The 52046-nt window shown below is 43.3% G+C and overlaps 3 protein-coding genes across 3 annotated transcripts; 1 reads left to right on the forward strand and 2 right to left on the reverse strand.

Annotated features, from left to right (window-relative positions):
• Positions 1–928: 928 nt before the first annotated feature.
• On the reverse strand, positions 929–10562 carry TRIM15 (tripartite motif containing 15). Its single transcript, XM_004619643.3, has 7 exons — positions 10185–10562; positions 7870–7965; positions 6055–6285; positions 5304–5326; positions 3015–3130; positions 2510–2542; positions 929–1459 (listed from the first exon to the last, which is right to left on the reverse strand). The coding sequence occupies exons 1-7, from the start codon at positions 10560–10562 to the stop codon at positions 942–944; spliced, it is 1395 nt and encodes a 464-aa protein (XP_004619700.3). The 3' UTR covers positions 929–941.
• A 2517-nt stretch (positions 10563–13079) lies between these two features.
• Positions 13080–21636, forward strand: TRIM10 (tripartite motif containing 10). The gene is made up of 7 exons (XM_004619644.3): positions 13080–13508; positions 15040–15135; positions 15711–15941; positions 16959–16981; positions 17441–17556; positions 19228–19260; positions 21119–21636. The coding sequence occupies exons 1-7, from the start codon at positions 13080–13082 to the stop codon at positions 21634–21636; spliced, it is 1446 nt and encodes a 481-aa protein (XP_004619701.3).
• Positions 21637–27111: 5475 nt separating this feature from the next.
• On the reverse strand, positions 27112–38815 carry TRIM40 (tripartite motif containing 40). The gene is made up of 4 exons (XM_055124369.1): positions 38363–38815; positions 28422–28520; positions 27519–27698; positions 27112–27204 (listed from the first exon to the last, which is right to left on the reverse strand). Exons 1-4 carry the CDS (start codon positions 38813–38815, stop codon positions 27112–27114), a joined length of 825 nt encoding a protein of 274 aa, XP_054980344.1.
• Between the last annotated feature and the right edge of the window lie 13231 nt (positions 38816–52046).

Below are 52046 nucleotides of genomic sequence, written 5' to 3' on the forward strand. Positions count from 1 at the left end.
TTTTTTGGCTTTCTCTGCAAGAGTGAGAACACAAGAGTGTCCGAAAGGAAGGAGAACTGAGGGCACCCCGAGCCGAGGGAAGAGTCCCCTGGAAAGGTGGAAGTGTTTTCATGAGTGGGATGAAATAAAAAGTCAACTGTGTTAAACAGTAAAAGCCAAAGAAATCCTTTTTTTTTTCCAGATATTGTTTTTTCAGGTGATTATTTTACAGCTTTAATTTTTTGTTGTTGTTGTTTTTGGACTGCAGTGATAGCGCAGCAGGTAGGGCGTTTGCCTTGCACCGGGCTGACCCGGGTTTGATTCCTCCGGTCCTCTTAGAGAGCCCGGCAAGCTACCTAGAGTATCCCGCCCACATGGCAGAGCCTGGCAAGCTCCCCGAGGTGGTGCATTCGATATGCCAAAAACACTAACAACAAGGCTCACAATGGAGACGTTACTGGTGCCCGCTCGAGCAAATCAATGAACAACGGGATGACAGTGCTACCGTTGCTGTTTTAGATTTTCCCCAGTTTTGTGGTGGCGCAGGCGAGCCAGCCACCTGACTCTGCTGTCCATGAGAAGGTGCAGATAATCAGAGCGTCAAAGTCAGGACTAGGACATCAAGGAGGACATGAGAAAAATAAAGTGGAGGGGCTGCAGTGATAGCACAGCGGGTAGGGCGTTTGCCTTGCATGCGGCCGACCCGGTTCGATTCCCAGCATCTCATATGGTCCCCTGAGCACCGCCAGGAGTGATCCCTGTGCATCGCCGGGTGTGACCCAAAACGAAAAAAAAAAAAAAGGAAAGAAAGAAAAAAAAAGAAAAATAAAGTGGAAACAATAGCAAAACTGGGCACACGGGGAGACCCAGTGTAATCCAGATGCCCGAGTCACCCACGCTGGCTGGGGGCGGAGACGGGTTTTAGGGCGCACTTTGTTCAATACCTTTTCCGGCAATTCAGCTCAGTCTTTCAAAGTGAGGCGGGTCCCCTTTCTCCAGGCCGCGAAGAAAGGAAAGATTTTGCCAGAGAAGGAGGTGTGGAAGGTGAAGAGGAGCTCCTCGGTCTCAGCGTCCAGCAGGTCCACGACACCCGCCTCGTAATCCAGGACAATGCCCACCAGGCTTGGGATCTCGCTCAGCAGCAGTTGGGTGTCCGGGGACGTGCTGGCCCAGCACTGCTGGTGTGTGAGGATCAGCGCACAAAGTCCGTCGCTGGCATCCAGGCCCTCGGTCCCCTTCCTCCTCACCTCTTCCGCGACTACCCCCACCGTGCACCCACCGGTGGGTCCCAGCAGCACCTCCACCTGCCAGCGATGACGGCCAGAGGAGAAGCCGCGGCAGCCCAGCACGGCCGGGAGACCCTCGAAGCGCAGGGGACTGTCGGGCAGTTGCCGCTTCTGCCGGGTGTACCGCACAGACTTCCTGTCCTCGGAGAGAAGCAGGCTCGGGCTGGCTGTCTCAGGGTCCAAGGTGATGGTCTCTGGGGGAGGAGAGCAGGTGTGGCAACAATACTAGTGACAGCCCCAAGTGGACCTCAAGCACATGTGTCAAGTGGGAGGCAGAAAAAGCACAGGCCTTGTGCGGCTTGCCTTTGGCCTGGCAGTTCCGGACTTCAGCTTCCCCTGCTGTTCTTTTTCTTTTCTTTTTTCCTTTTTTGCTTCACACCCGGCAATGCACAGGGGTTACTTCTGGCTCTGCACTAAGGAATTACTCCTGGCAGTGCTCAGGGGACCATATGGGATGCTGGGAATCGAACCTGGGTCAGCCGCGTGTAAGGCAAACGCCCTCCCTGCTGTGCTATCGCTCCAACCCCTCCCCTGCTGTCCTATAGGGACTAAGGGTGACGGTTCTCCCTGAAGGGCTGTGATGCCAAACTCTAAGATTTTGCTTCTCAAAGCGTGGGCCGGTGGCATCTGCTTCTCTTGTGAGCTTTTTGGAAATACAGAATCTAGGGCCCCACCATAGGCCTACTGAATCAGAATCTGCATTTAGCAAGATCCTAGGTGATTTTTCCACACATGAAGTTTGAAAAGAGAGTGAGATAATACTCGGGAAAATAATTTCTAAATTAAGCACCAATTTAGAAGTAAGTATCGTGTTTTTTTTTTGTTGTTGTTTGTTTGTTTCTAAAACTACACAATGCCAATAAAGATTAGAGCATTAATGCCAGGCAAATCAAGAGATTGAGAAATATTTTAAATAAATAATATCTATGCATATGACACTAATTGAGTACTTATGTGCAAGGTACTATTCTAAGCTTTTTGCAAGTCTTGAGTCACTGATCTGGGAGTTACTTCTGGGTGAGGTACTACTACATTTTCTATTTTATAGATGAATAAACTGTGATATGAAGAGGATTAATAACATTCTCAGTGTCTTGTTATTAGCAACTGCTAGAACAGAGAACCTAAACAATTAGGCTCCAGAATTCACATATTTAATTGCTCTATATTCGGCCTTGGATGAAATGGATTAATTCATTAATTCCTTCATGAATGAATGGTTTCCCAGTTCCCCAGCTGATTACCTGAATCTGTTTCCAGATGAAGCATCAACTTTTCTGAGAAAGCAAAAATTAAAGAGATAAAGGACTGGTTATTTCTTACAGATTCCTCCAAGGGACATTGTGTACTAAAAGAGCGTGGAATTAAGAGCCAGAGAAAACCCAGACCCTGCTCTGAGAGAGATGCCATCCTCTTCTTCCTGGACTTGCAGTCCAGCGCTTGTTTTTGGGAAGAAGAGGAGTGGCTCTCAGGAAGGGTCCCCTGGGAAGAGTGGGGTAATTAAGGGAAGGCAGGAGGATGAGGATGAATGGCCTTACTGCCTTTTCTTTTTTTTTTGCTCTTTTGGGTCACACCTGGCGATGCACAGGGGTTACTCTGGGTCGTGTTCTCAGGAATTACTCCTGACTGTGCTTGGGGAACCATATGGGATGCTGGGAATTGAACTCAGGTCAGCCTCGTGCAGGGTAAAAGCCCTACCCACTGTGCTATCACTCCAGCCCCAAGGTACTGCCTTTTCTTCCCCCTTACCTGAAAACGTCCTCATTATCTCAGGAAGGGTGAGTATTTTCCTGTGGAGATCACGGATCTTCTTGATAAGGTCAGAAGAAATGGCCTCTGGACTCACAAAAGTTCTAATGTCACTCCTGCATACATGTCAGTAACCAGTTAGATTCTAATTTTAAAAATAATGTTTGGGTCAGAGTGAGTGAGGCTAAAATAGAATCTTGGTAATACTTTGATGGATAAATGAGTATCATCTGTTTGTAGTTGCTAAATTGTACAGCTACTAGAGCAAGCACTGTTTAAGTTAGCTCCAATAGGGACTAACTAGTAGTAATCATGCCTCAAAAATTGGAGATATTTTTAGAGAAGATCTGTGGAAGCTGGAAGGGGCAGAAGTCATTGCTTCTATTACCCTCTAGGGGACAGTAGAGTACCATTTGGAACAGCTTTAACCAATTATGTTCTAATAAAAAGAGAAAACAGATGAAAAAATATATGGCAGTATAAAAGGCTTCTGTTTTGAGTTTTCCTCTTCCTTGTTGTATTCTTACTGTGTGATCTTGAACAAACACTTTCCCCTTTAGTTCTTTTTTTTTTTTTGCTTTTTGGGTCACACCCGGCCATGCACTTAGGGGTTACTCCTGGCTCATGCACTCAGGAATTACTCCTGGCGGTGCTCGGGCGACCCTATAGGATGCTGGGACCTGAGCCCAGGTCGCCCATGTGCAAGGCAAACGCCCTACCCGCTGTGCTATCACTCCAGCCCCTTTCCTTCAGTTCTTAACCTCTTCATCAGACTAGGGAGTCTTCAAGGTCCTTCTGGATATAAATCCCTATTATTCTTTGAAAAGTATGTTTAGCGATCCTTTCTGATGCATGGACACGGTGTGTTCAGCCCACAAGCACACACATATGCGTGGGCATACAGCATCCCACAATTGTTTCTTAGTAGCATGCCTCTGTTCACCCCAGATTGCTAATACCAGAGGGAAAAGAAAAGGAGAGGAAAGGAGCATTCATTTATGTCCCCCAGTTCTTGCTGGTTGTCCTTTTAAAGACTATTTGAGGGAATATATCCCAGAGAGGCAAAAAAGTACAATCGAAACAACATCTGCACATGTATGTTCATCGCAGCACTGTTTACAATAGCCAGAATCTGGAAAAAACCCGAATGCCCCAGAACGGATGACTGGTTGAGGAAACTTTGGTACATCTATACAATGGAATACTATGCAGCTGTTAGAAAAAAGGAGGTCAAGAATTTTGTAGTTAAGTGGATGGGCATGAAAAGTTTCATGCTGAGTGAAATGAGTCAGAAAGAGAGAGACAGACATAGAAAGATTGCACTCATCTATGGTATATAGAATAACAGAGTGGGAGACTAACACCCAAGAACTGTAGAAATAAGTACCAGGAGGTTGACTCCATGGCTTCGAGGCTGGCCTCACGTTCCGGGGAAAGGTCAACTCAGAGAAGCGATCACCAACTACATTGTAGTCGAAGGCCATGTGGGGGAAGGGAGTTGCGGGCTGAATAAGGGCTAGAGACTGAGCACAGCGGCCACTCAACACCTTTATTGCAAACCACAACAGCTAATTAGAGAGAGAAAACAGAAGGGAATGCCTTGCCACAGTGGCAGGGTGGGATGGGGGGGAGATGGGATTGGGGAGGGTGGGAGGGACACTGGGTTTACGGGTGGTGGAGAATGGGCACTGGTGAAGGGATGGGTTCCCAAACTTTGTATGAGGGAAGTATAAGCACAAAAGTGTATAAATCTGTAACTGTACCCTCATGGTGATTCTCTAATTAAAAATAAATAAATTAAAAAAAAAATAAAGACTATTTGACATTCTGAAGGAAAATAGAGAAATTGTGTTGGAAAATGAACAGGAAAAACTAAACTGGGTTTTCCATTTTCTGTGTTATAATATTCTATAGAAAATATTTCTCCTTACGAGTATATTTTAAATAATGTTAGATGTTGACTTAAGTACTAAATAATTTCAAATGTTTAAAAGGATGTTTCTGGACCAGCCTAGATCTTTTAATTCACTTTGGCGAGGGGCAATGGGTTTCCTACACCAATCTGTTTAAAGATGAAATGTTAGAACACAAACCTTTAGAAAGTTTGGGCTGTTTCTGAGTTTATGAATGGGTAGAGTGCTTTTGCTTTCCTGTGGAGCCATCTATATGGAGAGAGCAGTCAATGAGAGTACCCTATCCTGTCTCCACGTCCCATTTAGAGGAGATAAGAATTATAAAGCAACATGAAGTATAAACTCAAAATATAAAGGACCGAGAAGTGGGTCCTACCTGCTCTGGTTGACTCTGACATCCTACAAAAGAAAAAAAAAATTAGTTTCCGTATATCCTTCCCACCAGAGTTCTCTATGTTTTTTCCTCTTTAACATCAGCCTAAAACTCTGCTCCTTCATGGAAATATATTTGTTTTGTTTCCTGCTCAACATACTATTCTTTACTCATGCTTTCTTACTAATATGAGTCTGTGTAGTCAGTTCATTTGGGCTTGTGTTTTGGTCTCTGCCTTATGGAGGAGGCAGGAAGTTCTCCTTCCTATAATAAAGGATGATAATAAATAAATAAATAATAAATAAAGAGCAGAGAATGCATCAGACCTGCTGATAAGCAGGATACTAGAATGACCATCATACCAAGAACCACTTATTGAGTTCTTTCTCTGAGTTAGGAACTGTGATGGGCATTTTTGCATGTATTATGTATTAATTTTTAAAAAAATATTCCTGCGAGGAAAGTGCTATGCCCATATTTAGAGGCTAAGAGAAATTCGTCAAGGTTATGCTCCATGCACAGGCAGGACTCAAGCCCAAGGCCATCTGATTCCACCTCTTCTAGATGTTGTGTGAAATGGATGCTTCATTCTGCTTCTCTGGGTCTGCATATTCATAAACTCTTTGAGCCAAAAGAAATCAATATTCTTCATGTCCCCTTCCCGACTCTCTCTAGCATCTTCCACTCCCTCCCCTGCTCCTCCCTTTACATGGGGTCCCTCTCTTAATCCATGAGCTGGTGGGTTGTCTCTCACATGTAGAAGGTCAGTTGCTGGCCGCTGACACTTCTCCTCCAGCTCCTTGACCTGAAGTCCCAGCCTCGTAACCTCCTCGGAAACCTTTGAGATGTACTCATCCCTCTCCTTCCAGATCTGCTGCTCCACTTCTTTTAACCTGGACAACAGGTGACATTGCTGCTCCCCAAGCTCTTTCTGCATCTTCTCAAAAGTCTCTTCCACATGCTTCCTCTTGCTTTCAATCTGACTCTGTGAGGGATAAAAAGACACGGTTTGAGGGATGCTCACAGAGCCAAGTTCCAGGAAGATCATCTACGTACTATTGAGTAAGGGAGAAATGCAGAGACTCGTTCTAAGACTTATCCTCCCAAATCTCTCTCAGGCTGCAATGACCAGTTATGAGGGTTATACTTTTCTTTTAATATTTAAAATTTCATAATTATATCATCACCTTAATGCTTTCAGAGATATATTAAACTTTCAAAAATAATTTTGCCTCTACAAGCCATCTTGATCCTACCATTCCTTCTCCGGGGTCATTTCTTATCAAGGGAAGTTGCAATTAGTCACTACAGCCTACTGGAAGAAGGTATGGCACTGTTTTTTTTTTTTTTTTTTGCTTTTTGGGTCACACCCGGCGATGCACAGGGGTTACTCTTGGTTCTACACTCAGGAATTACTCCTGGCGGTGCTCAGGGGACCATATGGGATGCTGGGATTCGAACCCGGGTCGGCCACGTGCAAGGCAAATGCCCTACCCACTGTGCTATCGCTCCAGCCGGTATGGCACTGGTTTTACCCACTTAAGTGTCCATCTACAGGACACACTTTCATGGAACTTGAAGGACACTGAAGATTTCTTCCTGTCTCCAATCCATGTCTGCTTAGTAAAAATATCAGAAATTCAGATACTGAATATTTCCTACTGGATAACTTTGTAGTATGAAGAAAAAGGCAGGAGGGAGCCCACAGATAACCACACTATTATCTGAACTATCCACACCAGCATGATGGTCAAGACTAGAATGCAGGTACTTATATATGCTTTCAACCCCAAGCCGAAGGAAATGCTCTAGACTGGGTTAGGAAGAGCAAGGGACTAATGATGATGCTTTAAATGATCTGATCTTTTTTTTGCTTTTTGGGTCACACCCAGAAATGCATAGGAGTTACTTCTGGCTCTGCACTCAGGAATTACTCCTGGCAGTGCTCAGCGGACCATATGGGATGCTGGGATTTGAACCTGGGTTGGCCGTGCGCAAGGCAAACGCCCTACCCGCTGTGCTATCGCTCCAGCCCCTGATCTTTTCATTGTTAACCTAGGCTTTGTCCTATGTCCTTGGACAAACCATTTCTCTGGACTTCATTTTCTGCTCTTCAAAAAAATATATAAATAAATAAAATAAGAAGATGCCAGAACCACCTCCAGTTCTGATGTCCTAAGATCCTATGCCAAAATATTCTTGTACAGAAACACAGAGGTGATGAGAACACTTTGCTAGTTCTTTCTAGTCAGGCAGCAGATATAGGCCAACATGCTTTTCTTTTTTCTTTTCGGGTCACACCTGGCGATGCACAGGGGTTACTCCTGGCTCTGCACTCAGGAATCACCCCGGCGGTGCTCAGGGGACCATATGGGATGCTGGGAATCGAACCCGTGTTGGCTGCGTGCAAGGCAAACACCCTACCTGTTGTGCTATCGCTCTAGCCCATGCCAACATGCTTTTTGAGGTTCTGTTAAGAAATCTAATCAAGAACAGTTTTGTAATTGTCTTACAGTGATTCAATTTAAAAAATTCCCTAAGAAGAAGGTGGCAGGTGATGTGGATTTACCAAAAGTGCTTGGAGCTTCTGGTCTTCCCGACACCTTGTGTCTTCAATCTCATCTCTCTCTGTACTCAGTGCTTCTAGCCGACTCCTGAGACGATCCTGCATGGGGGGGGGGTGGGGGGAGAGGATGGGCAAGAAAGAGTTATCTTCATTCATAACTCACCAATACCATCTATCATGCTCCTTTGATGCCACTGAGGAAGTCTAAGGTGGAAAAGGCATAGTCCTTGTTCCTAAAGAGCTCACCCTATGGAGAAGGAGTCAGTCATAGTATTTAAAATACAGATAGGCAAAGCTACCACCAGGGTGTGCACAGAGTAATAGGGGAACACCAAAGAATAGTGAGGAAAAGTCTCAGAAAAACCACTTATGGTCAACCATGAAAGATAAGTTTACAGATAGGGATAAAGCTTGCTTAATTCACTTAAACATCGTTAAATTGGGGGCAGCAGAAATAGTATGAGGGTTTGGGTACTTGCCTTGTATATGGCTGACCCTGGTTCAATCCCAGCTACCGTATATGGTCTCCCATGCATAACCAGGAGGGATCCTTCAGCACAGAGCTAGAAGTAAGCCCTAAACACTTGTGATGTGGCCCAACCTGTGCCTTGTCTGCCCACACAAATGTTCAAATAGGATAAGGAGGGCTACAGCAAAAGTACAGTGGTAGGGTGTTTGCCCTGCATGCAGCTGACCTAGGTTTGATCTCTGACACCATATAGGATCCCCCAGGCCCTCTAGGAGTGATCCCTGAGCACAGAGCCAGGAGTAATTCCTTAGCACCTCCAGATGTGGTCCAAAACAAGAAAATAAAAAAACAGTAGGAGATAACTTAAAGGAATGGAGTGCTTGCCTTACATTCAGTAGGCCCCAAATTAAATCCTCAGCATCACATGACCCATCCCTACCCCCAGCACTGGTAGATATAGCACTGATAGTATGAGGCTGCGGTGGTGCAATATTTTAAGCAACATCAGATTGCTAGATAAGATCATCAGGAGTGGCCCCAATGCCCTTGATTGTCACTGGGGGGTGCCCCCTAAGATAATTGTCTAACTGCTGTTGATAAGTGTTTAATTGCTATTTAAAAATATTATGGCAGGGGCTGGAATGATAGTACAATGGGTAGGGCATTTGCCTTGCACATGGCTGACCCAGGTTGGATTCCCAGCATCCCATATGGCCCCCTGAGCACCGCCAGGAATGATTCCTGAGTGCAGAGCCAGGAGTCAGCCCTGAGCATCGCCGGGTGTGACCCAAAAAGGCAATAAAAAAATTATGAGAAAGGAGTGCATTCTAGCAAGAAGGAGCTTTACGTAAAAAGTATTAGAAACAGGAAAGAGTCCAACAGGCCAGAAAACAGCAGGCTTGGCATCTGATGTGGCCGGGCACTTGGTGCTTCGGCGAGACTGGCTATTAGACAGAAGAGGAAGGCAGGATGACTACGAAAGGTTTTGAATGTCTTCCTGAAGACTTTCTCTAGGCACTAGAAACTCTTGGAAGGACCAAAAAACCCAAGGGACAGGGAAGGGAGAGCTCAGTGGTAGAGCATCTGCCATGAATTTAATTCACTATACACGGGCATCCAGTGATCACAGCTCTGCCATTTGGAATCGCTGGTGTCAAAACAAAGTGGGGAGGGGACAGAGAAGATAGCTCAGTGGTCAAGGGTGCATTCTTGTGTTGGGAGCCAAGTTCAAATTCCAGCTCCCTCTGACTCCCTCCTGACTACCACTGAGTGTGGCCCAGAGACCCTAAGCTCCCCTGGGGGGGGCGCTCTAGTGCTCCCCAGCACCTTAGGGCAGAGATGCACCCGTTTCAGGTGGAGTTGCAGAGTATTACCACGAATGACCTCAGGCCTCTTGAACACTGCTTGGGAGGCCTCCGATAAAGAAACAGACAAAATAAAATAAGGAAGGAAGGGGGAATAAAAAAAATTTAATAAAAAATAAAAAAAGAGCTGTTTCTATAGACTTCCCTTGCCATTTCCCTCTTTTCCCTCTGAGCCCCAGGGGTCAAGTTCTTGGTGAACCCTGTGTCCAGTGTGGATGTCAGAGACCCAGTTCCCCTCCCCATGCGGGGGATCCTACTCTGCATTCCTTTCACTGAAGCTGTGGCTCCATTATCTGAAACTCAGTCCCAGAGGGGCCTGCTAAGAACCGAATCTCATATCCCCCCAAAGACCACGCACATTCAAGCAGGTCTCCCGCGCTTTTGGGTCCCTTGATCTAGAACTCGTTTATCTCCCAATCCCTAGCCCTTCCACCGATGAGGACATTGTCCCAGCCAAACGCTTGAACTAAAGCTGTGCTTCTTACCCGGTAGGGCTTAATGGCCTCGTCCAGAAAGCACACGGTGTGGGACTGGTGGGAGGGACCTTCCCGGCAGAACACACAGAGGAATTCGGCATCATTCTCACAGAAGAAGTAAATCTTCTCTCCATGCTCTTCGCAGTACGTCTCTCCCAGAGGGCCCAGGGGCACCGGAACCAGGAGGGCCTCCTTCTGCTCCTTCTCTTCACACATGGGACAGAGCAGCACCCTGCTGGAGGGTTGGGCGCCCATCTGAGAAAGTGAGGCCAGGCACGGCCGGCAGAAGGTGTGTCCACAGGTGACGGTCACTGCATTCACTGCATCTTCGAGGAGCCTCTTACAGACAGGACAGAAGGGCCCCCCACGGGAGGGGGTTGAGGACATCACGATTCCTTCTCCAGTCTGTAGACTCAGGCTTCCGCTTCAGGCCACGCTGCTTCCTTTTCCCTGAAATCAAGTCACTTTTCCGTGATCCACAGAACAAAAGGAAAAGGAGACCAAGAAACAGGAGGGCAAAGAAGTCAACTGACCCCACCTTCTCTGCTTCCTGGGTGTCCTGGCCGCCACCCATCAGCTCGAGCAGGTCCAAACTCCAGGGCATCTTAAATTGCCTGGATTCCCCAGAAGTTCCTAGCCTCCACTCTCTCTGGCTCCTCCGGCTCCTGGGGTGGGAATAGAACATGCCATGAGGTCACAGGAAATAACGAGTTTTCTGGAATGCCTCCCTTGCTCATCAGAGGTGGGAAAACCTGGGTCGGAGAAATTGTTTCCTGTCGAGATGAGCGGGTGGGAGCCATAAACAAGGCGTGCCTAGAGCCAAAGTCCAGCTGGAGCGGGAGGAGAGTGATTTCTTGCAGCTTCCAGGGACTCTGCGCAGATGTTTCTGGCCTCTGAGGTCTCCTCCTCCTTATTCCTTTCCTATCCTTTCCTCATCTGCCCGGCTTGGTTTCTCCTAAACTCTGAACTCCCACTCTCATCCCTGGCCCAGTGCACCTAACAGAGTCAGCGTAATTATTTTGCCTTCGTTCAATTTTTTGACTGCAGGTAGGAGAGGGCAAGCAAGAGTAATAGAAATGACTCATTTCGCTAAACAAAAAAATTGAAAACACAATGAGTCAAAAAGATAAACTGATTAAACCACGCTGATGTAAGTTTAGTACATCCAACCTGATAACAGCCTTTTGGGTAGATAGAATGACCTGCGTTTCCCGAAAAAAGAAATGTAAACTGAAAGGTAGTCGAGTTCCAGTAAGTGGTAGAGCCAGAAGGCGGCAAGTCCACCAGATGCCAGCCCTGTGCTTTTCCTGAACTCTGAGCCTAGATAATAATCCAACAGTCAGATTTTCATCCACTCACCTGCGTCTGTGGGTTAGGGCAAACTCCTGTCAGCCTCTCACTGAATGAGCAACCCTCTACGGTTTACTTCCCCTTTCACTTCAATTATTTTGTACATTCTCTTCCTTTCTGCGGTCCCTCCCCTACCTGAACGCACCCTATGTAACTATACAACACGTGACCATTAGTCACATGTGGGGGCAGAGCATAGAGAAGTGGCCTGTCCCAATTGTCTGTAAAATAATTCTAGTATAGATTTCAAAGACTTAGTACCAAGGGAAAAGAATGTAAAATATCCCGCTGCTGTTTATTACATGAGTTCCATTTAGAAAATGTAATATTTGAGATAAAATAAAATATTTAAATTAAGATTTTTTTTGTTTTTTTGCTTTTTGGGTCACACCCGGCGATGCACAGGAGTTACTCCTGGCTCTGCACTCAGGAATTACCCCTGGCGGTGCTCAGGGGACCATATGGGATGCTGGGAATCGAACCCCGGTTGACGGTGTACAAGGCAAATGCCCTACCCGCTGTGCTATCACTCCAGCCCCATAAAATATTTAAATTAATTTTTAGAAATATGGTCACTAGGAAATTTTAAGCAGCATACATGGCTCACATATTTCCTATTTGTACAGTATGGCTTTGAGACTCACATCTAAGAGAAAATCATGGTCACCTACCTTCCTAAATGTGTGTTTTGGGCCAGCTAAATATACTGGCTCATCCCAGCTAATATGCTGATATTATAGAGCAGATAGGAATTTTTTTTAAATAAAAAAGCCCATACATTTAAATTACTTAATCCATGTGAGGTATATCATAGTCATCAACAATAAATGATCCTCACTGTTTTTTTCTTTCTTCTCATAGGGTACAGAACCTATGGGAAGCCAGCTGGGCATCACCCCTAGAGTTGCCTACACCGTGTTAGCCCATGGCAGACCAACCTTATCTGAACCCCCACACACTCCTCTGCGCTGGCTGATACCTACAATCTTCCTGAAGACAGCTGGTGATGTTGCAGGGAGGCTGGGTAGCATTACTGCTCTATAACAGTCTCCCGCTGGTCCCCTCAAAGGAAGGTTCTCTTTAAACTGTGGGTGGTGATCTCCGCTTTCCTCCTCTTACAAATGTTCCTTAAAGGACAAGAGGGAACGGTGAATCCATCTAGGCACTTGTTCACAGAGCATCACTGAAGTCATGTCTGGAAAGTTCTAACATCATATTCCTGCCTCTCTGCCATTTCTCCACCTTTGTTATTGGAGGATATGCGCCTGTTCCTTTGGGAGGAGGATTGCAGGACCTTGGCCGCCAGAGATACAAGTGGGTACTGTGCACTTGCTCTCTCTCTTTCCTCTCTCTTTCTCTTTCTTTGTGTGTGAGTGAGAGAGAGTGTGCGAGAGAGAGACTATGAGGGTGTCGCCTATTTAATATGGCTGAGTGCAGGTGTGTGTTTTCACACTAACGTGAGCGTGAGCTGTCTGTCCTTACTTCTCTTTCAACCTTTCTGCCTCAGACCAGGAAAGAAGGTGGCCTTGAGGAGGCTGCAGGCAGAGCAGCACCATGGCCTCAGCCGCTTCCCTGACCAGCTTGGCAGACGAGGTCAATTGCCCCATCTGCCAAGGCATCTTGAGGGAACCTGTTACCATCGACTGTGGTCACAACTTCTGCCGAGGCTGCCTCACCCGATTCCTGGAGATCTCAGGCTCGGACCCTGAGGAGAACCCCACCTGCCCTCTCTGCAAGGAGCCTTTCCGCCCAGGGAACTTCCGACCCAACTGGCAGCTGGCCAGTGTGGTGGAGAACATCGAACGCCTCCGGCTGGTGCCCACATCAGACTCAGAGGAGAGGGACGTTTGCAGAGAGCACAGGGAGAAGGTCTACTTCTTCTGCGAGGATGATGAGATGCAACTGTGCGTGGTATGCCGGGAAGCTTGGGAGCACCGGTCCCACACCGTGCGTTTCCTGGAGGATGCAGCAGGGCCTTATAGGGTAGGAAAAAGGAATCCGGGACATTCCAGTGTGGGCTGGGATTGCACAGGATTATGAGAATCAGAGCCAACTTGTATATTATTTGGGTGCTCAAAAGTCAAATTATACCACCTACTTCTATCATCAGCTAGTCAATACACCCAGGCATTGTGTTTGTGTTTTAAGCATATTCTATGTAGCTTAGTTATGGCCAGTATATAATAAAAGTGAAATAAACACTTGAATGAATGAATGACCAAATTAAGGGTGTTTACCTGTGTCATGGATCAGTCAGGTATTTCTGGGGATGTCTAATTTGCACTTGAAGTAATGATTATATGAACACAGAAATAGTATATGTGTATATAGTTTTTATATACTTATTTTACATGTTTACCAGTGTGCATGTATTTGGGGGAATTCTGACTATTTGAGTACATTAATATAACTGAGCATTCATATCTATGAAAAGATAGTTGTTTACATATATTCAGGTTGGACACATGTATGTGGTATGCATTTTTGTGTCATTTTTATGAAATGATTTTGGGTTAGCTTTTGTTGTTTGTGTACTATGTCTTAGTACAAGTGGTTTTATGTATATCAATTTATTAATTAGCATCTGATGGTGAAAATTTTATATTTATTTCAAAATGAACTATGTGAACATTTCTAAGTGTTTACCTATTCCTTACTATTCTAGACTATGCCATTTTAAAAATAGTTCACTGGTTATTTTGGCATCATCAAGTTTCTTCTTTCTACTAAGAATTATATACTGAAAATGACTTTTTTTTTTAGCTTTTTGGGTCACACCTGGCTATGCACAGGGGTTATTCCTGGTTCTGCACTCAGGAATTACTCCTGGTGGTGCTCAGGGGACCATACTGGATGCTGGGAATCGAACCCGGATTGGCCGCATGCAAGGCAAACGCTCTAGCCGCTGTGCTATTGCTCCAGCCCTGAAAATGACTTATTTATTTATTTTGCTTTTTGGGTCACACCTGGCGATGCACAGGGTTACTCCTGACTCTGCACTCAGAAATTACTCCTGGCGGTGCTCAGGGAACCATATGGGATGCTGGGAATCGAACCTGGGTCGGCCGTGTGCAAGGCAAACGCCCTACCCTCTGTGCTATCGCTCCAGCCCCTGAAAATGACTTCTACACACAAGAAAAGATTGTTCTCTTAAGGGCATTATAAAAGTCAAATGATTTTAAATAATTTGTTTCAAGGATTGTACAGATATTTGGTATTACTTTCCAAAATCAAGAGAAGTTAGGGTGTTTAACAATAAAGAAAAAAGAAAGGAAAGCTCAGATGGGAAGACTGAATCACAGTCTGCAATTGCATTGAATAGGAGGGAGATTTAATCAAAATTCTTAGAGAATAAGAAAGAGGATCAAGACCCAAAGACTGTCAAGGATGACTATATCTGGTAATTTTCTCTTAGCTCACCCCATTCCTGAAGGCAGCTGAGATGACAGGTCGGATGAGATGATTCCCCTTAACAAATCATTTACATCTTAAATATTTTAGCTCTTTCTCTCAGGAACAAATTCAGAAGTGTCTTGAGAGTCTAAGAAAAGAGAGAGAAGAGATACAAGGAATCCAGTCAAGAGAAAATCAGAGGATACAAGTCCTCCTGGTAAGTCATCACCCTGAAATGGAGATACCATTACATATGGGGCTCTGCAATTATTCTGAGTTTGAAGCACAACCCTGACACCAACTTCTGATAACTCCATGATCTCTGTCAATTCTCTGTCCTTAGTTTACTCATCTCTGTAGATGAGATTAAAAATCTTCACTCTCTCATAGAAATATTGTTAGGATTAAATGAGGTTTTATCTAGAATGAGGCTCAGTGTATGCTTCATAAAAGGCAGGAAGTACCATGTTCCTACCCATCTATCTCCCTTATATCTCCTCTAGTCCTACCCTTACAGAACACACAGAAAGGATACCAAAGCTATATGGACCGTCCAACTCCTAGAAATGGTGTGGGAAGTGGAAAGGAAATTAGACAACAACTCCCAGTGTGTCTGGGAAACAGAGTGGCAGAGTGGATAGCAGGACACTCTAATTTTATCACTAACCCTTGGTGGATGTGGTTCTGGGGCAGAATAGAGATGTAGTGATGAAAGGAAGAAAAAGGTAGTGGTGAAACTGAGACAGACGAGACGGAGAAATAATTCCACCTGCCTTCTTCTGAACCCCTCAGACTCAGGTGGCGACCAAGAGACAAAAAGTGATTTCTGAGTTTGCACATCTGAGCCAGTTCCTGGAGGAACAGCAGGGCATCCTCTTAGCTCAACTGGAGAGACTAGATGGGGACATCTTGAAGCAACGGGATGAGTTTGATGCCCTGGTCACTGGGGAGATCTGCCGGTTTAGTGCTCTGATTACAGAACTGGAGGAGAAGAGCGAGAGGTCAGCAAGGGAGCTCCTGATGGTAAGACCTGATACCTTCTGCCACACTCACCTGTGCTCGAACCTGACTTACTGCAGCCTCACTTTGCCTGAGCCATATCTCCTTCTGTCACATTCCTGCCTTCCCAGTGGAAGATGAGTCACGGTACCAGAAGATCTAGATTTTAGTTCCTGCTTCTCCAGGAGTTTCTGTTCTCTTTACTTTCTGGTTTCTGCAACTAGTCCCATAAAATAAGAAGAAACTTTTCTTGTCTATCCCATGGGGATTTTGTGAGGATCCAAAGGTAAAATTCAAGTGAAAGTACTTTTAAAAAGCATCATATACAAACAAATGTCAGGTGTATTTTCAAGACTAACTTCTCTGTGCTGAAATCTACTAATAGGAAACTGAAAAACTGAGGCCTTGATTAGGGCTTGTTTTTGTCAACTTTACCATGTGTGTCTCAAGGCTTTGAGCCTCATGATCTCAGAAGCCTGGCGAATCTTTTTTTTTTTTTTTAATTTTTTTTTTTTTTTGCTTTTTGGGTCACACCCGGTGATGCACAGGGGTTACTCCTGGCTCTGCACTCAGGAATTACTCCTGGCGGTGCTCAGGGGACCATATGGGACTCTGGGAATCGAACCCGGGTTGGCCGCATGCAAGGCAAATGCCCTACCCGCTGTGCTATTGCTCCAACCCCAGCCTGGCGAATCTTAAGACACCTGCATTCCTATGAATCTGGTGTTCTTTTTTTAAAAAATAATTTTATTTAATTTTTGCTTTTTGGGTCACATCCTGCGATGCTCAGGGGTTACTCCTGGCTCTGCACTCAGGAATTCCTCCTGGCGGTGCTTGGGGGACCATATGGGATGCTGGGAATCGAGCCCGAGTCGGCCGCGTACAAGGCAAACGCCCTACCCGCTGTGCTATCACTCCAGCCCCTGGTGTTCTTCTTCTATCCAGAGTGAGAGGTGTGGTACTTGGGGATTTTTTAGTTATAAGAAAAGTGGGAGGGGAAATTGGAAACTGAATCCCTTCTCTCTTTTTCTCTTTTCTCAGGATATCCGAAGTACTCTTATAAGGTAATAGTTTTTCTCTTCTTTTATCTATAATTGTGCAAATACATAAACCACATGCCTAGTTACTACCATACATACAACATTCTTTTGGGAGGGTGTTTGGCCACATACGGCAGTGCTCAGGGGTTACTCCTGGCTGTGCACTCATAGTGGGCTCAGGGGACCATATGGTATGCCAGAAATCAAACCCGTGTGGTCTGCATGTGAAGCGAGCGCCTTACCCACAGTCCTGTCTCTTTGGCCCTCATTTTGGATAAAAATTCCCAAGTAAAGATTCATCTATGCAAATGTCTAGCCATAGATAACACATTCTTGGACCACATAGTGTTGTCCAAGAAGATCTGTCGGGTCTACCCTACATGCTGGATATCTGTTGAAACTACCACCTCCAGTACCAATTCAGGAAGGCTGCCACAAACATCTGGAGACATAGCTAAGGAGGATACTTTCCTGTGTCCCTAGATGTGAAACCAGAAAGTGTCGGAAACCAGAAGCTGTGTCCCCTGAGCTGGGCCAGAGGATTCGGGACTTCCCCCATCAGGCTCTCCCGCTGCAGAGAGAGATGAAGATGTTTTTGGGTAAGAATACCTGAGGCCTCTTCAGCAGAGGTGGCCTTGAAGCCTGAGTGTAGAAATGGCCGAAATGTTCCACTTTGTGGCAGAGTGTCATCCTTTCTGAGCTCGATTTCCTTATTTGCATATTTTTTATGAGTCTGATGATCAGGATGATAGACAATGAAGAGAGATAATTAAGGTGACGATTTCAGGAAAAAAATTAACTGATATGAAAAGTAATTAAATCAATTGGCACTAAAGATAGTAAAGTCTGTCATACTTAATTAAGTCTTTCTACAGAGGCATTTGTAACACATTATGTATTTGATGATAAACATTGTTTATCAAGGACCAGTGATTGTATTTTCCTTTGCCTAATGGTAGCTGATTTCTTTCTCTTCTTTTTTCTTCATTTTCTCCTTGTTTGTATACTGATCAGAGTTGGACTGCCACTGTTGGGACGATACACCCTTTTCCTAGAACAAGTAGTGGTGGTAACAGAGAGTGTGGAGGTTTGAAATGAGAACAGGAATGTGGTTCTCTGCCAATACCTCCCTTCCCTCTCATGACATCCTGAGTGATGACCCATATTTCTAAATGACAAATGCACAAAAAATGTCATCCACTATATGTACTCCCAGTTTCTAGGAAGTCAAAGAATTTTACTCTAGGGGCTGGAGAGATAGCACAGCGAATAGGGCGTTGCCTATTCGACTCAGGTTCAATTCCCAGCATCCCATATGGTCACCCAAGCGCCGCCAGGAGTAATTCCTGAGTGCATGAGCCAGGAATAACCCCTGTGCATTGCTGGGTGTGACCAAAAAAAAAAAAAAGAAAAAAAGAATTTTACTCTAATATTAATCTGACCTTTGATTATCCCCCAAATTATTCCCAAGTAAAATAAAAAAAATATCAAGCTACTTATCCATTCACCAAGTGGATGTCTCTAGAGCATTTATTATGTGTTAGGCTCTGAGAGCACAAAGATAAAGAGACAGACCAACATGGCCCCTGCCTGCTCAAAAGCTGTATATATGTCCCTAGCTGGACCTCAGCTAGATCTCAAAATGAGGCTCATAATAAATAGCATCAACCCTGTGGACTCATAGAAATGAGGGGTTTTTTTTTTTTTTGCTTTTTGGGTCACACCCAGCGATGCCCAGGGGTTATTCCTGGCTCTGCACTCAGGAATTACCCCTGGCGGTGCTCAGGGGACCATATGGGGTGCTGGGAATCGAACTCGGGTCGGCTGCATGCAAGGCAAACACCCTACGTGCTGTGCTATCGCTCCAGCCCCAGAAATGAGATTTTTCAGCCCCACTCCAGTCCACCTGAAATCAGAAACTTGTGTGTTTTAGTATTTTCTCTAGGACATACTGACACAACCCTAAATTCATAACCTCCATTCTAGAACGTTTCAATTTCCACTCTTTGGGTCTAGGCTTCCTCATTCTTAAAGTGTTCTGTGATTTTGTGATACTAATAAAGTCTGTTTGTTTTTTTTGGGGGTGTATCAGGCTATGCTCAGGGCTTTCTCCTGACTCTGTGCTCAGGGATCACTCCTGGTACAATTTGGGGGACCATATGTGGTGAAGGGATGTAATTAACATCAAGCACATGAAAGCAAACACTCTATACTCTCTCTCTGGACCCGAGGCTAATGAAATTGCTATCTCTTTTATTTTCTCTTTACAGAAAAACTCAGCTTTGAATTGGATTATGAACCAGGTAAATAGCCTATGTCAGGATGGGAGAGAATGAGAAATTTTTTATATATTTTAATTTTTTTGGAGCACCATGATTTGCACACAGTGTTTCAAGATCACACTTTCCACCAAATGTTGTCTTCCCTCCATCATAGTTTCGGGGTACCCAGACTCCACCCTTTTTCAGATCAGTTCTGTAGACCAGTTCTATTGTCTTTGACAACTTGTTAATCCCCTACTATGCTTCTTTATATCCTACAAGAAGACAGGTAATTCTGTATCTATTCCTCTTCTAACATACTTCACTCATAGCGGCAAATTGAGTGGTTTTGGTTTTTCCTTATAGTTATAGTTGAGTACTATTCCATTGTGTATATATGCCGTAATGCCTTTATTGATGCATTTGTTCTTCAGCACTTGGGTTGTTTCCCAATCTTGGCTATTGTGAGTCATACTGCATGAACATAGAAACACAAATCTTTTTTTTTTTAAATAGTGCTTTGGGGCTCTTGGGGTAGATGTCAAGAGGTGGAATTGCTAGGTCATATGAAAATTCAATCTTTAGCTTTTCTAGGGTGTTTATATTGTTTTCCAGAAAGTTTGAATGAGTAAACAGGGAATTAGAAAATTTTTAAAAGGCACCATGCAGAACCATGAAGATAGGATAATTCCACATCTGCCACACATCCACATAAAGATCATGTTTTTAAGGGCGTGTGATAAGAGGATATAAAGATTAGATCAGAGTGGTCATTGTATACCAAAAAATATTTCCAGGGTGAGGCTAATTTTGATCTGGATTTAGAATTCCATTTTTGGAGCTGTTGGGAATCTTACTCCTTTTCAGATCATGTCCTAAATAAAAGTTAGAAGCAGGGCAGAATGAAAAGAATTTACTTCACTAAAGGTCACTGTTCCCAACCTGTCAGCCAAAGATCTGAGAATTTATTGAGTTTTTCCAAAACTCATGGACATTCTGAATTTATGAATTTGTCTCAGTATATGGATATAAAAGTAACAATATATAAGACCTGAAGAAATTTTTATGTTAAAAAAATGGTCCTCGCTTACTAAGGTGGGGGACAGAGGTCAGGAGGTTGATGGGAGCACACTGAGACAATGGTGGAGAGAAACAGGACACTATGGTGTAGGGTACTGGGTGTCATGTCAGAGCATTGTATTCATAAAACCCTATTGTTAATAGTATTGTAAATAATGCTGCCTGAATTTTTAAAAGTGGTTCTCTAACACTGACAGTTTTAGCATTACCAAGGCAGTATGAACACCTATAGGTAATTCAGGGAATCTTCTGGAAGCAAAGACTATAAATGAGTCATAGATGCCTACAGAGAAGTTATGATGCTTGTACTGAAGGAAGAATGTCTCCATCCTCTGATAAAAGATACAGGAGTGGGAAGTTATGATGATTTGTGGCAGGAGAAGACCAGAGCAGACACGCACACTGGAGGCAACTGGCTTTCAGGGAGCAAAATTGGGTTTCACAAGACCGCACAGACCAAACAATGCATGAATATCTCAGCTAACATGGCCTCTAAAGCCAGTTTGAATTACTAGGACCATTGAATTACTAGGACCGCAGTGCTCAGAGTACCATGCTGTGTCAGAAATCAAACTTGGGAACCTTATATGGGAGGTGCTCTTCAAGTCATCTCCTCAGTTCATTACCTGCGAGATGTCTCAGGTGGGGTGAAGTCTGAAAGTCCATGTTTCTAGTAAATTCCCAGGCTAGTAGGTCTGTATGTACCCTATACCTGTCAGTAATAAAAGAACTAAGAGATTCATGCCAAGGAGACTTCTTAGGTCTTCCTTGAAAGTAATAACATGCCTTCTGACATCAGCATCCTTTTGTTTCCCCACAGCTCACATCTCTCTGGACCCTCAGACATCCCACCCTAAGCTTCTGCTGTCTGAGGATAACCAGCAGGCTAAGTTCTCCTACAAATGGCAAAATTCTCCAGACAACTTTCGTCGTTTTGACCGGGCCACCTGTGTCCTTGCCCAGGGTGGCTTCACTGAGGGGAGGCATACCTGGGTCGTGAGTGTGGACCTGGCCCACGGGGGCAGCTGCACCATCGGTGTGGTGAATGAGGACGTGCAGAGGAAGGGGGAGCTGAGACTGCGGCCGGAAGAGGGCGTGTGGGCAGTGAGGCTGGCCTGGGGTTTTGTTTCTGCTCTGGGCTCCTTCCCCACAAGACTGACCCTGGAGGAGCAGCCCCGGCAGGTTAGGGTGTCTCTTGACTATGAGGTGGGCTGGGTGACCTTTGTCAATGCTGTCACCCAAGAGCCCATCTACACCTTCACTGTCTCCTTTACCCAGAAGGTCTTCCCATTTTTTGGGCTTTGGGGTCGAGGGTCTAGTTTATCTCTGAACAACTGAGAGGGCACAGTTAACTTTTGCAGTATTCTAAGAGAGGATTATATGAAATTAACTCTTGGCAGAGTCACCTAGAAGATTTGGAATAGAAATGACTGCATAGAGGATATGATAGTCAGACTTTGGCAGGGGACAAAGTTGTGTGGCTTGAATTTGCTGACCAAGTCCTTTCCTCAACACCCAGTGGATAGTAATGGTATCCAAGGATTTGGATACCCTCTTCACTACAATCCCCATAAGACACATAAGTAGCCATGTAAAGAATATCCTTCTTGTTTCCAGAAGACCCAGGTTCAGGAGATAGCTTGTGATGAACCAATTTTGTGGTCTCTTAAGTACACCTATCTTCATTCTGATATTCTCTCAAAACTTGAGCTTTCTTTGTTAATATCTTCAATGTGTATTGTATGTTAACTATGAACCAATAAGCATGGTAACTACTGGTGAAATAAAAGGAAAATTAATAATAGGTCCCATATCTGAAGAAGTTTATGGAAAGAGACAGACAAAAGTAGGAAATTACGTCACAATAATAGGATGACTCCGGGATAAGGGTTTCTAAGAAAAGGATTATGATCCTTACTCAGCTTGGGTAAATTGGTGATTGTTTTCTGGAATAAGAACACTAAAAGATGGGCCTTGTGAATGATAAAAGGAATAAGCATATTAGTTAGAAGGAATGGCAGAGAACTGACTGGTCGGTCTGTGACCAATGGGACACTGAGTCATGTCCAATATTCATGAGTAGTTGTGCTATCATCTCAATACCACTCATTACTCATTATTCCTTCTGGTGGTATCATTTCTGACTCAGATGAAGATGTCAGACTCTCATGGAAGGGTCTATGGTGGCCTGGTCATAAACTATAACCCAAGTACCACAGTCAACCCTTAAAATATCTTTCTCATCTGTTGAAAATAGAGATGGTGGAAAGAAATAATTCGGAATATGTATACTTTGAGGACACAAACCTGCCATCTTTTTTTTTTTTTTTTTGCTTTTTGGGCCACACCTGGCAATGCACAGGGGTTGCTCCTGGCTCATGCACTCAGGAATCACTCCTGGCGGTGCTCAGGGGACCATATGGGATGCTGGGAATCGAACCCGGGTCGACCACATGCAAGGAAATCGCCTTACCCGCTGTGCTATCACTCCAGCCCTAAACCTGCCATCTTATAACATGCTGGTTTATTGTCAGTAATGCTCTTTCTCAATAATTAATGTAAAAAAAGGAAATAACTGAGCTGTTGAAGCAATAATAGCACCATCTGTACTCTTGTACTGGATAAAGCATTCTAGGAGGAGGCAGGGGTTGAACTGGATTATCTGTGGCCCAAAGAATCGAGACTACTCTCGAGTTGGACAAGAAGGCTGAAAATATGAGGGAGTAGGTGGAAGAATGGAGAGAATTAGAAATTTGAAAAAGATGCGTGGATTTGGTATGGAGAGATCTGGAAGCTAAGTGGTGCTATGGAAAAAAGATATAGATCTAGATGACCAGAGATCCCCTTTTCTGAAACTGGAACTCAGATCTCTTGGCTTATAAGGAAGGAGTATTGGCTTCAGGACGTCCCCTCCTGACTCCATATCAAAATCTCAAGATGCCTAAGTTTTTTATTTTTTCTATCAGGAGGTGTTATATTGATATTTAATGTAAGCACATCCTCCCACATGCTTTAAATCATCCATAGATGATTTCTAGTATCTAAAACAATGTAATGATACTTAAATAAATGTAACACTATACATGAAAAAAGACAAGAATAAAGTCTGTACTTGATCAATACAAACGTAACCTTTGTAGACTTATCTATGTAGCATGCGTTTCCATCTGCAGCTGGTTAAATCCATGGGTAAAGAGAGCCTTCTTTATTGTCATGACACATTCCGTTTCCTTGTTCTTGTTGGTGTTATCTTTTAATTATGTTTAAGCATGTCCTGTGACAATCTCACTAATATTATTCTATTAAAATATAAATCTATAATGAAATTATTGCATCTATTTATTCTGTTCAGCACAAACCGAAATTTTTATTGTTTCCTATTTTATTGGAAAATAGGGGGAAGTACAGGGAGGACAGAAAAATGTACATTTGACAAAAGAGACAGAAACAACTCCTTACATGACCAAACATATCAAAAGCTCTCAAGCCTAGGATTTCACAAAATAAGTAGAGCACATTTCTGTTTATTTTTAACTTTATTTAAAAAAATATATTGTCATTTAGGTGATATGGTTGCAGTATTGTTTATATATTGATGTACGAAATTACTTCACACCATCACTACCAAGGCACCCAGGATCCTCTACCCTGTCCTTATGTCACCTCTGGTCCAATCTTCCTCGCTCCCTCCCTGCCCTATCCCCACTGTTTGCTGATTATCAATTATGGTTTTGATGCATGCTGTTTCCTCACCTTACCATCACAAGGTTCCTTAAACCCTCTACCTATGCATCCTATGCTACCTATGCATGCTTGTCCGGTCCACCTCACTGTTCCCCTGCTCCCACTTGCAACCTAGTACTCTTAGGTCTGTAATCGAGAGCCTAGTGTTTATTATAAATTGATATTTCTCTATCCTTGATTTGTTTCTCTATATAGCACAAATAAGTGACATCATCTGGTATTTGTCCTTCTACTTTAGACTTATTTTGTTTAACCTGTAACAACCCTCCAGTTGCATCCACATTGCAATAAATTATACAATTTTCTCCCAGCTGCACATTGTTTCACTGTGTTTGTGTGCCAAAAATTCCCTAATGATTCACTTATGATTGGACTTTGGGATTGTCTCCATATCCTGGCTAGAAACCTAAGTGTGAATATACCTTTTATGAATTACTATTTTTATGTCTGGGGGGTAGATGTCCAGAAGTGGATGCCCAGCCAGGATCTCCATTCTTAACTATTTTTTTTTCTTCTGGGGTTGGCAACACCAGCTATACTCAGGCCTTTCTCCTGACTGTGCTTAGGGATCACTCCTGACAGTGCTCAGAGGACTGAGCTGGGAATTGAACCTGGGTCAGCTGCATGCAAGGCAAGTGTCTTAACCCCTGTACTTTCTCTCCTGTCCTAATTTGCATATACTGAACCAACAGTACCTTAAAATCAAAAGAAAATGGAAATGTTGCTCAAAAACAAAAAAAACAGAAACTACAACTCAATATCCCTAGTGAACACTATGCAAAAATCCTCAACAAAATCTTAGCAACCCAAATATAACAGCATATCAAAAGGATCATACAATAATCTAAAACCATACAAGAAAAATACTAAATATTCTGTCACTGTCATCCCGTTGCTCATCGATTTGTTTGAGCGGGCACCAGTAATGTCTCTCTTTGAGAGACTTATTGTTACCGTTTTTGGCATATCCAAAAATAAGAAAAACACTAAAATCATACAAGAAGTATTTTAGTTATTTATTTTAGCTGGGTGTTTTCAAATAACTGTTAGCTTCTACAGCAAGTGTGTATGGAGATCCTGGTCACCTGGAGGTCATTTAGCACTTAAAATTTGTAACTCCATAAAATAGCTCTCTCTGATTCTCTCTGTCTTTCTGTCTCTGTCTCTCTCTCTCTCTCTTCCCCACCCCCCCAAGTATTGTAGCAACATTCAGTGGTGCTCAGGCTTACTCCTGGCTCTGTGTTCAGGGATCACTCCTGGCAGTGCTCAGGGGATCAAACCCAGGTCAGTTAGATGCAAGGTAAGTGCTCTACCCATTGTACTATAGCTCTGACCTTGATATAAAGCTTATTATTGCCCCCATTTTAAAGTGCAGAAAGCTGAGGCTTAGTGAGGTTTGATCTGTGCTTAAACAAGATTATGCAACCAAGACTTTAATCAGGGGCTGGAGAGATAGCACAGCGGGTAGGGCGTTTGCCTTGCACGCGGCCGACCCGGGATCAAATCCCAGCATCCCATATGGTCCCCTGAGCACGGCCAGGGGTAATTCCTGAGTGCAGAGCCAGGAGTGACCCCTGTGCATCGCCGGATGTGACCCCAAAAAAAGCAAAAAAAAAAAAGACTTTAATCAATGTCTTTCTCAGAACTCTTTTTCTTTTTTTCTTTTTGGGTGACACCCGGCGATGCACAAGGATTACTCCTGGCTCATGCACTCAGGAATTACTCCTAGCGGTGCTCGGAGGACCATATAGGATGCTGGGAATTGAACCCGGGTTGGCCGAGTGCAAGGCAAACGCCGTACCTGCTGTGCTATTGTTCCAGCCCCTCTCTCAGAACTCTTAGCCACAGTACAACACTGCCTTGTTCAGTGACCCAGCTGGTCTGGCGAATAATTTTAACTGACAGACAATTCCCCAGCTTTGTTTTCAAAAGAAAATTTCTATTTCAGGGCCAGAAAGATAGCACAGTGGGTAAGATACATGCAATACATGTGGCTAACCAGGATTTGATCCACAGCACCCCACATGGTCCCCTGTGTAACAACAGGAGTTATTGACTGCAGAGCCAAACTAAGCCCTGAGCAGTGCTGTGTGTGGCCCCCAAACAAAAAAATCAAAAGAAAATTTATTTTTCTTATAATGAGCCACAAAAGTGTTAGTGAGTAAAAATTCTCATATTTACTTTACTTGCACCTGTTCCTCTCACTTAAAGTTTACTGATTGAGAGTTTGTTGTTGGTAAAAGAGGAAGTGCATAGATCTTAAAACAAAGTGCCTTCAAAATATAGCAACTCAATAAATCTCCAGGCTCTGCTTGACATAGAACCTGGACTTAGGTTCTTGGTCGCAGGACATGAGGTATTCATCTTTTTTTTTTCTTTGGTTTTTGGGTCACACCTGGCGATGCACAGGGGTCACTCCTGGCTCTGCACTCAGGAATTACTCCTGGCGGTGCTCAGGGGACAATATGGGATGCTGGGATTCGAACCCGGGTCGGCCGCGTGCAAGGCAAATGCCCTACCCGCTGTGCTATTGCTCCAGCCCCATGAGGTATTCATCTTGTCTCTAATATTACTATGAGACTGTGAGAGATAGGATCATCATCAGTTCATTGGGACCATGGAGAACCTGACCTACAAACTGTGGGAGCCACAAACATTGCCTAGTTTAGGTAGGAATTTTAGTTAATTGTCCAAGTTTCAGAAGGTCATACACCAGAATTGTTTGTGAGAATGATGAGAGAGGGTTTGTTCAGGAGATGGTATCCATGAAAGTACACCGGATAGACCTAATGATAGACTGTATTTGTTGAAAAAAGAACTTTAGAAAGTTGAGGTGAATATAAGATGTGGCATGGAGATGAAACAGTCAGAGCCGCGGAGGATGGATGAAGATGTCATTCACTTGCTCTTTCAACTTGAGATAAATTGAATTACTCCTAGAAAAAAAGAAATCGTTCAATATATTCTTTTGAATATTGCTTGGGTCATGTAACATGAAGACACACAAATTAGAGCAGTAGTTTACTTATTAACACAAAAGTTAAGCTCTTTGACTTTAACAAAGCCCACCTACATATCTGTGTTTTTGTGGGTCTTCAGGTATGTATATATGTGGGAAGAAAAGGGAAATGGTTCATACCTATTCAATAATTCCTTCACATCCTAGAAGAGAGAGAAAAAGAGTGAGGATCAAATTAGTTCTGAAGCTTCTGTCACCTTCAAATTCCCTTCCCTCTCCTCGATGGGATGCTACCCTGGTGTACCCCCTTGAGAAGAGAAGAGGAGGAAATGCTATCTCTTTTGTACCTGCAGCAGTTTGTGACCTTGTACAAGCAAGCCACAACTGCAAGTCTCAGAGAAGCATATTAGTCTTTTACTTCCCCAAAGTACGTACTATCCCATAAAGATGATAATTAGAAAGCCATGTACTATTACGGAAGAAGTGTTGCCTTTGGGAGGTGTCTCCCGGTATGCACCTTTAGCTTGCTGGCGTCCAGTTCCTTTACCATCTTCTCCAAATCAGTAATAACGATTTTGGCTCTGTCAAGGATGTCCTCCATCTGATCCTGCTGCTGCTGAAGATGGTCATCAAGCTGTCTCCCGGTTTGGTTCTGGCTCTCCAGTTCAGTCTCTAATCTATGAGAGCTACTATGTACCTACAAGCACAGAAGAACACCCTAATATTTATGGTCAGATGACCCCCTACTGGCTCTTATGTCTGATATTCAGAGGGAGAATGCTATTCTTTAGTTCCCTTCCATGTGTGGTATTGCTGCTGGCATGGCATGTCACAGGTATGTATCCTCATGGGTGCAGGGACACCTCACTTCCCCAACTCTACCATCTATTAACAAACAACCATAGGTTCCATGTCTCTGTGTGTATCTCTTCTCTATGATTTTCTCTCTCTCTCTCTCTCTCTCTCTCTCTCTCTCACACACACACACACACACATACACACACACACACACACCACTCAACTATTCTTCCTCCACTTTAACTCTCTCAGGATAAGAGACCCCACACCAAAGTGAGAAAAATACACAGAAATTTGCACCTTCAACCATGGAAGTGGAAAGTGGAGACCTATATGTTGTATATTAACATCCATCTGATTAACTATTGGTCTCTTGATCCTCACTGGGAACAGGTAGAAGTGATTTTCACTGGACTTATAAACCACATAAAGACCAGAGAACTTGGCTTTCTTCTGGTCACTCAGCCAGAAAAACCCAAGACTGAATCGAGAACTTGGGTTTTCAGCCTCTAGGACCCTGATCCTGACCCCAACAGACAGCTTCTGGGACACAGATGACCCGAAGAGGGCATGAGAGCTCTGAGGATATCAGAAGCAGTTCTTCCCAGTCCTTATATCCAACCTGCAGGGCCTGAAACTTCTCATTCTTTTCTTCCAGAGTACTGTCTTCAGATTTTCTGATGACCTTTTTAAACTTCTTGATCATGCCTTTGAGCCGTCTCTAGAAAAAAGGGACATAACTGCATTCAGTATGGGAGTGGATGTAAAAACCACCAGAGGAGCTCAAGGAGACACAGTTAGGGCTCTGACCCCAGGAGGAGACTAAAATAAAATTCTGCCTCAAATTGGGCAGATTTGATATGTCATTTAGTAACATGAGAATGTATTTTTGGATAATGTCTTGGATAATGGTGCGCCCAGGAAAAGTGGAACCCAGGTAACTTTTAAAAATCTTAGTGTTGAAGCACTGTAGCACTGTCATCCCATTGTTCATCGATTTGCTCGAGTGGGCACCAGTAACGTCTCCATTGTGAGACATGTTGTTACTGTTTTTGGCATATTAAACACGCCATGGGTAGCTTGCCAGGGTCTGTTGTGCGGGTCGGATACTCTCAGTAGCTTGCCGGGCTCTCTGAGAGGGGCAGAGAAATCAAACCTGGGTTGGCCATGTGCAAGGCAACGCCCTATCTTCTGTGCTATCGCTCCAGTTGGTGAACTTATTTTAAAAATCTTAACAACAAAAATGACATAATTTTTATATTCAATTTTAGGGTATTTTTCTCTTAGTATCTTCAAGTTTTATGCTGACACTTGGAAATTCCTATTGCTTCACATTAATAGTTAATCTAGTGGAGAGAAGATATATGATATAAATCAACTCCCTGTCGTGACTGTGATGGACATTGACCCCATATTAGAGGCAAACTGACAGCCTGCATAGGCATATGGCCTCTCTAAATATTAAATCTGTGTGTTCACAGAGTCCCTTAAAAAAGTCACTGTCACTGTCATCCCATTGCTCCTCAATTTGTTCGAGCAGGCACCAGTAACGTTTCTCATTGTGACTTATTTGTTACTGTTTATGGCATATCCAATATGCCACGGGTAGCTTGCCAGGCTCTGCTGAGGGGGTGTGATACTCTCGGTAGTTTGCCGGGCTCTCCGAGAGGGACAGAGGAATCCAACATGGGTCGGCTACCCTTAAAAAAGTACTTATATCAACATAGACTTTCAATGAAACAGTGAAAGAAAGGTGGAAGGTTTCCAACAAAAGGCTCTGAAAACATTTTTCTTGCATGTTGTGGTTGTGGGTTTTGTGGTTAGTTGTGGGCACACATCCAGTGATGCTAGTGGTGGGTGGAGGGAAGGTGGTGGTGGCGCATGGGCGGGAGGTAGTGAAGGAGCGGCCAGAATCCAACCCAAGACCTCCCACACTACCCTCAGTCATGTAGTATTTTGTTAAATTAGTTATAAAATATATTTGCCCTATCAGATAAAAGATCTTAGAAAGCACATCAATATATTTCTGGTATAGGAATAAACAAAAAATAAGAGAAAAAAGTCTCTCAGGGACAAACCCATGTTTACAAAACACTTTATTTAGATCAATAAGAGGGTCAGACTCTGGAGAAGATGGTTCTGAAATTGTAATAATAGAAAAGATGAAGGCTAGATTTTTTTTTTTTTTTGCTGTTTGGGTCACACCTAGCAGTGCACAGGGGTTACTCCTGGCGGTGCTTGGGGGACCATGCGGGATGTTGGGAATCGAACCCGGGCTGGCCGCGTACAAGGTAAACACCCTACCCGCTGTGCTATCACTCCAGCTCTAGATTATCATTAAAATCACTGTAGAGGTAGATAGACTCTAGATGAATTAAGAATAAAGTATAAATGTAACACTATAAATCAATAGAAGATAATATTAGACTAGAGGGCATGGTGTTAAGTGAAATCAGGGGAGAAGAACAAATATAGAATGGTTTCTCTCATATGTGGAATATAAAAATTATAATATAATTTAAAATGGCCAGTGATAATAGACTACACAACTGAGATTGCCAAGAAGAGAGTGGGGTGGAGTGGTGGGAGGGGACGTTAGGACCTTAGTGGGGGGATACTCTGGTGGTCAGTGTGCTGTTGGAACATTATATGCCTGCGACTCTATTATTAAGAGAATTGTAATTCATAGTTTATAAATTAAATTGTTTAGAGAAAAATAAAACTGCATAATATATTTGGACCTTTATAATAATTTAGGCCTTTTGTAAGGAAAGATTTCTTGAGATAAACCCACCAAAGGGAACAACAAATCACCGAAATAATTGAAGCTAGAGATTTCTGTCTATAGTGCTGAACTTTCATGGAAGGAAGGTGGTGGTGTCTTGGAGGGGCCCTTGAAATACTGGTGAAAGAAAGCCAGCACTTGAGTGATACTGTGGGGTTGGGCTGATGCAGGCATAATAGTATTATAAGTCTCAGTACCTCAATCACTGTATCACTGTGTCACTGTCATCCCGTTGCTCATCGATTTACTCGAGCGGGCACCAGTAACGTCTCCATTGTGAGACTTGTTACTGTCTTTTGGCATATCGAATACTCCATGGGTAGCTTGCTAGGCTCTGCCGTGTGGGCGAGATACTCTTGGTAGCTTGCCAGGCTCTCCAAGAGGGGTGGAGGAATTGAACCTGGGTCGGCCGAGTGCAAGGCAAACGCCCTACTGCTGTGCTATTGCTCCAGCCCCAGTACCTCAATAAGAGTAGTTATGTATTAAGGATTAAAATAATAAATAAATATAATTACTTATTTTAGCAAAATAAGTAATTAAAATAAGTTATTGAACCCACAAAAGGGCTCAGGACATGTATGGCTCAGTGGTCGAGCACTAGCCTTGCATGTATGAGACCCTGAATTTTATTCATAACATTGTCCTAAGAAGAAAGAATTCAATCCACTAAAGCACAAACCATGAAAGAATTATTCAGCTTGAATGCATCAAAATCAAATGTTTCTGTATAATGACAATACCAGGAAAAGAAAAAGAGAGATCAGGAGGTAATATCTGTAAGAGTTAAAACCAACAGGAGAGGGGCTGGAGCCATAGTACAGTGGGGAGGTGTTTGCCTTGCATATGGCCGATCCAGGTCGATTTCCGGCATTCCATATGGTCCCCCAAGCACCACCAGGAGTAATTCCTGAGCGGAATAGCCAGGAGTAACCCCTGAGCATCGCTGGGTGTGACCGCCGCCTCCCCCCCGCCCCCCCCCCACCAAAAAAAACCAACAGGAGAAATATACTGCAGCAAGTAGGGTGCTGGCTTTGCGCGTGGCTGACCCAGGTTTGGTCCTTAGCATAAATATGGCTACTCAATAGGAGTGATGCCTGAGCACTGACCCAGTAAGCCCTGAACATCGCTGAATGTGGCATAAATAAATAAATAAATAACAACAACAGAAAACTAAGAAATTTAAATATAGGCTATATGAAGGAAGTGTGCAAATCAATAAGAAGATAATTTCAAAGAGATAATATAATGAATAATATGAATAGTTACATGTGTTATCTCCTGCATGGTTAGGGAGCCCCGCAGCTCTCTCTCTCACCACCTGCGTTCGGTGGTCTCTGGCCACTCGCCCACCCTGGGCGACCAATGCATGGGCTGACGAAGGAGGAAACGAGGGCCAAGCTGGTTGGTGATCAGTTGCCGTCTATGTCATTCTCCCCATGCACATATTCCGGTCTCACTAAGCCCCTCCTTCTAGTCTCACACTGCCCCTCACTTCTGTCTCCTCCTGTCTCTCCCGTTCATCTCACCACGCTCCGTGCATCCTCTTGCAGCCTCTCTCCAACTCTCTTGCACTGGGGGGGTAGTGGAATCAACATATCAAAAGCCCTTCCGGATCACCAGATCAGGCTCTAGGGCAAAAATACCACTTAGGGGTGTTTCTCCTCTCCTCACTTCAATAACTTAATCAACATCTTAATTCTACTTTTTTTTTTTGTTTTTTTTTGGATCACACCTGGCTGCGATGCACAGGGGTTACTCCTGGCTCTGCACTCAGGAATTACCCCTGGCGGTGCTCAGGGGACCATATGGGATGCTGGGAATCAAACCCAAGTCGGCCTCGTGCAAAGCAAACGCCCTACCTGCTGTACTATTGCTCCAGCCCCTAATTCTACTTCTTAATATTAGTTATTTTGTATGGACATAGTAAGAGATACATTAAACTTGTAGGGTGGCTCCTCTGGGGCCATCTTGCTATAGATCTTAGACTATAGTGCTCAGGCCAGATTAATCTTTCCTAACTCTAGCAGGGTCCTAATCTAGATATTACTTTTTGGATCATGACAGAGTTTGTCCATGACCATGCTCTTAACTTATAGTTAAGTATTATGGTGCTTTGGCCTGGCCCATTTCAATGCCAGGTGGCTCATAGCTTGCCCTGGGTCCATCCAGTCCCTTGTCGGGACCCTGCTTTTGGGGTGCTAGGAATAAGGGCAATTGAGGCTTAAGTGGAGAGAAGAGATGCCCAAGAGTGAATATCATTTGGAGTCAATTAACTTCCAAGTTACAAAAGCATAGCATTAACTGTCTTCTTGTGTTTATAAATAAAGGACATTGCTCTGAATTAACTATGCAAAGAACTTAAGGAGAAAAGAAAAACAATATTTACCCGTTAACAGACTCTGATTTGAGATAAAAGTGATTGACTGGTTGGGGAAGCAGAGCACAAAGAAAGAGGTTACAAATAAACACAGAGGAATAGAAGCATTGTGATGGGAGTAACCCAATAAGCCTAAACTCCCTCTGGCAAGGCAGAAACGACAAACCAATGTTATCCTACAGTTACAGGTGCACCTAAGAAATCGTGGGTTCAATTTAACTACAATAAAGATAATAGCCAATAAAGCAAATTACATGCTTTATTTTTAGTTTCCTAATGAATGTAAAAGTGAAGTTTACATTATGCTGTAGTCTGTTATATGTGCAATAGGTTTGAGCTAGCTGAGTATAAATCTCAGTAGTCACTGTCACTGTCATGCCGTCGATTGTCGATTTGCTCAAGAAGGCCCAGTAACGTCTCCATTTGTACTAGCTCTGAGATTTTAGCAGCGTCTTTTTACTTGTCCTTCCCAATGGTGCTACATTAGAGGCTCTTTCAGAGTCAGGAGAATGAGACCCATCATTGTTACTGTATTTGGCATATGAATATGCCACGGGGAGTTTGCCAGGCTCTCCCGTGAGGGCAGAAAACTCTCGGTAGCTTGCCAGGTTCTCTGAGAGGGAGAACTAGGCTATAAGATGTCGTGTGGCCACGAAGCAGCCGCGTGCTTTCAGGAGCTTGGTTTTATATACAGTCTCTGGATGTTAGCCAGTGATGGGATTACATGGTGCTGGGGGCAGTTTGTGGGTGTAACTGCCTCGCTACTGGAAAATGGGGGATCTGGGCATAAGAGGCCCAATCCCAATCTGAGCAGACTTGGAGATCTCAGCCCCAGGTCCCATACACCTGGGTTCCTCTGCTGGTTCCTTCATGCGTGAGGCTCATCCAAGTGTGTGGAGAGTGGCCTTGAGCATGGCTGTGGCTGAGTTCCAGAGGTCTTGAGCTGCCGGGGCTCTGCTCGAGGTGGGGAGGCAGACTAAACCCACCCCCTCCGAGGGGCCCCGGTGAAGACGCCCAGGCGTGGGGGCAAGAGACTCTGCATTGATCTCTTCCGGGAGCTTGGTTTTACAGTCTCTGGATGTTGGCATGTGTGGGACCCTCAGATTGATCAATATTTTTAAATTTTTGCATATTTTAGTTAAATGTGACACAGAGTGAGCATGTGCTAAGAAAAAAACAGTGCTGATTAATTTGCCACAAACCTTCATTTTGTGAAAAATTCAATAGATCATCAGTAGGACTGCCTGCTTTGCTTGTGGAAGACCTTAGGTTTGATATTAGTGCCAAGTGCAAACACACAAAAAGTTCTGTAATTCATAGAAGAGAAACTATAAACAGTTTAAGGAAATGTGAATTGATATCCACATCCACCAGAGACTTGAAAAATGGAAAAGAGTAGCAATTGAGATCCATAGGATTAATAAAATTAGACAAGTGGATAATGTTTGAGAGTTAAGGTATATATATTATGTCCATTATGCAAGCTGGTAAGATATTCACTGATAGTTATTTCAGTGATCCTGTTTCTTGGTGGCTGTCCTGTGGATCCTAAGAGAATGTGCTATTTCCTGGTTTATGGGTAGAAAGTTGGGATCACATAAAGTCCAGTCCTGGGTAAATGGAAAAGTAAAATGTGGTAAATATACACATTGGAATACTATGCGGCTATCAGAAATAATAGATTGTATGACACAGAAGACAAGACTGATCTTAAAAATATGGAAGATATGGAAGAGGGCCAGAGAGATAGTATAGAAACAAGATGTTTGGGCTGTTTCAGGTTCAATCCCCAGCATTGAATATGGCCCCATGAGTCACATCAGGACTGATCCTTGATCACAGAGCTGGGAATAAGCCCTGAGCCCCAATGAATGTGGTCACAAAAAATGGGGGCTGGAAGGGGAAGAAAAATTATACTTAATTATTTCCTTAAACTATTCATCAGATAATAAAATACTAATTGAATTATAAAATATAGTTCAGGATTTGTTTTGTTTTATCTCAGATGTTTTATTTGATCAGCAGGCAATGCTGGGCCTCATACATTCAAGTCATGTGCTTATATACTTGAGTTATCATCCACTGGGACACACCCCCAGCCCAAGACCTGTTTGGTCTTTTTAAATTTTTTTTTAGAACTTTCTTTCTTTCTTTCTTTCTTTCTTTCTTTCTTTCTTTCTTTCTTTCTTTCTTTCTTTCTTTCTTTCTTTCTTTCTTTCTTTCTTTCTTTCTTTCTTTCTTTCTTTCTTTCTTTCTTTCTTTCTTTCTTTCTTTCTCTTTTTTTTGGGTCACACCGGGTGATGCTCAGGGGTTACTCCTAGCTTTGCACTCAGGAATTACTCCTGGCAGTGCTCGGGAGACCATATGGGATGCTAGGAATCGAACCCAGGTTGGCCTCGTGCAAGGCAAATGCCCTACCTGCTGTACTATCTCTCCAGCCCCAAGAGCTGTTTGGTCTTTTTTTTTTTTTTTCTTTTTGGGTCACTCCCAGCGATACTCAGGGGTTACTCCTGGCTCTGCACTCAGGAATTACCCCTGGCCATGCTCAGGGGACCTTATGGGATGCTGGGATTCGATTTGGGATGCTGATTTGGGTCAGCAGCATGCAAGGCAAACGCCCTATCCGCTGTGCTATTGCTCCAGCCCCCAGTGGCCATCATGTTTTGTCCATAGTCTGCTCTCAGCACACTTCTCCCATCTCGAGCGAGCCCTCCAAACATCAACCAGATTACAAAAACAGTCTACAGAATGGGAAAGGATATTCACGCAATACCCGTCTGATAAAGGGTTAATATCAAGGGTATACAAGGCACTGGTTGAACTCTACATTTTAAAGAATAAAAGAACACAATTTTCTGGAAATACAATAAAAACAAACATCTAGCAACGACTACCTAGGAATAAAGGAGCAGGAAGAAAAGTTTTTAGTCCTGACTTTAGAACATATAGCATCATCTGAATTTCTTGCTTAAGAGCATCTATCTTTCATGACAAAAACTGAATTATAAAAGGTTATAAAGAAACATGGTAGAAAGGAAAGAAGGAGACAAAAATCAAGAGATGGACAAGAAAGAGAAGAAATATCATGTGCTAATTTTTAGGTTTCATTATGTTTGCAGGATAATTTTAGAGAAGGCCTCCCAAGAAGTGTTTGAAAGGGTCTAGGACCACTCCCTATGATAATGAGCTGGGTGATGCATTATAACTCGGGCGCTGCAGCACCTTTGAGCAAACCCTTTGAGCTATCTCCCTGACCCCTCAGGATAATTGTTGACATGTATAATACTTGATTACACTCCCAGCAAAATTTCTAGTACAATCCACCAGATCTAGTACAATAGAGTTGAAAAAGTTATTTTTCCTGGGGCGGGGGCTGGGGGCGTTGGGGGGACACCAACTACGTAAGCCAGGGCTAATTCCTGACTCTGAGCTCAGGGATTACTCCTGTCTGGGTTCAGGGGACCATATGAGATACTGGGGATTGAATCTGGGTGAGCTACAAGCAAGGCAAGTGCCTACCCACTGTACTATGACTCCAGCCCTGATAGCTGAAAAAGTTTTGTGTTCTCTAGTCTAACTCCTTCATCCTACAGATCAACAAAATGAGAGTGGCTCAAACTTTCTATGACTGTGACATCACAGAGTGTGTATCCCCTTTCATGCATTGAAACTTTTACATCAGGGGGATATGGTGCTGCCAGCAGGTCAACCTTGAGGGGCAATGTATCAGCAGCCTGATGGTGCCTTCAGGCTTCCTGATACTCTAAAATTGCCACTGTGCCTTTGGCCAGACCCCAACAACTTGGGACTAAGTTTACCAGGAAATTAAGTGACCAAAAGTTAGGTTTGTGGGAGTCATTCCCACAAACTACCTCCGGCTCAGCTATACAACTCAGTTATTGGCCTTATTTCAGAGACCCATAAACAAATCTCGAAAGAGATCAAAAGACACAATTAATCTTGGACCTGCATAGGGCTGAACAGACCTGGGCAAATTGGAGGGGGGTGGGTTAGCCTGCAGCCCGCCCAAGCAGAGCCCCTGGCAGCTGCTTGCTTCCTCAATCCAAAATCGCCACCATAGCCCTGGCCTGACTCCATCATCTCAGGACAGACATTATCAAGATATAATCCGCTACAAATTCAGCTATGTGGGTATTGTGACTGAAATCTCCAGGATTTCTCAGAGTTGGGATGGACCTTCTCCCCACTTACTAATTCTCCTGGAAGCACTGGAAGTCACCCCCATGAACCAATTCCAGGGCCACCATGTAAGCTCTACTACGGGCCTTGCTTTAGAGACCTATAAATAACTTTCAAGAGAGGTCAAAAGCCTCAGTTAATCTCAGACCTGCAGAAAGCTGAACAGACCAGGATAAATCAGTGGGGGGCAGGTCAGTCTGGTGGTCGCCCAAGTAGATCCCCTGGCAGTTGCTTGCTTCCACAATCCGAAAGTGCCACCATATCCAAAATTGCTGCCATGTCCCTGGCCTGACTCCACCATCTCAGGATGAACCTCTTAATAGAGACATAATCTACTGAAAATTCTGGTGTGCAGGTTTTGCAACTGAAATCTCCAGGCTTTCTTGGGGTCAGGATGGGATACCTCCCCACCTTCCCTGTACTTCTGGAAGCCTTGGCAGTCATATCCACACCTCAAAGCAGCCACCCAATTGAAAAACTACTCCAGTCTTACTGTCCCAATAAAAATACTGAATGCCCTGAACAAACACCATGACCTCTTAGCACCTGTATTGCAAACCTAATGCACAAAAGGAAAAGGAGAGACAGGGAGTAAGAAGGAAAGTACCTCCCATAGAAGTAAGGGGTGGGGGCGGGGTGTTGGGGGATGGTGGGAGGGGAACAGGGGACATTAGTGGTGGGAAATGTACGCTGGTGGAAGGATGGGTGCTGGATCATTGTATGACTGAAACCCAATTATGAACAGCTTTGTAATGATCTATCTCACGGATATTCAATTAAATTTTTTTTTGAAAAAACTAATTTGGAGTTCATGCCCAATTCAATCAGCTTAAGTAATGACTGAATAAATAGTAGTTCTCCTATATTTTTTTAATTTTATTTTAATTTAATTTTTTTGGTTTTTGGGTCACACCCGGCGATGCACAGGGGTTACTCCTGGCTCTTCACTCAGGAATTACCCCTGGCGGTGCTCAGGGGACCATATGGGATGCTGGGATTAGAACCCGGGTCAGCCGCGTGCAAGGCAAATGCCCTACCCGCTGTCCTATCACTCCAGCACCATCCTATATATATATATTTTTAAAAGGAAATGTTTACATTAGCAGCAAACTATGTACAGAAAAGCAAAGATAATGGAAAGAGAGTAGGGAGGAGAAAGTTGGGGTGGTGGTGGCAGGGGAATGTGGCCATCTGCTCTTACCTTGTAGTGACGCATGGCTTTGTCAATGGTCGGCTCATTGTGAGACTTATGGTCAGTAGACTTCTCACATTCTTCACACAGAAGAAGACTACTCTCCTCACAAAAATAGAGCAACCTCTTCTGGTGACTCTGACAGACATAGCCTGTCCCCAGAACTCCCTCAGAACAGGGCTTCCGGCATGTAGGACAGTACAGTTGGGAGGCAGAGGTCTTTGCGTGTTGTACCAGGCATGCTTGACAAAAGAGGTGTCCACAGTCAGTGCTCACCCTCTCCCTCAGGGTCTCTCGGCAAATGGGGCAAAAAGCTTCTTCCTGCTGGTTCCCTACAAAGGGACCACGGCTTTTATCTGACCCCGCCAGCTTCCTATCAATAGAATTTCCTTTCCTAATGAGACTTTGGAAGAACTGCCACCCGGTCCGGATAAGATGGATCAGAACGAAGAAAACAGCCATGTAGAAGCCACAGGAATCTACTCAGTCCTCCTGCTTCAGGCAGCTGCCCAGTCGACATCAAGGAAGCTGCAACATGGGTGACACAAACCACGATTCTGTACAAGGTTCAGAAATCATACGATCAGCTTTGACAGGTAGCCTATGATTTCCTCCTATTTGCTAAACTTTGAATCACTCTTTGCCTTCAACATTCCTGTAGAAGCACCGCCAGGAGTAATTCCTGAGTGCATGAGCCAGGAGTAACCCCTGTGCATCATTGGGTGTGACCCCCCCCCAAAAAAAAAAGCAAAAAAAAAAAAAAAGGAAGAAAGGGAATAATAAGAGCAAAACAAGGGGAAAAGCAAACTAGAGAGCTGAATAATGTTTGAAGATACCTTTTCCCTGTTTTTCAAACCATCTCTGAAGATGTCCCAGAGAAGTTGCCATTTCCCTTAAATATTGTGTATCACTCTCATCTCTTCATCCTCAAACCTTTTGTCTAGTTCTTATCCCCAAAGTCTCTCTCTCTCTCTCTCTCTCTCTCTCTCTCTCTCTCTCTCTTTCTTTTTGGGTCACTCCTGGCGATACTCAGGGGTTACTCCTGACTTTGCACTCAGGAATCACTCCTGGCGGTGCTCAGGGGACCATATGGGATGGATGCTGGGAATCGAACCTGTGTTGACTGAGTGCAAGACAAATGCCCTACCCACTGTGCTATCGTCCAGCCCCCCCACCCCCCAATCTCTCGTAATATCCTACCTCAGCTTCTCCTTCTTCAAATTCAGATTATTTTCTCAGGCTCCAGAACTGAAGAGATGGCCAGCAGGGAAATAGTTCTTTTAAACCCATGTTACTTATATGTATTCATATATCAGGAAAAGAAGAGAGGTGTGGAGGCCAATCAACTAGAAACACTGAACTTCCAGGAATAAGAAACAACTTATGACTTGGCACCTTGGTAGCAGGAGGGTGTTGGTGGACTTTGGTTGTTTCAGGGTGTGACTTCTTTGGACTTAAGGAAGAGGAAATTCATGATCCCTTCATTTAATTATCACATGAACTAAGGGTCCACTAACTGAATAAAGATCACCCAGAACCCCAACTTCTAAATTTAGACATCACAGAACTAATAGCACCCATTCATATTACTGGAAAATCACCACTGACCCAGCTTCTTTCTAGTAAGACACTTTTCTAGTAAAATCAGTCTCAGCACTGACATTGGGGAGTTCACAGGGGCTACTGCTTAAAAGAGTTGGAACTTAAGGTCTTAAGATATTTTAAATTCTTGTTCAAATCTCCCTCCCATAATTTCATATTGCCACAATGTACTGTGAGGAATTGGCTCAGGACAGACCACAGGAATCTATTTAGCTTTCTTAAGACTCTTTTTACAGGAACCCGCATTCTACAATAACTTGTCTATCTGTCCCTGAGCAAGGAATTTGGATACAGGCACCCTGGGTCGCAAGAAGGGTGGTGGTCAGACCAGATAACCAGACCCATATTACACGACCCATATCACAAGACCCAGGACTGCCCCCAGAACTGGGACATTCCTGAATATTGACGCGAATACTAATCTCTAAAGCCATAGGCTAAGGAGTGAAGTCCTTTTAAATGGATTGGTTAAGAAAGTTTGTAATATTACAAATCTATTGGCTATGAAATGCGCGGGCTCTGCTGTAATGGCCGGGGAAGGCCTATATAAGATCTCCTTTGGGGAAGCTTGGGGTCTTTTGCCCAACCTGCTGGACCTGCTTGTCCGAGTAGGCGCTGGACCCTGGCTAGCCAGTCTTACAATAAACCCTGCTTGCTGTTTGCAGTCTCTGGAGTCTCTTTGTCATTATAGGGAGATCTCGATCCTCACCCTAAGAGTACTGAGGGATGTTACTATAGACCTTTTCCCCTAAAATCACAGTTCTTAGCCTTCTCCTTAAAAGAGGCAGAGTTCTTTAAATCTCAGCATCATGTGTTGGGGCAGGTATCTTACTCAATTTATAAGACTATCTCATATATAATTTCCCTAGGTCAAAAAAATACCTGTTTGTGGAGTTGTTTGAGGGCGTATGAACAAGGATATATATGTATGTATATATATATATGTATATATATATATATAATTTTATTGAATCACTGTGGGATAGTTACAAGTTTTCATGTTTGGGTTACAATCACACAATGATCAAAGACCCATCCCTCCACCAGTGCACATTCCCCACCACTGATATGTGGGGGTCCCGTCCTGTCCAGCAGGGATGATCCTTTGTGGGGCTGAGGAGGTGACACAGCCGAATGAACAGACACAGAGCCAGAAAGCAGCAAGGAGGAAGAGAGTTTATTCTACTGGCAGTTACAATACTTATATTGTAAGTATATCCTCTCTGCTGGGAGGAAGTGGTATGGTATGCGTGTCTGGACCTCCATACAAATGCAGATTGTGACATGTCCTTTTGTTATGGGCATAGGCTATTGAGAAACAAATGGCAACCATAGTGGCAACCTTGTTACAAGCCTCTGTTTGATCAGAAGATAAGAGCCAGGCTCTGTTTTACTAGGAAATAAGAGCCAGGTTTATAAAGCGGCTCCCCACCGATATTCCCGGTATACCCCCCTTTCCCACCCTCCCCCTGCCTCCATGGCAGACAATATTCCCCATTCTCTCTCTCTCTCTCTCTCTCTCTCTCTCTCTCTTTCTCTCTCTCTCTCTCTCTCTCTCCTTTTGGGCATTATGGCTTGCAACACAGACACTGAGAGGTCATCATGTTTGGTCCATTATCTATTTTCGGCACACATCTCCCACCCCGACTGATTCCTCCAGCCATCATTTTCTTAGCGATCCCTTCTCTATTCCAGCTGCCTTCTCCCCTCTGCTCATGAGGCAGGCTTCCAGCTATGGGGCAATCCTCCTGGCCCTATGAACAAGGATCTTAAGCCTTTCCCTATCCCATGTTCCGCCATCATTTCAAGGGATTTCAAGGGCTACATTAGAAGTAGATAACTATCCAGCATCGATGTCCTTCTCCTTTGGTTGTTCATATCCAGTGATCTTTAATTCTGTCACCCACCCTAGTGGTCATTATCTGTACTATGACCTACTGGTCATTATCTGTCATAGGTCATATGACATAGGTCATAGATAATGACATAGGTAATGATATAGGTAATGATATAGGTCATAGATAATGACCTAGTGGTCATTATCTGTCAGAGTCCAGGTTTTACCTCCTGAATTCACAAATTCAGGGATTGTGCTTGTCTTAAAACTCTCTCCCAAAACTGTTCAAACTCTGATCCTTGACTCCTTCCATATTATTTATCTCTATCATATCTTGTAATATCATATGAGAAGTAAAAGGGGAAAGATAGCATGAAGGAAACATTGGTGGAAGGAAATGTACACTGGTGAAGGAATGGGTGTTGGAATATTGTATGACCAAAACTCAATCATGAACAGCTTTATTACTGTGTATCTATGGTGATTCAAGAAGGAAGGAAGGAAAGTAGGAAGAAAGGAAGGAAGGAAGGATTCCTTTAAATAGAAATGAAGTTACAAAACACAGTTACAGGCCACAATAACTTCATAGAAGAATAAAATACTATAGCAGTAATCTTGAAAGCATAAGATACAAAGCAAAAATAAGAGGAAATGGAAAAGTTATGCTAATAAAGAAAGCTTAGGATATTTAATGGACAATAACAAGAGGGACAAGCTCAGAATAATAGGAACTCCAGAAGGAGAGGGAAGAGAGAAAGATAAAGAAAAATTGATTAGAAAAAAATCCTGATTAGATAGATACTAGCTATGAGCTTCCCTAGCCTTCTGAGAAAGATCTGTGAGCAGATACAGGAAGCCCAAATAGTTCCAAACAAAATGAATTCAAAATGAACAATTCTAAGACATATTGTAAGGAAACTGGCAAAAATTAAAAAGAGAGACAGACTACAGAGGTAGAAAGAGAGAAGGAAAAATCTCAAATACAATGAACATAGCATAAAATCACTGCATATTTCTCACATGAAACCCTACAAGAAAGAAAGCACAGTGGGTAGGGCATTTGCCTTGCATCTGGCCGACCCCCCGCATCCCATATGGTCCCCCAAGCACTGCCAGGAGTAATTCCTGAGGGCAAAGCCAGGAGTAACCCCTGAGCATCGCTGGGTGTGACCCAAAAAGAAGAAAAAATGTGAAAAAAAAGAAAGAAATGAATTAAATGACATATTTAAAGTACCGAAGGAAAGAACTTCCAATCAATAGTCCTCTTCCTTTCAAAATTATTAAAATTTGAGGAAGGGACATAAACATCCTCAGGCAAACAGCAAATATTGAAGGTATTTATTAGATCCAGACCTGCTCTCCAAAAGGCACAGATGATCTCCTACAAAACAAAACAAGACAGAGAAAACCAGCGGAGTCAAATGATAAAAAGAACCTAAATCCTCATAGAAATAGGGCTTCACAAAACCCAGGGATGCGGTTCAAGGATTAAGACTCCAGACCACATGGTGGCAGCAGAGACGGGCCATCCCTTCCTATTTCCCCGCCCGCCTGCTTGGGGTCCTGGCTGTCACACTCATGATCTGCCTCTGAGCACATCTCAGCGCATCAACAGCCTTGATCCAGAGACTTCCAAATGAATCTCAAGACGGATTAACTCCTTACAGAGATGTCTCTGGACCCCAACCAGCCAATTACAATTTCAGAATTCCCAAACTGTGTGGCCGCAAGACCTCTCATGATATATAATAAGTAATAGAAAATAAATGATCTTTGGGGGCTGGAGTGATAGCACAGCAGGTAGGGTGTTTGCACCCTACCCTTGCACTCGGCTGACCCGGGTTCGATTCCCAGCATCCCATATGGTCCCCTGAGCACCGCCAGGAGTGATTCCTGAGTGAAGAGCCAGGAGTAACCCCTGTGCATTGCCAAGTGTGACCCAAAAAGCAAAAAGAAAAAAAAAAAGAAAAGAAAAAGGAAATAAATGATCTAACATTGGCCCCTGGCAGGCAGGCTTGAATGGTGGTGGGAAAACTCGAAATAATGGTGGTGGGACTGGTGTTGAAATATTGAATGTAATCAATTAATGTGAACAACCTTATGAAAAAATATTTTTTTAAAGACTAACAAAACAAAGAAATATGGCTTTAAACCCATTAGCATCTATAATTGTGTTCAATGTAAATGTCGTCTCTCTAATCAAAAGACATTAGAGGGTCACAGCCTCTGTATTTGAACTCTGCTGACCCATCGTGCCCAGCCCCACAGCCCTGAAGTGCATGCGGCCAAATAAGCAACCACACAATAGCTCCTCCTTATTTCATACTACTCACAGCACAGTAGGAGCACAGCCAAGCCAGTGGGGAAGAAGTTCACCAAGCCCAATAAGCAAACACAAGGAGAGAGGACTTAACCAGCATCCTTGAGCTCATTAAATCTTAAGACATGACTTTAATGACACCATTGTGGGGTTGTTAAATAGGATCAAAGAAACAATGGCACAGATAGTCAGCAAAACCGGCAGTGAAGAAGAAAGAATGGATGTGCAAGGGGCGAGAACTACAAACAAATGAAAAATATGTTAGGTGATATAAAAACCCAATAGAAGTTATGAAGAGCAGATTAATAGCAGCTAAGCAAAATACAAAGGGTTCTAAGATGAGTTGGAGGAAACCAATAGAAAATAACAGAAGGTGGAAAATGATCTGAAAAGAAACAGCATGCCAGAGAATTATGGGGTGAATGCAAGAACAATATAAAACTCATCAGGGTCCCTGAGGAACAAAAGGGCAAATTTAATGCAGAAACAATATTTAAAGAAACCATAAGAGGAATTTACTAGACTTGAGGATTATAGGCACTGATATCCAAGAGGCCCAAAGGGTCCAGTAAATATAGACTCAACTAGGACTATTCCAAGACACATTGTATTTAAAGTTACAAACTCTAAAGAGAATACTGACAGCAGCAAGATCAAAAAAGGAACTTATGTGGCCATAGCACAGTGAGTAAGGTGCTTACCTGGCATACAGCCAACTTAGGTTTAATTCCAGGCACCCCATATGGTACTCCAAGTCCACCAGTAGTGATCCCTGAGCAAAGAGCCAGGAGTAAGCCCTGAACAGAGTTTGGTGTGGTCTAAACATAATAACAACAGTAACAAAAAGAAAAAAGAAAAGAAAACAGGAGCTTACATAGACATAAAAAAGCTCATAAGATTCACAACAGATATATCAAATGAGACTCTATGAGCTAGAAAAGAATGGAGGAATATAGTACAAAAACTCAATGAAATGAACAACACACCAGGCAAATGCTCTGTCCAGTTAGATTATCATTCAAATTTGGAGGAATGATATAAAGCTTCGGGGCAGGGACCAATATCTAGTACTTGAGTGCGACCACCCTGATTTAATCTCTACACTCCACATGGTCCTGTCAGGAATGATCCTTGAGGACAGAGCCAGGAGTAAGCCTTGAACACAACTGAATGTCACCCAAGACCAAAAACCAAATAGACAAAAATGTTTAAGGCACAGGTAACAGTTTAGGAAATTCATAGACCTGAAGCCTGTTTTATAAGAAACTTTATAGGAGCTTCTTCAAAAGATAGGACAAACTTCTTACCTCATGGTACTGAGTATGGCACTCTTTCATTGTGCTTACGGTTGCCCACTACTGATTAAGGAGAGGTATAGTAGCTTCTACTTTGCTAAGAGACTTTATACATTTCCAATAATGAATTAAAGTCTTGTTTATATTGAACAGTCAATGTCTTATCAATCTTTTTTTAAACATACATAGAGATTGTTACTGCAATTTCTTATATGCATTAGCAGACATTTACGCAGTATCTATAATACAGTAAATTCTTTTTTTTTTTTTCTTTTTGGGTCACACTCGACAATGCACAGGGGTTACTCCTGGCTCTGCTCAGGGGACCATATGGGATGCTGGGAATCGAACCCGGGTCGGCTGCGTGCAAGGCAAACGCCCTACCCCCTGTGCTATCGCTCCAGCCCCAATACAGTAATTTCTTATAAAAATCCAATACTCTAAAAAAAAAAAATCCAATGCTCTATTTCTTAGGATAAAACACTATGAACTTGTGTAGGCCTATTCAGATTTTGTCCTTCAAAATTTTCTTAATTCTCTTTACACTTACTAAATTTTACAGTTGTAGGCTTTATCTATATCATGTAGCACTGTACTGTAGCCTGTTGTTCATTGATTTGCTTGAGCGGGCACCAGTAATATCTCCATTGTGAGACTTGTTGTTATTTTTTTTTTTCATAACTAAATTTGTAGCATGTCTAAGACTGTTATGTGTCATTAGCCTTCTTTCACTGTTGCACCTTTATCTTTCTTCTTTTACTCCCTCTTTAATTCATTTTACTTTGCATATGAAATGTGCCATGGAGAGGTTTTTACAATCTTTTCTGGAGAAAAACAGTGTGGGAATAAATGAACCATGGTAGGTTCAGTAAGCCCTGTATGCATGGAGAGATGTTAAACTATACTCCTGAAATTCTAGTATAACAAGTGATAAATTAATAAAAAGGGAATATAAAAAGCAAAGGTGATCATAGAACAGACAGTTTTCAAAAGATGCATGCTAGCTAGAAATCTTCATCTGAGGGGCCGGAGCGATAGCACAGCGGGTAGGGCGTTTGCCTTGCACACGGCCGACCCGAGTTCGATCCCCGGCATCCCATATGGTCCCCCAAGCACTGCCAGGAGCAGTTCCTGAGTGCAAAGCCAGGAGTAACCCCTGAGCATCGCTGGGTGTGACCCAAAAAACAAACAAAAAAAAATAGAAATCTTCATCTGAGATTGTAGAAATAACCAAAGTAGTGTCTCATCTTTTCTTGCAATGGCTTCCCATTTCTTTTACAGATCAAGCACTGGTATAACCATTTTACTTTACCCCCTACCAATCACAGGCTCTATGTCTTGGTGTAAAACATACCATTCCTTTCTCATAGACACTTGACCTTTTCAAAAAACACTTTATTCATTTTAGGCATCAGTAGTTGGCTCATAAATATGTTTGGAACCTTAACTAGGGGAATAGAAATAACTTTTAGGACTTTGGGTATAATTACTAGAAAGCGGTCCTTTTATTTTGTCCTTGTTGAAACTGAGAAAAAGCCTGAGAAAAAGAATGAGGACAGCTGAGTTTGGATGACATATTTTGTGTTCCTTGATCCATAGGAAAATAAAAACTGTCTGATGTCTCATAGAATTTCTGCTATGCAGTGATAAATCTCATTTCCATTGAAGTCTAGTTGAGTTATCTGCAACAGATAGAGTTCTATTATACTGACTCAAGTACTAACGTTTCAGAGGGCTTTTTTCTTGCAGAATATAAAGTAAATTATTAAGTAAAAATAAATCTGATAAGTCAAAGTTGTCAAGCTTCTCTGTCAATCTCCTTCAGAACGTCAAGATGGCTCATTATTATTTCAACTTGACCATTTCCTTGCAGTCAATAAAGCACAAATGAAAAAGCTAATATAAGATTTGCATTCTCAAATTTCTGGAATTTAAATAGGAAGTTTTTGTGAAGACACAAAAGTTGTCTTCAAATTAACATACTTCAAATAAGTGATAAATACTAAGATAAATAAAATGATGATTCTTTGAGTGCATGTAACACTTTCTCCAAGGAGAAATCATGCTACACACACAGTTCTCCATATGTCCCCCAGTGTCAATTGTATGGTCAATGTAGTTGTGTTCAAAGTTCATGGGCTTCCCAATTAATCTTTTTAGAAGTTAATTTGAAAGTTATTTGGCAACTTGTTCCCCATCAACTTCATGCAGAATCTTCTATTGTTATTGTTTTTGGTATATCGAATACGCCACGGGTAGCTTGCCAGGCTTTGCCATGCGGGCAGGATACTCTCGGTAGTTTGCCAGGCTCTCTGAGAGGGATAGAGGAATCGAACCCGGGTCAGCTGCGTGCAAGGCAAATGCCCTCCCTGCTGTGCTATCGCTCTAGCGGCCGACCCAGGTTCAATTCCCTGGAGAAATAAAGATAGTAAAATATCCCCTCTAAGTCACGAATGGCCAAGCAAAAGATTGGGTATTTACAATATACATACCTACTCCTGAGGATCAGCCTCTGCCCAAAGACCATATAATGAAGCTATTCTTAAACTCACAGCACCCAAACTAGAAAGCAATTGAGGCCCTTTTTGGGGGGATGACAGGAATCTTAATACTTTGGATCCCCAACTCTGGCATTAGAGCTAAACCTCTTTATAGGGCATCAAAGGGGGTTGATTTTGAGCCCATAGGAATTAGGGCTTCCATATGCTATTTCAAACTCTAAAAGATCATTTCGTTTCTGTTCCAGTTCTAGCAATACCTGATCCAGTTGAGCCTTTTACCTTATCTGTAACTGAAAAGCAAGGAGTAGCATTAGGTCTGTTAAGCCAAACGCTACATGAAACTCTTAAACGTCCTTTTCTAAACCGCTTGACATTGTGGCCCAAATTTGTCCTGAGTACCTCTGAGCTTCAGCAGCAACTGCCCTTAGGGTAGAGGAGTCAGCCAAAGTTACTCTAGTAGCCCAGACTCCCCTCCACTTCAGAATGTGCTAGAAATAAAGGCATAAATAGCTGACAGGTGGGAGACCGACAAAGTATCAAGTCTTAGTGTTACACACTAGGAGTTACTCTAGCAACTCTTATTCCTCTCCCCGAGGAAACCTATGAAAGTAGAGCTCACACATGCATGGAAGTGACTGAACAAGAATATTCTAGTAATTTTTTTTTTTTTTTTTGCTTTTTGGGTCACACCCGGCCATGCTCAGGGGTTACTCCTGGCTTTGCACTCAGGAATCACTCCTGGCGATGCTCAGGGGACCATATGGGATACTGGGATTTGAACCCGAGTCGGCCTCGTGCAAGGCAAACGCCCTACCCACTGTGCTATCACTCCAGCCCCTCAAAGCTGTGCTTTTGTGTGCTACTAATGAACCTGAGGAAACCCTAGGCTTCCTCTCTTGGTATCACTTGCTCAGCATTGAGGAACCCATCCAAGGGAGGACTGGTAGCTTGACTTTACACAAATGCCTAAATGCTCAGAGTATAGATATTTATTGGGTCACAATGACAACTTCACTAGGTAAATAGAAGCATTCTGAGAAAGACAGACAGCATCTAAAGTGTTGCTTAAGGAAATAGTCACTAGAGTATGGTGTACCAGGTAACTAGAGTACTTTTTAATTTCTAAAGGCACACAATATATAGCCTCTAGTTAAAATAAACATCCTACAGTGGGTAAGACGTTTGCCTTGCATGAAATTGACCTGGGTCCAATCCATAGCATCCCAAATGGTCCCCCAAACCACAACATGAGTTATCTTTGAGCTCAGAGCCAGGAGTAAGTTCTGAGTACCACTAATTGTGGCCAAAAAAACAAACCAAAAAAATGAATTTCATATAGTCTTGGTACCCCAATTGTCAGGAAAAATGGAGAAATTTAATTAGACTCTAAAAAAGATTAAGGAAATTATGTCAAGGAACTTCTGAGTCTTTACTCTCTTGCCTGTAACTCTTTTCAGGAACAGATACTTCTAGGGCAAACTTCAGTTTATTCCTTTGAGCTATTGTATATAGTAGGCTCTCTTTAATGATAGATTTCTTCTTGGGCTAAGAATTGAAAATTAACTAGAGATATTATTAATTTAGAACAGGTATAGCAGGCAATTTAAGAGTATGTAAATGTTATTTTACCTGACCAAACAGAAAATTAACGCCATCAAAAAAAATTCAGCCTAGGGGCTGGAGCGATAGGACAGCAGGTAGGGCGTTTGCCTTGCACGCGGCCGACCCAGGTTCGAATCCCAGCATCCCATATGGTCCCCCGAGCACCGCCAGGAGTAATTCCTGAGTGCACAGCCAGGAGTAACCTCTGTGCATCGCCAGGTGTGATCCAAAAAGCTAAAAAAAAAAAAAAGTCAGCCTAGATTTTATTTATTTTTTTTTTTGGTTTTTGGGTCACACCTGGCAATGCACAGGGGTTACTCCTGGCTCATGCACTCAGGAATCACTCCTGGCGGTGGTGCTCGGGGGACCATATGGGATGCTGGGAATTGAACCCGGGTAGGCCGCTTGCAAGGCAAACGCCCTACTCGCTGTGCTATCACTCTAGCCCTCAGCCTAGATTTTATTTGTTTTTTATTTATTTATTTTTTTGCTTTTTGGGTCACACCCAACGATGCTCAGGGGTAACTCCTGGCTTTGCACTCAGGAATTACTCCTGGCGGTGCTTGGAGGACCATATGGGATGCCGAGGATCGAACCCGAATCTGCCGCGTGCAAGGCAAACGCCCTACCTGCTGTGCTATCGCTCCGGCCCCCCCCTCAGCCTAGATTTTTTTTTTTTGTTTGACTTGCTTTTGGTTTTTGGGCCACACCTGACTGTGCTCAGGCCTTCCTCCTGACTGTGCTCCTGGCTCAGCCTAGATTTTAGATCTTACTAAGAACCTAGAAAAGTGGATCCCATTCTTTTTTTTTTTGGGTCACATTTGGTGATGCACAGGGTTCACTCCTGGCTCTGCACTCAGGAATTATCCCTGGCGGTGCTCAGGGGACATATGGATTGCTGGGACTCGAACCTGGTCAGCCACATGCAAGGCAAACACCCTACCCGCTGTGTTATCACTCCAGCCCCTATAATTCATACTTTTTCTAAAGAGACACAGTTACAAAGTTGTTCATAATTGGGTTTTAGTCATAAAATGTTCTAACTCCCATCCTTTCACCAGTGTACATTTCCCACCACCAGTGTCCCTAGTTTCTCTCCCCCACAGGGATTTCCCCCAACGCCAGCCTGCCTCTAATACAGGCACTGTTTTCTTCTCTCTCTCTCTCTCTCTCTCTCTCTCTCTCTCTCTCTCTTTCCTTTTGGGCATTAATGGGCATTAATTGTTTGCAATACAGGTACTGAAAGGTTATCATGCTTGTCCCTTTACCTACTTTCAGAACTCAGTTCTTGTCCAGAGTGATTATTTACAATTATCATTGTCATAGCAGTCCCTCTCTATCTTAACTTCAAACCTTGGACCAGTCCTCCAGGCCCTTGTTTCTACTATCCTTGGATATTAGTCTCATACTATTTTTTTTTAATATCCCATAAATGAGTTCAATGATTCTATTTCTCTTCCTCTCTCACTCATTTCATTCAGCATGATACTCTCCATGTCCATCCATGGAGTTTAAAACCTCTTTTCAAGTTCAAGTTTTTAATTTTAATTTTTTTTACAGTCACAAAGTTGTTCATGATTGAATTTCAGTCAACCATGTCCATTCATTTATAAGTATTTTTTATGACTTAATTTTTTTCTGGTGGCTGCATAGTATTCCATGTGTAGATGTACCATAGTTTCTTTATGCAGTCATCTGTTCTCGGGCACTTTGATTGTTTCCAGATTCTGGCTATTGTGAATTCATTCTCACCTCTTACTTGGGTGTCTCCCCTAGAATTAGATTTTGGGAGAGGGGGTTACATGTCTGGCTAGATGCTGCATCTCCTTGAAGCCCCACCAGTGAAGTATACTCATTGTCACTGATGGCCATTGTTAGATTGCTTGGTGCCTCGCAGATGTTGTCCCCGCTAAGTTTCTGGCAGCTGGTGTCCAGCAGCTGCCCCGTGGGGACACATTGCTGTCTTGAAGAGAGAGGGATATACTGGCTCCCTCCACTGCAGACTTTGCAGAAACTGAGTTGTGAGTCTGGCTCAAAGATTAGCTTTGTGGTTCTCTCTGGTCTCTGTGGAAGTGTGAAGCAAAAGGAAGATTGGGTAAATGGAGATGTGCCCTTGTGTAGGCCCAAAACTCTTCATTTATAAAGCTGCAAGTAACTCAACATTTTTTAAAAGCCTATGGGGAGGCGGTGCACAGAGTACAGGAGTCTGCCTTTGCATACAAATCTCAGCACACATGGTCCCCTGATCACTGCACAGGTAGTCTTGGTGATCCCCAGCACTGCATGACCCTAGCAGCACCACATCCTGGGTCCTAGCATGGAACTGCCAACCTTATTGGCTGAGAATTTCTGGGAGGGGCCCCAGGCCTCCTGAGAATGGCTTCGGAGACCCTCCCAAAAAAAGTATAAAGTGGAAATTAAGGAGAGAGTGTAGGGGTGAGCAATCTGGCTTTATCCGGCCCCTCATACCTCCCCCCACTTCCCAAAGTGGTCCTAGTACCACAGGGCCCAAGAAGTTCATATCCTAGGACGCTAT

Source organism: Sorex araneus, chromosome 2 (genome assembly GCF_027595985.1).
Source record: "Sorex araneus isolate mSorAra2 chromosome 2, mSorAra2.pri, whole genome shotgun sequence".
Lineage (NCBI taxonomy): Eukaryota > Metazoa > Chordata > Mammalia > Eulipotyphla > Soricidae > Sorex > Sorex araneus.

Coding starts and splice junctions, on each gene's coding strand:
- TRIM15 (XM_004619643.3), bottom strand. CDS start 10,562: ATGTCCTCAACCCCCTCCCGTGGGGGGCCCTTCTGTCCTGTCTGTAAG. Junction 2,543..3,014: donor GATAATGAGGACGTTTTCAG/GTAAGGGGGAAG, acceptor TTGCTTTCTCAG/AAAAGTTGATGCTTCATCTG. Junction 1,460..2,509: donor TCATCTGGAAACAGATTCAG/GTAATCAGCTGG, acceptor CTCCTCCCCCAG/AGACCATCACCTTGGACCCT.
- TRIM10 (XM_004619644.3), top strand. CDS start 13,080: ATGGCCTCAGCCGCTTCCCTGACCAGCTTGGCAGACGAGGTCAATTGC. Junction 15,136..15,710: donor AGAGGATACAAGTCCTCCTG/GTAAGTCATCAC, acceptor TGAACCCCTCAG/ACTCAGGTGGCGACCAAGAG. Junction 16,982..17,440: donor ATCCGAAGTACTCTTATAAG/GTAATAGTTTTT, acceptor CTGTGTCCCTAG/ATGTGAAACCAGAAAGTGTC.
- TRIM40 (XM_055124369.1), bottom strand. CDS start 38,815: ATGGCTGTTTTCTTCGTTCTGATCCATCTTATCCGGACCGGGTGGCAG. Junction 27,699..28,421: donor AGAAGTTTCAGGCCCTGCAG/GTTGGATATAAG, acceptor CTGTGCTTGTAG/GTACATAGTAGCTCTCATAG. Junction 27,205..27,518: donor TGGACGCCAGCAAGCTAAAG/GTGCATACCGGG, acceptor TCTCTCTTCTAG/GATGTGAAGGAATTATTGAA.